The sequence below is a fragment of the Psittacula echo genome (genome assembly GCF_963264785.1).
Source record: "Psittacula echo genome assembly, chromosome: 3".
NCBI lineage: Eukaryota > Metazoa > Chordata > Aves > Psittaciformes > Psittacidae > Psittacula > Psittacula echo.
This window is the reverse complement of record NC_137736.1, coordinates 63,346,152-63,418,240: the sequence shown is the minus strand read 5'-3', so window position 1 is coordinate 63,418,240 and position 72,089 is coordinate 63,346,152. Positions and strand designations below refer to the sequence as shown.

The 72,089-nt window shown below is 39.3% G+C and overlaps 1 protein-coding gene across 1 annotated transcript; it reads right to left on the bottom strand.

The window, feature by feature from the left end:
* Positions 1–48,620: 48,620 nt before the first annotated feature.
* On the bottom strand, positions 48,621–70,600 carry SLC5A7 (solute carrier family 5 member 7; the record flags this gene model as incomplete). The annotated part of the gene is made up of 8 exons (XM_080613185.1): positions 70,358–70,600; positions 65,745–65,858; positions 62,907–63,062; positions 58,262–58,410; positions 53,132–53,275; positions 51,092–51,245; positions 49,983–50,200; positions 48,621–49,244 (listed from the first exon to the last, which is right to left on the bottom strand). The coding sequence occupies exons 1-8, from the start codon at positions 70,533–70,535 to the stop codon at positions 48,621–48,623; spliced, it is 1,737 nt and encodes a 578-aa protein (XP_080469311.1). The 5' UTR covers positions 70,536–70,600.
* Between the last annotated feature and the right edge of the window lie 1,489 nt (positions 70,601–72,089).

Here is a 72,089-nt window from a genome sequence, read left to right as displayed (position 1 = left end):
CCTGCTCTGGCAGGGGGATTGGACTAGATGATCTTTTGAGGTCCCTTCCAATCTCTAACATACTGTGATACTGTGATACTGTGATTTCTACCCTTCGAGCAGTTCACCTCCTAGTCTGAGAATGTTCAGACCTATGTGTCCTATCTCCTAGGAGAAGCTCTAATTATAAGATTAAGCTGGGTCATGGCATCATTGACTTCTGACTTACTGGAAACAGGCCATTTTGCTAAAAACCCTCTGCAAGATCAACTGGATGAACAGAAAGAGGCTCTGTGGCTGGTTTTTAGGACAACCACCAGACTGGATAGACATTTAGCTCCTAGGTTTGGATAAAAAAGCAAACAGCAAGGACTTGAATTTGAGAGGGGGGTGTGGTGGGATCTGGGCCATCATGAATGCTTGCCTATATTTTGGTTTGATTCAACAGGAACTGAAACTTTGTAAAGTTTGTTTGCTTGATCATTTTTCTTACATGTCATTAGAGTTAATACATGCCGTTTGTACTTTGCAGAACAAAAGGACCTGTCTGACTTAACAGTTGGAGGAGAGAGTAAATCGTTATGACTTGCATAAGTATTTTTGCAAGAGGGAGAAAGTCCCAAAGAGAAAGCAAGCAAACCTTTGATTCTGCGTACCAAAAATCACTGCAGCCGACAACTAAGCAAAAGCATAGGAGTTTATAGAAGTTATCCTTTTGACTGCTGATGGGAAAAAAATACTTATGAAAAGGCATAGATAGTTTATCAACTAATGATTTGAGGTGTATAGAAGAGTTCAGGCTTCCAGCTTCAAGGTACTTGGCTATCTGCACAAATAAATATGATGTGCCTGATACTGTTCTCTGCACTGCAAATGGCAAAGCAATACCTGAACTGCACTGTTAAGTTCCCTCATTCTCTAAACCAAGGCATTTGAGTGCAGGCTGAGTGATATCAATTTCAAAGACCTTTGAAAGACTGTTGTCATTACTATCCAAGTGACAGAAAAGGGGAAGTCTGCAGAGGATTGTACAAATACTGGCTTGGGAGACAGTCAAGATCAGAAGAAAAACTTGTTCCAGTAATCAGTGATGTGACAGTCTGCATAGAAATTTTAGCAGTGAGGGTAGACAGAAAAAGCTATTGTGCATAAATGGTCATCTGCAGTTCACTTTGTGTCTAAGGATGAATTTACTGAGCAAAATGTTGGAAAGGGAGAAAAAAATACGTGGCCAAAGGTATGTGATCCTCATAAAAAGATGAAGAGGGAAGGGGAACGTCTTCTGAAGAGCATGCTGAAAGATGATTGCAAGGGAAGGAAAAGGGGGAAGAAAGAGAAGAGCGCATGGTATGTGGAATCACTTGTCAGACCATACTGCAGTCATCTGAAGGTATGAGGGAGGATGGAGATGGATCCCAATCCAGGAAGGGGACTGCCAGAAGCACTGGTCATAGTCAGCTTAGTGGAAAGCCACTGAAAGGAGTCAGTCTGGAGAGATAAGAGGAAACACCAAGGTGATTATTATATACTGTGCCCCCGCTGACTTTAGCTATCAAAGGGAAAAAGAGAAAGAGAATGAGAAAGGGACAAGCTGATAGCTTAATGGAGCGGTGGGACTGAGATATATTTTCTTTGCAAGTAGAAGAAACCAGAGGTTGTGAATGCTCCACCTCTGGCAGTGTTCGAGGCCAGGCTGGATGGGGCTTTGAGCAAGCTGGTCTAGTGGAAGGTGTCCCTGTCCATGGCAGGGGGTTGGAACTAGATGTTCTTTAGAAGTCCCTTCCAACCCAAACCATTCTTTGATTCTATGACCAACAAATCAGAAAGACTAGTAAGGGGTGAGACAGGGGTGATTTCAAGGGAGGTCAGATGGGAGATGTTTGAGAATGGAGACTAATGAAGCATGAAGGGCATCAAACACAGTATTAATATAAAGAAGAAAAAAAGGGGCAGAGTTCAAAACTGAACTGGAACTGCCAGTTGATAGGAAATCAAGAGGGAGCAAATGGCTGATGCTGAAGGGATGACCGTGAGAAAATATTTAGCCATGGTGAATTTAGAGAAGCAGCAGCTTTCTATGGAGGTTGGTAAGTTTTCAGCTGGAGCCCTGAGTGTTAGGAAGTAAAGATCTGGGGAAATACATAAGGGAGGGGAATTAGGTGGGGGAGTTGAAAATGCTGAGGATTAATATTAGAAACTGGAAACAAAGGAAGAGGGAGAGAGTGAAGGGCTAGCTGATCCCCAACAGATAGGCTGATGGTATGGACTTTCTTTTAGAAAGGCTTCTTTTTTTGCCAAGTCTGTAGCAAGCATGTTTTTTATTGTCTACGAATTTACCCTAGAAGTCTTATTTAACACCATAATTGTATCATTTTGTGCTCAGTTAGGTTTATAAGTCTCAGAGGAGGTTCATGAGCATCCTTTCCACACAACCCTGCATTTCTCTTGTGTTAATTTGATGCTTATGAAGAGCCCATAAATTTGTATTGATCTTTTTCTTTTCTCCTTGCAGGCTTCAACCACATTAGAATATGGAGCAGATGGGAGTCTTTAACTCATTAGCTGGAGCCAGTTTAATACTGACTCCATCAATCTGTTCTATTTCTACCTTGCAGACAGAAGTTTTTCTGTAAAGGGTGTAGTTATAAGAATACACAAGCACAGTTTGCTGTGCTTCAGGGTTTGACCTGCTTGTATTTAAAAAAATATATTATTAACTCAGCTGATGCATACACCACCTCTTCTAAATGTAATCACTCTGGGACAATTATAGTTATTTTGTGCTTTCTACTTTAGTGATCTTCTGAAACTATAGCATCTGGATAGCTTTAAGGACTCATTTAGCTCAGTAAAACAGAAAAAAAAACCAAAAGAAAAATGTGTAGTCTTGAGATTAACAGCTTCCTTTCATCAGGATTGCTTTCTCTTTCTTCTTTTGTGTTTCATTGTGGAGTCTGACTTTCTGAAAGTTTAGTGTATTAAGTAACAGGGACAGCTTCACTTGAAAGATTACCACACATCTCGCACAAAACCCCACAAAAAAGTGAGACATGGAAAACAATATGGTATTAATTTATTAAACAAATTAAGTTTCTGCAATGACAGTAGCTTATTTCTAGTAATAAGCATAGTGTACAATATAGCAATATTTGGTTTTTATTAATCTGGGAAACTCTTGGAATGATGGCTGAAATATGCGGCAACTGTGTATACTGAGCAAAATGATTATTAGATTTTACAACTTTATTTCAAATCAAGATCATGGACTTCAAAACACTGGAAACACATTCTATGACTGCTTGTTTGAGCAGCAAATAAAACTTGAATTGTATTAATAGTATTTGATGAGCATACGACAGTGTAATGAAAACAAAAACATGCCTGCTGAATACATTTGGTTTTGTTCCAAGAGTTTATATTGTCTCATAAAAACAGCAAGAAGAAAACACAGATATCATCCAAAGATAAAAACAATTATAAACTGGACAACAGGTATTTTGTGTGGTTTTCTTCGTATATTTCTAGTTTGTAGGAACAGGGCCATAAAATTAGATCTTCATTCTCTTAGAGATTTTCCTTTCTCCTATTTACTTATCACATAATGTCATACCAACATAATGTCTGTAGCAGCCAATTGTCATATCCCAGCCAGATGTTCAAGCCACAGAACTGGCTTTTTAGTGACAAGCCATTAATTCTATTCCAGTAACTAATTATGGTGCCTTAAGCTGCATCTGCAAAATAGATTCTTTTTACTTTTGCCCTCACAAAGAACTGTCATACCATTTCCTGAAAGTTCAGTTTGTTTCCTTTTAAGAAAATTTCCAAAGAAGATAAATGAATGTGGCTCCAGATTGTAGCCTGAAGTAAAGAATAAACTGCAAGATCAGATAAATTCCTATTCCAGTTTTCATAAGATAAATAAATGGTCTAAGAAATTGCTGCAAACATTTTCTAAATGCATGGTTGATGACTGAAAAGAATCTTTGAATCAGTGGCTTGAGACTTTTTAATTGCTTAGTACAAAGGCCTCGCAGAACATAATTTTAAATTTTACATACATTTGTTCCATCTTCATTCGAATTTGAATTTATTAGTAACATTTTGGAATTTATATGGTTTGCTTTAAATAAAATAAAGCAACAGCTGAAACATGAAAGTATTAATGATTTTAATAATGGAGTTTGCAACCGGCCATTCCAAATCATATGTTTATGTCTCCACACAGGGGAACAAAAACCCGAAACTTAGTCAAGAATTGAAGTAACTTTCAGACAGCCTAATTTTTCTTTTTACATCTGTCAGCAAGCAAATAATTAATAAACCACAGTATTGTCAGTGAGTATTGATTACAGCATTAAGTTTTCCTGCTCTGATGTTTTTAAAGGGAAAGTGTGATTAACAACGACACTTCAAATTAATTGCAGATTTCTTAAAACCTAATGTAATCAATCCAGACACACAAGCCTGAACCTCAGCTAACTTGCATCCCAATACATAAGTAGCATTTGCCGTTACAGTCCCTGGTTTACGGTCCAGCTGAGCCTGGTAGCAGATGAAAACTGCTTTCCTGAAGTGCCATGTCCACAGCTGGGAGGTTGTTCTGGGTGGGAATGTTCTCTTCTTACTCTGTGAAAATGGATGTGCCGTACTTCAATAATAAGCCAAGGACAGAACAAGGTTAGGAGGAAAATATTACTCTGTAGTTACGGAGACTAGCACTGCTGGTTAATAAGAAAAGCTGGAGTCCAGTCCTTACTCCGGATGTTGTTTGTGTATTTAAGCAGATGGCTATATTACGTAAATTCCTGATGCTGTCACTGTGGTTTGGCTGGTACTCAGGATTTCCCCCTTTCTGAACAAATGTCCCAGAGCAAACCTGGCTAGTGCAGTGTGTCAGAGACTGGCCATAGCACAGAGACACAGCTTCAACACAATCATTGATAGTTGATGTGATTTTGAACCACTTCAGGTGAATAAAGGGCTAGAATGCAGGTCCCACAACTCTTATCGTGAATAAACTATATTAAAAACAAAAACCAACTCCTCCCACCAAAATAAAACCAAAACCTCAAACACAAAAACAAACCAGGTAAAATTGTGTTTTTTGGGAAACCAGGGCTATTCTTGAAGAAACACCAACACCATGAAACCCCAGAAAAGTCTGAACCTGTGTTAGTGTTAGGCATGTTTTGAACTGATGGGCTGACAGAAGGAAGATGTGGGTATGCTTCAGTGGTGGGCCTTGACAGGACCTAGTTCTGAGGTCTGAATCAGTGTGCCAAAATGGGGACAAGCCTGGACTGGGACTTCAGAAACCAGGGACTTTATGGCACAAGGACAAAAACATGTATGCAGCTGTGACAGCTGCACAGTTAAGCAGTTTTTGACACTGACAAGCAGAGGTTTCTGGACTGCATTTCTAGATGCTGGTGACTAAATTTCTTCTGCTTCAGTAGCTCTGAGCCAGAGGTCTTGGCTGCATTTGGCTTGGAGCAGACTGATTAAATAATTTAGGGCAGAACCAGCAATGGAGTTAAGGCCTTAGTTAACATTTTTGTCTCCAAAAGCAAATAAAATTTGGTCAAATACATGGCAATTAGAGCAAGCAAAACCTTTTTTTTCTTTTTTTTATGCTTCACATTCTGGCTGGAAGATTGAGTTCTCTTTGAGGTGATTTCAAACTTGTTTGTAGGGACAGATTGCTTATTTTGAATACAAAGTAGTATTATAAGGTTGATAAGCCAACAAATTTAATTTTCAATGTTCATAATGTATATAATTTTCTGTCTTCCTAAAAATATCTTACAAATGAGAAATCCCAGACTTTTCCTTCAAGTGGTATATGAGGGTAGATATCAAAGGGTGTATTATGTGTATATTATTGTGTCATGGGTTACCTTACAGCAAGAAGTCTTTTATGATTTTAGATGCATATAGTAGCTCTTCTTAAAGCCTACATAATGCAGTGATACCATGATGATCATAATATCTTAACCAGTAAATTTTGGTTGAGTTTATTTTTCCTTTTTTTTTTTTTTTAATAGCTTTGAAGGTTTATTTGATTTAGAAATTAGACTGAGGCCCAGACTGTTGTATATTAAGATCCAAAAACCTGATGAATTGCTGCTGTCAGCTACATGCAAATTATGTCTAGAAGCAAAGCTTTTGCCTTCATTTCCCAGACAGCATAAAGTTAATGAGCCAAACACATGCGATCCTCTCATGCAACCAAAATAGAGTGGAAAAAGAAACCTTTGGACTGGCAGTTGTTCAAAAATATCGAGCCTGCTTGTAAGTATGACCTAAAAATGAACAAAAGCCGGAGGGTATTAACAAGTGAGAATTTGTTACCAGTGGATGGAAGCAAGTTAAGGGCAGCATTTGTGAAGGGTGGAGGGGTTTTGATTTAATTTGCCATCTATCAGTTCATGTGACAAGAGTTTCCTATAGCAACTTAAGCTACTTTAAGGGAGGCACAAGGGACACTGAGAAGTTCCTGCAGTTGGTTTAAGTTGGTGTTTTGAGTGTTTCTAGGTAGATCTGCTCTGTGACTGTGTTTTCTCAGAGGACCAGTAGCTGTACCTGGATTTCTTTGCAGAATGGGGCTGGCATGTCTCTGTCAATTTTTTTTTGGCATTTTTGGGAGGCACTGTGGGAAATGAGGGGGACTGAGGAGGTGCAGCAACAGCTTACTTTTCTGTCTTAGTGTATGTTTTATGGAACAGAATATCTTTTTACAGATCTGATGTCACACACTGTTTTCCTGATATAGACCCTGCCAGCTACTAGCTGGCCATGTTCAGGACTTCTTACAAAGAAGTATGTGAAAAGTTGTATGTGGAACTGTTAAATAGCAGGTGAAACTCCAAAACATAAGAAGAAACACCAAGACACTGGTTCCATGAAGAACGTCAAAAAGAAGCGCATGGGAAAGACAAAAGGTTGCCAGGTCTACTGCAAAGGCAGCTCCAAGTGAAGGAGACCTCAAGGTGGGACAGCTGTGGAATCTATAAAAAGAAAATGACTGTGTCATGGAAGAAGGGAATTTAAGTATCTCTTCTTATGATACAGAAGTTGTATTGCTATTTGTCCCTGACAATCTTGAATTTCCCAAATGGTGATTCCAAGCATTTACTGGAGATCTTTAAGGAAAGAAGGTTAAGATAACTGAAGTCCAGATTTGAACTTCAGTGGCAAGGGAGAATGTGTTTTGAGATTATAATTTTGTTTTAGTAAGCTTGATCATCAGTTGATTATCCATTTTGCAAGAAAGGAGCATGGAGACAGAGGCATGTTCTCTGTTTTCAGATGTGATCCTTTCACGTTAGGGTTGTGGACAGCTCTGTGTAAAATGAGAAATGGTTTATTGCTGGTGGTGTTTTCCATGCTGTCTATGGTCCAGGAATAAATAACTCTGTTGTTGAGGCTGTTAGTTCGTTACCTGTCACAAACAATAGATTACACTTGCTTGTTTGTTAATTCTATGTAAGTTTAGCATCTGGAGTCACCCTCCTAAATCATACCCAGTCTTCCTTCAGGCTATGTTGTCCTTATAAATGATACAGCTACAGCCTTAATGGTTTTTGCATCCTTCTTCTGCAAGTTCTACCTGCCATGTCTTATTTCTCTTGCTGAGTTTGGCAGTTCTAGTTATTGAATTAAAACTTTATATAACTATACTACCACCCCCTCAAAAAAAAAATCAGCAAAACCAAGCACCCTTCTTTATTAATGTCACTCAAGATGAGGGCCAATTTAAATCAGCCTGGAGCCCTTCCCCTTCAACATTAATCACTGACAGGCATGTATATTAGTGCTTTTTGCTATTCAAGAGCTTATGTTTTGGTGGTGGTAAAACTCAGTGTTTTAGTAATTTCTTATCCTGGAACTAAGCCCTGAGCACTAAAAGTAATTGTGTGCCCTTTGCAATTTGTTGTTCTTTACTAAAAGGACTGAAATCTAGTGTACAAATACACATTTTCCAATCTATAGCCATAGTAGATTAGGCTTGTGCTGTTCAAGATTCTTACTCATCATCACAGTGTAGGGGAGGCAGACACAATTTCATCAGGACAAGGAGATGACATCTAGCTCTTCTCCCAGAATGATCTGGTAAAAATAGGAAAATAACCATCCTGCATGCCTGATCTTGACTAAGTTAAAAAATGCAAAATGAACATAGTGAGAAATGCATATAAACATCCCTCTGTAACGATTTTGGTGGAGCTCTTCAGGATATACCAAGGATGAAAAGCATTGTGTTCATGTGAAAAAACCAGATTTTTATGTGCTTGAAAATGCATACTGAAGTGCCCAGTGGTACGTGTCGGATGCTCTCTGCCTAACTTCAGGCACAAGCAACATGGAAAATCTGCATACTAAACCAGGATGTCATCTGACATCCAAAGGTCAGCTGAATCCCACTTAGAAAGAAAATCTACACTGCATCTGAAAAGCAGCTGAGGTCAGTCTGCTTAGTGGTAACATTGGCAAAATAGCCCTTTTTAACTCACTAAGCCACTCTTAAGAAACTTGGCCCACACTCTGGTTTAGTATCTCCTTCCAAGACAAAAAAACCCACAAGGGGCTCACCCAAATCCACAGATGTCCCACTGATGTCTGACTTTCAGTGTACTCCTCTGCTTGTTATTTCTATCTCATTTCCCTTTCTAGTAATAAAGGCCAAAACAAAGGGAAAGATACCAGACTTTGTAAGTTTTCCAGTCACTGAAGTGACTTCATGATCACTTTTGTTTTGGTTACAACAGATGCCTGTTAGATGACCTTGTCATCAATACAGCAGTCCCTGCCAGCAAAATACTTCAAAGGAGGTAGCTTGTTTTCAAGATCCATTACTTTCAAACAGTGCAAGGCTTCAGCCAAGAGCTTACTCTGAGACAATTTATACTAAGGTGTGTGGGAAGATGTACCAGAGGGCCATGCTTTCAGTAAAAGTAGTTAAAGTTAAGCATCCAAAACACACTTAGCAAGGGAAAGACCAAAGAGTTTCTAATTATCATATGTTTTATAAATCAGAGACAGAATACCCTGTGATCTGTACTTTGATATATGTAGTTTCTCTTTTCCTACTGTGGATGTGATTTTCATCTGTTTTGAGGGAGAAACTGAGAGTATATCTGCTATATGGTGTTTTTATGTGGTCTTGAAGAAGAGGGTGAGCTCTGTCAATATCCTGACCCAGCCAGGCACTGCTCAGCATCAAGGCTAAGTTTATTTACCATTTTTCTTAGTAGAGCTATCACTGCTTCCTTACACTAAGTATCTTCTCACTCACTGAATATTGCAGGAACATCTTTGTAATACAGCCTTCTTTTGAGTCCCAGACTCATTGCACATCTTCCTAAGGGGGAGAAATAAAACCAGGCTTGCTAGAGATAAGCCTAGGGGCAGCATGACAATGTTTGAAGGATAGTGTGCTAGCAAGGTCCTTTGGTCTGCTGTGTCAGTGGAGGAAGGGGATGGAGAGCCATGCGTCAGCAAAGACACAAGGGTTATTGATGTGCTAGAAACCACACATCGATAGAAGTGCCTAAGAATGGTCATAAGGAATTAGGGCTTTCCCCCCTTAGAATGTGGCAGCATCAATAGCCCAACTGAAGTGTATCTTCACCAATGCGTGCAGCATGGGCAACAGACAGGAGGAGCTGGAATCCATTGTGCAGCAGGAAAATTATGACATAGCTGCCATGATGGAAACATGGTGGGATGACTCCTACAGCTGGAGCGCTGCAATGGATGGTTATAAGGGTCCTTTCTGACTAACCATGCTTTTGATATGCATTAAGGATGCCACTAATGATAGGAATGACATCAGTCAAGCAGCTAAATAACTGGAGCCATCTGAAAACCTTTAGCATTGATTAAAACAGACAAATCAGATCTTGATAGAATAATGGTTATCTACTGCTTGCTACCAGAAATTCATATGGTAATCACCAGTTAAAGTTGCAAGGGTGTATTTCTGGCTTGGATAAATGCAGGTATATCCAGAATATGGAGTAGCTACAAAATAAATATAAGTTTGTAAGATATTAATTGAAACTTAAATCAGAATGTTTATTGGCAAGAACACTGAGTCCCTTCACTGGCATAAAGCAGCGTAGCTCTGTTTACTTCAGAGGTGGTTTATACCAACTGAAAATCTGATCTGGTATTGAAAAATCGTTCCCTGAGTAGCTGGTCTTATGAGGATATATGTCACACAGTCTCACATGTGTGCCCTTTTCACTGGTCTCTTTAAAGATAAACGTTGTGCACTACCTAGTCTCAGTTTCTCTTGTGTGTTAGGATTTTCTGCAGTGACTCGATTAACTCTTGCTTCCCCTACACATTGGCCTTTATGGGACAACTCAGTAATGATGTCCAAAGTGCACTTCATCTGTCTCAAAAGAGAGGATGCCACTGTGAGTGTGAAGGTCCTTGGGTTACCTTCTGATCATGGCTCACTGTGAAAGAAAGTTTTTGAAAAACTTTCAAAAGCAGAACACACTTCATGGGCTCCATAGGAATATAACTCACTGACTCTGGAGCTGCTTACTGCTTTATTCCTGGCTTCCCAACTCCCTGCTCTGTTAGCCACTGGAGAGACAAGGGGAGGAAAGAAGAGAGGGCAAATGGAGCAGTGACAAACCAGACTTCCACGGGAATCATCCTCAAGTCAGTTGGACATTTTGTCAACATATTCCCTAGAACATTTCAGTTCTGATAAGTCTGGCATCTCTTGTCAAAAAAATGCCAAGTCTAGAAAAGCTTGTGCCATGTCAGCTATATTTTCAAATACATGCCTGTTGATATTGAAGCTTTTTCTTTGACACACTGTTGCTTTTCAGTTGGAATTAATTGGGAAAAAGCCTCTTAGAACGAGCAGCCTTGAAAGTCACATGTATATTTGCTAACCATAAGAGAAACACTGGGAGTGGTGGCGGGGCAAGACTGTAATTAAATTGGTACTAGGCGATGGCTGGGAGCACTTGTTAGTCCTGACAGCCAGGGACCACTTCACAAGTGGGCAGGCTTACAGGAAAAGAGGGGATCAGGAGGGCCCCAGCACCATGGCAGGTCCTTACAGAAGCCACCAAGACCTGAGGTGAGTGTAGATGCCTATGTTAGAACACCCAGCCCGGGCAGAAGGCTGAGATGATGAGTTGTGCTGCTGCAGCAGTCATACAAGTAGCAAAGTTGCGCCGAGGGATGGCATGTGAGCAGTACAATAGCTGACATGTATGGATGGTTTAAATTGGTTTACTGCTTTGTAAAATGCTGTGTACAGTGACTGATGTGAAAACAGAAGAGGCAGCTTAGGTATGAGCTATGTTACTTGGGTTTCACCAGAGAAAATTGGTTTATCTTCCACTGGTCCATAAATTCAATTTGCCTCTTTGACTTCCTGTATTGATACAAATGGAGTAAATCAGAAGACGGCTTAAGCAGACATGTTGAGGTAAGCGTTTTTCATTCCCTTTTCTCAATTAAATGAGCTGCAATTGCATTACAGGCGACTCTGCTCCTCCAACTCATAAATATTCTTAATGCATTCTGTCTAGCAAAACCTGTGGTGACGCAAACAACTGCCCCTCTGACCTGTCCTCTCTATTCTTTGACATATACTTAAAGAGCTACATTTAGAATTGGAGCTATTGCTAGCTGGGATATGAAAATATTGAGAGTTCTTTGTATATACACTTTCTTTTTCTGTGGGTACAAACTGCATAATTGTCAGATGGCCATTAAACATCAGCAAATTGTAGCTGGAAGCAGGATTTTATAGTAGAGGCTTGCTTTTAAAAGCCATTCTGGTACTGGTTCAAAATTAACTTTCAAAACATTTTATAGGCCATTTTCTTGCCTTAGAGAAGAGTGCAGCTGGAATGAATAGGAAATTTAAGGAGTGCAGATGCTTTTGCAAAGCCGGGCAGAAAAAGATAAAAAGTCTTCTGCATGATGCTATTTTACATACACCTAATACACAGATCAAAAATCAGCAATGGTTACAGAGAAAAGGAAAGTCACAAGCACCAGTATTCTTGTGGTTTTGAGTTCATATGAAGTTACTCATTCTAAAAAAATACATCTTTACTGGCCTCTGTAATGGTAATTTAAAATCTATTCTGCAGCCTACCCATAAGCTAGTTATTCACTGCACTTGCAAAGAGGACATCAGCTCTTTCAGCAGTGTTGTGCTTTTATTTATTTATTTATTTATTTATTTATTTATTTATTTTAAAGTGCTTTGGCTTATAAAACGAGGATTTTCTTTCTTAAGCAGAACAATTCTGCTTACTGAAATAATGCAACAGACATATTCAAGGACTGTCTAATTTAACTCAGAGTTTTGGAGCTGCTGTGAAAACCAGTTATTGTTTTCTAACTTTAGATTTTCTTGCTGCCAGTATAATAAACTGATCCTGTTCAAATATCCCTTTCCTTTACATCTGGTAAGGATGAGAGTAATATAAATATTTAATTTTTCTGTCATAATTAAAGCAAGTATATAAGTTTTTAAAGACTATTGCAACATGGCTTTGGAAAGAAGATGTAGAGGTAGTACTTTCATGCTCCCTTAGCAACCCACCGTAGTATTTGCACTATAATAATCAGGTTTACTTTTCCAAAGTGAGGCATCATTGAAATTGAAAGTATTTTCAGCGCATCATATACAGTTTAGAGCAGCAGACAGCTTTCCTACCAGTGCTATGAAGAACCACAGAACATTTCTTTTTAAGGTACTCTGTCTTACAAGATGACTGTAGTCCAGCACCATGAGACTACTCGGCCAGACCACTGGGATTTTTTTACCCTGTAAACCAGAGCCCAGGCCTTTCATCCTCCAGGTTAATGTCTTAATCTGTAGGTTACAAAGTAAGGTATTTACATGTCTCTTCTCAGCCTTGAAGGCTCTTATTTCCCTGGCTGGTGATCTGCAGAAGCTTCATGGATGTTTCTCTCACTCAGATCACTGTATAGACATATGGTGAGGACCTGTTCCTCAGAAAAATGTACTTTTGACATGGTTCAGGACCTAAGACTTCCTCTTCCAGAAAGCATCTCAAGGCACTTCCCACTAGGAAGGGGCACCTCACTTGATAATGGAAATAGTGTATAATCGCTAGGGAGGAGGTGAAAAATTTAACTAACTATTCTTTCTTGGCTTTCGATGCAGTGCATGGAATAGTTTTGGATTGCCCTTTGGAACTGTGCCTAATTCTCTCCATTAATTATGTAAGGATGCCAGGATATTTGACCTTGTTCTTCTGAGTTGTACTGCACAAGTTAGAAGTACTCAAACTTGTACTGTGGATCTAGCCTCCAACCTGTAACACAGGGTCCAACAAAGAAATAAAAAGCAGATTTTTTAAAGCAAACATCAATGATGCTGAGTTCAAGGGAAGTCCCACAATAAACATCTTGTGCTATATCCTCTTTTCAAGAAATTCTTGTTCAGATTAGCATTGCATTGACTCCATGCGGAATAGCTGAAGAGTGCAAGAAATGAATGCAGCCATTGGAGAGAGCAAAGTCAAGCATGGAGACACACTGCAATCCACCTATCAAAGAAATACTCCTGGAAACTCCTCATTGTATGGTGCTGCTGGGACAAGATCTTTGCTGCCATTCAGGCTCCAGTAATATCAATCCCTGCTGAGAGGATCATGGCACATTTAACTTTCCTGAGACCCCTCATCTGTGCTGGGAGACTGCAGTGGGTGGTAGGAGCAGAAAGCTGCTGTTGTGCCATTATGGCTTGCTAGAGTTGGACCTAGGAGGGGCCGAGACAGGAAAGGCTTTGTATATGAGCTGAAGGTGTTGCTTCGGGGTAGTGGAAAGGAAATGCAGTCCACTCAAAATTGTTTGCAACTGCCCTGGTCAGTGTTTCTGTGTCTTAGAAATGTTTTACTAAGGAGTTATTGCGTGTTAATAGAAAGAAGTTGAGTGGCTGGGTGCCATCATTCCTATATAAAGATCACAGAAGAGTTTGTATTTATTTACCAATATTTTTGTATTTATGTATTTGTATATATAAATTTATATATCTATCTGTATTTATATATATAAATGCATTTATGTGTTTTTTATTTGCCAGTATATTTGGATTTGCAGTAGGTACCACAGATGTTGTTTAATTGCAAGTGAAGATGTAGTGGACAATATGCATAGTGTGCTGCAGGAGGACTGAGTAGAAATGAATTATTATCAGATTTCAGTAAGAAGCTGTGACCCAGACTGTGAAGAAGAATGTACATCCTGACACTGTAAAGTTCTAGAAATCATCTGCTGAGCTGGATTAACAAATCATTGCTTTCTTCCAAAGCCTGCATAGAGTGATCCTCAGAATATTTATTAATAATATGTTTATTCTAATAATACTTAGAATACTTATACTCTGTGGAGCATTGTTGTAAAAATTTAAAATGACTGCGTATATCTTATTTAATGCTCTTAGTGTAGGTCATGACTATAATAATAAACATTTACTGTCCTCTTTTCTAGATAAAATTGTATATTAATGCATTGCATCAATTTAAGTTATCTATATTGAAAGAAAACTATGAGCTGTATGAGGTCTGACAGAAAAGTAGAGTGAATAGAAAGTTCCCAGAAGGCAATACCTAAATGATAATTGAAATTCTAGTTAGTCCCAGATTATTCACATCCCCACTTAACACTAGCATAAAAGTTAGTGCAATTTGTTCCTAATGGATCTGACTGGAGTTAAAGAGGGCTTATGTCCTCATTTTCACCAGAAAGGTGATAAGGATCCAGCGCCTCTCCAAGTAAATATTTCTGGTTTTGTCCTGAAGATTTTTCAGGCATGTAAGCTGATGATAATTGCTGCTTAAGAGCACAGCACGAGTTATGTTGCTGAGAGAAGAAGCGCAGATTGGCAAGTGTTGTCCTCAGACCCTCTGTCCCTACAGGGTGCAAGAAAAGCTCCTGGGTTAAAGCAGCTAAGGTAAACAGCTGCCTTTTTATCAGAGGGATGGGGCTGTGTGGTGTCCTTGCGAGGAGCAGGAGTAGAACTGGCAGGATCTGCACTGGAATGCCACATTCTTCTCTGATTTCAGAAGGCAGCAAGTGTTCTTTGCAGTTTAAAGCAAAGCTCACGGCAATGACAGACAGCAAGATATTCGGATGCTTTTCTGAGTGTTTCTTATAATAATCGCATCTCTGATATGAACTCTGTCATTCACTGTCATTGGCAGCTGTTGTGTTGAGATCTCTGTGTAAATATTTATGGAATGCTGCAAATTGCTTTGTTCTGCTAGACAATTTTAAATGGCTGGAGCTACTGCGTTAGAAGTACATCCTTAACAAGTCACTGTGTGATAGGTCCTAACAAAATGTGTTCACAAGAGAGCATTTATATGCATTTTTTTTCTTCAGTGAGTAAAAACTGTGACATAAGGCACCTGTTTACTTTGTGAATATTGTAAGAATAGACATATAGCACAAATCTGTTAAAGACAAAACAGAATAACAGTCTCAATGTGCACTTTTGTACCTTTTTTAGCTCCTAGTAGTCACAGGCTTTATTAAGAAAGAAGAATAAAGAAATATGAGCTGTTTTTGAGTCTTTCTACCCCTTGTATTCCCATCATCAGGGCATTAAATATCTTCAGTTCGTAATGAAGTTGTTGAGCTTTCTTGCATCCATGATTATCAGCGGACATGTAGCAAAATGTTATTACCTATACATTAAAACCAGATAGCTATGAACAGTTCCTGTCTTCCATCAGAGTCAGAGCATGCCTTTGAACTTGACCAGCATCTCCTTCTAATTCAGGGTTCCTTGGTGGTGTATCCTGGGAAGCACTGTTTCTCCTGTACAGTGGCCTCCTTGTATTTCTGTACAGTTGCAGAACCAGTGGCTAGGTGGTATGATAAGTGAATGAACTATTTTCAGTGTTACTGTAAGAAGAAACTTGCATAGAAAAGTTTCTATATATCTATTATATTTCAAAATATGAAGTGCCTCCTTGTTTCCTATTTGAATTCCATCAGAGGGATAAGGGAGGCACTCAGACTTGTGTCTTTCAAATTCTGGGAACTTCTATTTTTCTGTTATCTATCTGTCTCATTTGTTAACAATATTTTAATTGCTTGTAGCATCAAACCGTGCTTTTATTGATTTCTATGTTTTATGCAGTCAGGGGCATTATGCTAATACCTTTTAGCATAGATGAGTCCTTATGCAGTCCTTTGCATTAAAAACATAGGTAAATCCAATCCATCAATGGCCAGATACTAAATACTACAGATAAATAGAACATCCATCATACACGTACTTAGGCAAAAGTTGATTACTGTATTATTGTAGAATACATTATTTATGTTGGTATCTGTCTGCAAAAACAGTAATCCGATCACTGCAACTTTTACTTCATCAAATACATGGGGATCTATAAATTCTTTCCATATCAAACAGTATTTGGACATTGCTGCAAACATGGCTGAGCTTTACTACAGGGCATTCAACCAAAGACAACAAAAATTTTCCTTTAGACTTACAGTGACATGTAGCAGATGCTTTGATTTATATCCCACTCCCTACTGGCTTATTTTCAAGATTAATTATTCTCCCATGGTGCAGCCAATGGCTTTACCCATAATATTTCTGTGTATCTGACTGCAAAGGCATTAATAAGCATACTTAATAAATCAGGTTCATTTAGGAATCATGCACGTCAGATGTTCTGTGGATTTGCTAATTAACAATGCTGCACGCTCCAGATAGGAACCTCCAGAACCTGTTACAAGCAGCCTGGTGTTCAGGAAGATTAATCACTGGGCTACAAAGCTCAGATGTTGAGAATGAGAATGTTCAGTGGAGAAATTAAATCTCTCCAGGCAAACTATAACTTGCATACTCTGTTTCCACAGTCGTCACTCACTTATTTGTTTATTTAAGACAGCAAATTACCATTCATGCCTCATCATAACTTGCTTACCGAGAGGTGAAAGAGCCCCATCCAGCTCTAGCTACAGGCAGAGCAGGAGGGTTTGGGCGCTGAGCTTGGGTCCTAACAAAATGTGCTCACAAGAGAGCATTTATTTGCCTTTTTTTTTCCACAGTGAGTGAAAACTGTGACATAGAGCACCTGCTCAGTTTGTGGATATTGTAAGAATCCTATGCTTCCCATGGCATTATTTCTCTCATTCCTGCATGCGTAGTAGACAGTCATGTACATTTAGCTAAAATAGCACAACAGCAACTTTGCAAAGAAGGACCTGGGAGTCCTAGAGAGCTGTGAAGTTGACCATGATCCAGCAAAATGCCCTTGTGGCAAAGAAAGCCAATGACATCCTAGGCTGCATTAGAAAGAGCGTGGCCAGTAGGTTGAGAGAGGTGACCCTTCCCCTTCGATGCAGCACTGTGGAGGCCACACTTGGAGTGCTGAGCCCAGTATGAGGGACACATGAATGTACTGGACTTAGTCCAACAAAAAGACACAAAGATGATTAAAGATTGGAGTGTCATTTCTATAAGAGACTGAGACTGTTCAGCCTGGAGAAGACACAGGTCAGGGGATCTTACTCATGTGCATAAATTACCTGAATTGAAGGTGGAGGTAGTGGAATTAAAGAAGACAGAGCCAGGCTCATCTCTGTGCTGCACACTGACGGGACAAGAGGCAACAGGCACAAGCAGAAATACAGGAAATACCATTTAAATTAAAGATCATTATTTTTTTTTTTTTTACAGTGGAAGAGGTCAGGCACTGGCACAGGTTGCCCAGAGAGGCTGTGGAGTCTCCACTCTTGGAGATATCCAAGGCCCAACTGGAGATGATCCTGGGCAATGTACTGCAGCTGCTCTGCTTGAGCTGGGTCTTGGACTAGACACTCTCCTGCAGTGCCTTCCGGCCTCAGCAACTCTGTGATCCTGAGCTTCACACAATGCAGCAGCAGCCTCTTCCTGGCCAGTATAACAGTTCCTTTAGTATACGTATCCTTGCAGATTGTTGCTAGGTGCTCTTTGGGAGGCAGACGAGAGGGAAAAGGACCACATTAGAGGAAGCAGACTTTTTTGGTCTTCTGATAAAAGTTACAGATTCAGGGTGAAAGAAAGACTCTTCTGTTGTGACTGTCAGCTTGTGTTATGCAGAAGAAAATAAGTCTATTTTATAATTTTGTTGGGCAACTGTATAATTGATCTTTTGTTCTTTCCAAAAAAGAAATACATCAGTGTCTAATGGCTTGGGTCACATTATGTACCAAAATTAAACACACAAGAGTATTAGTAGGAGCCATTTTTCTTCTCCTCTAATGCTTATGACAAATGCTTCTGTGTCTAGCTGTAAGTAATTGATGAGTAATGCACTAAATTAACAGTAGCAATTTAAGATGCATTATAGCAATATCAACCAAGCAGCAGATATATGTGTATACGAAAATTTCAGTGGGCTCTTTCATCCTCTATATGTTACGGTTTTACATAGCATCATATATCCTGTAATCTCTCTAGGATTTCCTTTAGCAGCCTCATATCCTTAAGCTTCTATATAAGCAAGAGTTGTTGTGGAAAAAGGCAGGGTATCTGGACTCTGGCATAATGCAATTTTCTTTTTCTTCGAAGGTCAACCAAGTTCATTGCAGAAAGCCAGCCTAGCTATTAGCCATTGGGAATATTATTCGATGACGACCATTCTTTCAAGAAAGCATGAAACCAGATATCAGTTTCTGATATTTTTCTCACTTTTCATAAAATAATAGAGATTATAATCAAAGAAAACATCTACATTCTCACAGAGGACAGCAGTGCGGTCATATTTATCATGTTAGTTTTCTCTGAGATGTGCAGCTTCCAACAAATTTCATGTGCGTGGAGAATAATGTGCCCCTGAAAGAACAGGTATTGTAGAACTGAAGGGCTTCTCTTGCAAGAAGCATAAAAACCATGCTGAGTTAAAGATAATGCAAAGCTGTGTTTTCAAATGTACAAGTTCTGTTGAGAGAATTATTAGACAGAAAAGGAGAAACAACTTACGATTATTATTTAAGCTGCAAAATTTATTGAAATAGAGAATTCCCTAGGTATTGCAGGTTAAGCCTGGTGGCTTGGGCAAACTCAGCTTTAGGAGTAACTCTGAGCAGACAGCAAAGATGACTACACCCAATTTCCCTTTGACTATTCAGATACATTTTTAACACTGAATAGCATTACATGGAAGTGGAAGATATATACTAAGTTTACCCTAAAAGGGAGCATGTAAACCCCCAAATTTTCCATGTCCTTTTTCGAGTGAAAACAAAGCACTTCCCAAACCAAACCAAAGGATCCCTTTCTGTAGGAGTGGGACTAGATTCATCCTGATAAGTTGGGAGTGAGCAAGAAAAGACTCTGTACCTTTGATCAGGAACCTCCCCAGCTCATGTTAAGAACTGGGGAAAACTTCCATGGCTTAGTCACCTCCTAATTCTAACCTGCCCCTAATTAAGACGTTGACTCAAGCTCCTGCCTATAAACATGCCTTACCTTGCTACCATGTCTTATTTCTTTCCTGTAGTCCTGTTGGTATGTGTCAGACCTCTGTCTGTGCTTATATCACAAATAATTTGAATCAGTGACTAATTCTTTATTCATATCTTTGAAGGCCATAAGTTAGTGTTTATTCAACTGTGTGAGACATTGTTAGGCAATGTGTAACACAACTGAAGTAATAATCGTAAAAAGCTTCACGCTTTTCCGTACATGGAAACTTGCATGCAAATAAGCTAGCAAATGTAGGTAATGTGTGAAATTAAACAAAACCAAGTCTGATTTCCTTTTGGTTGTAAATAAAAGCTACAGAGACAGCACAGCATAAGCTGGCCTAGGCAATTTTCATAAAGATCAGTTGTCCTAATTGAAAGAGATTGAGAAGCCCTGTGCTAGGTGATATTTGGACAATCAGGATGAGTAAATCAGTTCTGCTGATATAATTTATATTCTCAGTTAATGTGATTGTCTGTGAACTCTCCATGGTGTGTTTTTTAAGACATGGTGTTTGCATAGGCTTTTGCTGTAAGAAGATGTCCAGCCATTAAAGCCGTGAGTAGAAGCTGAAGCAGGGGAAGCAATGCAAGTGGCAGAATGAGAAGACTGGATCTTTGAGACTTTTGAGAATTCTAGCTTCAGAGGAAGATGTGCTGTATTTTGATTATTATGCAAAGTTTATTAAAATAGGAGGTAAAGCAGAAGCCTTCTGTACTGCAAATGAAAGGCACCTATGGAGAGATCTGAGGAGCTTGTGTTTTCAGCATATGCTGGTTTGGTCCAGGTATTTTTGTGTTCAGTATGAATGAGCTTGCCCTGAAACATCAGTTCCCAGGCCAACAGATCATTATAAATGCTCTGAAACACTTGTGGCTCACTGGAGAAGAACTGACAAGTTGCTATGCTGCACTACTCAGTATACATTATTAGCAGTCCTTGGACTACAATCAGTCATCCTCTGACCACCATTTAGCCACTGCTACTGCTCACTTCTCAGTTGGAGACTAGAGAGAATTTTAGGTTAAATGAATGTTTTGGATGTATCCACCCACACAAGAGCTAAAGGCAATGTTTTATCAACAGGTGTAGAGATTTGCTCTATAATTTACAAATTTAGAGTATATGGATTGTGTTTATGGGTTTATAACTACCTGATGGTAGTCATGAAACTGAGGTGTTCAGTGCATTCAGACAGGGTGAGAATGTCCTCTTTCTTTCATATATGTCTTATTTTAAGAAAACAGATACTTATTTCATCGAGATTAACTTCAGAAGTTTTGATTCTTAACAAAAAGATCAAGAATTAAGAAGTTAATAAAAGAGTTTCTTATAAGAAGCTTAGCAATCAAAAAACAACATTCCAAATACAGAACACTTGTTCACATCATCGGCCACGTAATTCCCTCCCAGAAGTCTGAACTGGAGTGGATATAAATAATGGGTTGCTGTGGATACCTTGATGAACAATCAATAGCAATTTTTTACAGGAAGCAAAATCTTAAGAGCACAAAAAAGTCATCACATTCAGTTCTGCTATTGTTACCATCATTATCACTACAAACCCTGTTTCAGTTGAAGAAGTGAAAGAAAAGTGAAGAGTAAACAGAAGACAAGAAAATAAAGAACACTCCAGAAATCATCGCTAAGGAATGAAAAAGGAGAAATGGAGGAAAAGTGACAGTTCTGTTATTATTTAGGATAAGAGGTTCTGGGAATTCCACTTTAACTGTGAACCAGAAGTGGATAAAGACTAGGCATTGCAGTTCTCAGAGTGTAAGAAAAGCTGAAGGAAAAGAAAGGCAAGTCTCAAAGTCAGGCACATATATATATATATATATAGGTATATGTCATGTAATTTATGTGCATGTAGACCAAAGATGTCTGTGAAAACTGGCTCCAAACACATGAAGCCAAATCAGGTAAACGACTGGTCATATGCAAAAACCATATAACCTGTGTGTACGCATATACTTATATGTCTTCACATACTAATGTTAACTCAAAGATTTACTTGCTTAGTCTGGACCCATGTAATCTCAAATCATACCCAAAAAGGTATGAAATAATGTATGAGTGAAAACATGCAGCTTCACTCAAAAATCAGCCCAATGTATGCTTACTAAGGTGTAACTGGAAATCTGCAATGACTGATGCAAAAAATGTAGGCACTGAAGACTGTAAGAAGCATCTTGCTGGTAGTGCCAATGTGACTGTATTGTGAAAATGACCAGCTGATTTGGAAGATTTAAATGGAATAGTGTGCAAAACATGCTACCTAGTATTACAAAACAGAACGGTATTAAGGTAAGGTAGTAGTAGTAGGATAGAAGAAGAAAGTATTATGGATGGTTCAGATAAGACTTGGGAAGATCACTTAGCTGTGATCTCTCTGCCTCTGTTATTCTCTGTTGAATAGTAAAATAAAACCTCTTTTGTTTTACTTGGCTATTTAGATTATCCTTAGCTTGTTGTTAGCATGGATTTGTGCAAGAGAAGCTGCTGTTAGCTGTGCTGGTACCCAGTGCAGCTGAATCCCCAGCCCACGTGGTGATCTCTCATTGATCCTGAACTTCATCTACCACATGATTCCTTATTATGTCACTTCTTAACTTCAACTTCATGGACAACAGATCACTTCCTGTGTTGAAGTTTTATGTCCAGTGAGAGCCCAAAATGGCAAAAGCAAAAAACATCCACCTGAAAGAAAAAATGTTTGGGTTTTTTTGCCACTGAAGCCTCAGCCCATTTGCTGACAGAGGCTTGCTGCCTCATCTAACAGGACAGTGCCTTCACCATCTGAGAGCAACAAATTTTGTACCTCATGTTCCCTGGAGTCACACCGTAACACAAAACTCTGTAATATTCATATATTATACAAGCAAGGTACATCAGCTATAATCACAGACACGAATACATAATTTAAGTACAGAATAAGGCCTTGCAGAAGCATAGGTCTTCTGTTCAAGACCATTAACTCTAATGAAAACGCACATTTTTCATTAGGCTCTAATAGCGTGCTGCAAAGTAGGGCAACTACTGTGCAGTGTTTGTAGAAACAAATTGCTAATCAGTCAATAAGGACCTTTACTATGCATTCTGCTACAGCTGGCTTTTAAGCATTTTCAGCTACATTGAATTATTTTAACTCATTGAATTGTTACTTAGTGAAAATGAAAATATGCTTTATTTATAGGGTATTCAACGTGGCAATGCAGAGTGAATTTGGATGTTGACTCCATTTTGTTAACATTTATACAAGAGATTTATTATCATTTGGATTTGCCTCATGACTTCTTTCCTAGGGTTCGAAAAGTTTTTATTTTATACTGAAAGCTGGTAATGAATTGAATCAATCATTCTTTTACAAATAGATTTTATAATTCCATTACAAATGCCCGATGCACCCTAAATCTTAATGACAGGGGCTGTTGTTACTGGAGCACAAAAGTCTGCTGATCAGTGTTGAGTGAATTTTTCACACAGAAGAAAATTGCAGGAGTAGGATTGTACATATAGGACTGTGGGCATACATATATGTGTGGGCATAAATACATAACTATATATGAAATCACATAATTAATTTGGGGTTTTTTACTGTTAAGAAATCAACTTTGATTGTTTACTTTCTACATCTGATCAGATCAACTCGTGATGCTAGACACAGAAAACAGAACTGAATTGTACTTTTCCAATCTAAAATGTGCAATAGTTGCTGCATTTCTTTTAGCAAGAACTTAGAACAACTATAGCAGTCCTTGATAGGTATGAATTGATGAAGCCCCACCATTTTATGACAAGTGAGAATATGGTATAATATAAAATAGTTGGGGTTCTATGAACAGAATGTGAAGAAATTCCATATTTCTGTAACTAGTGATAATATTAATGCCAGAAGTGCCATTTTGGATCTAAATGAAGAGAGTATTTGAAAGCAGATGAAATTTTTAGCTGGGGACAAGAAGTATTGAATTTGAGGGAAAGCCAGAGAGTTAAGTATTGGGAGCTTGGAAAATAATGCTGGGAACTGGTGAAATATGATGATTGTCTATAAACATTTGAATGTATCAGTGTTAAAGATTAGTCTTATTTTTAATGTTTGATCTTCAGATAAGCTTACATGGCAGAAAAAATACTAGTAGGAAATGGGGTAAATCATTAAATACAAAAAATACCCTTTTAAGATGAATGCAAGAAACCCTAGACATCTTTATTTTCAAGCAACATTCCCAGCTGGATGTCTCAGATATGTTTCATACTAAGGAGGAAGAATAGCCTTATGAATATTTGTGAGACACATGTTTGTTTATGAAATAATTTCACCATTATGACTGCATAGCAACCTGAACTATTAGCTTGAGAAATATCTGATTCTTGACATTATGGTGTTGTATGTTGATGTCATGTGTTGGATTAGACTATTTATTGCAAAGCAACGTTCTACATAGTTATCAATAAAAGAGGGTGTAAACCTTTGTGTAAAACAAATGGAAACCAGATTGCAAAAGCTAAAGGTAAAATGCTTTTATGCATTTTTTCCTTGTGAGTTGTAACTGTGTTTTGTAAAGTAATTTGGGAGCTTTGTGTTACAGCATGATAAATGGCATTATTACATTGGCTGGATGGATACTATCAAATTAGTGTATCTAATATCTTCTGCTCGATCTGGCAGAGCTATGGGATGCATGTAAACCCTATTTCAGTAAAGGTGGCTCATATGATAAGCCTTTGGAAAAGCATTTAATTTTTAAACACTGACAAGTTGATCCTAGTATTCTGAGAAGCACACATGTTAAGAGGAATTGTGAAATAACTCCTTGTTTTGAAGTGAAGGATACAAGCAGGCTACTTAATGCTTCAGGGTTTTAGGACTGGGGGGGATAACAAGATGATGTGAAAACCTGGTAGTTGGCACCTTATTATATTAAGGAGTCTGGAAAAGAATTATCAACACATGGCTTTTAAAAACTATCCCCTTTTCCTTTCATTCCTTCATACTCTCATACACGTTCAAGAGTGGACCCAGCAAAAGAAATCAGTCCAAGGAGCAACAAATCAAGGATTACTTTGACTCTTGCTGTGCCCTATTTAATACATTTAAAACCAGTATCTGAAGCACTGTTGGACCTGTTTAGGTCTGTATTCCTTTTGCTCAGCCGTGTGTGTCCATGGCAATGGCACTGCCCATTAGTTCTGTAAATGAATTTAATGTGATGAACTGCAGATACCACATGTCAGAGTGGTAGTAGTCATAATCCATAAACCAAGTGCACTTGTTCTAGTATAAGTATTCCCACTGGCTAATCACAGTTGAATCTTTTTATACTCTTAAATATGTTTGCTATACTTTAAACACTCAGTTTTATCATAATGTTCTCTTTGTAAAGATTGATTTTTCACTTCGATTTTTCCATTCTCTAGGGGTTTTACTCTAAGCTGATGATTCTGAGGAGGTTGCACTGTGTCCATGTGATGAATAATATACTGTGTCCAACAATGAACCAGAAAGAGAATAACATCTGGAGTTCCAGCCTTTGGGAGACGAACTTTTGTGAGTTCAGATCAACACTCATGTTATAAGAACAGCCTTACTCTCAACTGGATTTGAAAGAGACCCAAAGGACTAGATATAAGGAAGAAATTTTTTACTATGCTGGTGGTGAAACACTGGAACAGGTTGCTCAGAAAGGTGGTGGATGCACCATCCCTGGAAACATTCAAGACCAGGTTGGATGGGGCTCTGAGCAACCTGACCTAATTGAACATGTGACTGCTTATTGCATGGGGAGTTGGACTAGATGACCTTTAAAGGTGCCTTCTAACCCGAACTATTTTGTATTTCTATGACCTGACTGGTACGGCTACATCTCACATCTCAGTATTGCAGAGAGACACTTGGAGATCTTGTGAAATTTATTTTTTTCCAACTAATCATATTTTCTTTGCCTTCTGCCTATCCAGTCTTGCTTCTTGGGTAACAGCCCTTGCTTTAGCTCTGGGGATAAGAGAAGGAGGTTAAATTTAGAGGTAGCTGAAAGCAACCTTGCCCCAGCAAAAGATTTTATTAGCTTAGGCAGTGGACTGTGCAGCTGCATCTAGATTGCTTCTGTTACTATACCCGTTTTTCTTAGGCTATCTGAAGTATTTCTATATATCATCACATTGTTCAAAATAGACTTATTTAAAGCAACAGGTGTTGGTGAAGCTTTATTAGATCTCTGAATGCATGAAGATGATCTCATTTTCCCAACAATACAGTACAAATGGAGAGCTATTGCCAGACCTATGTCTAGACTTCCCCTTGGGAGTGAAGCCAACAGGTTGGAAGGCAGACGAATACAAAAATTTTGCTGAAGAATATAATTCTGTTTGAGACAGACGTTAAAATATTCTAATGGTCTCTTAACTCGTGACTACCTGGCAAGCATAAATCCAACCATACAAATGCATGTAAAAGAGAGAGCAACTATTCTGTACCTCATTTTTCTCAGATATCTCATCAAGGGGTGCTTGCCTTTCTCAGATCTAATTTTGTTACTCCTTGGGAGCTGAGGCAAAATATGTTCCTGCTCTAATGACACCGCTGTTCTTTGGAAACCTGTTGTGGTCAATGCAACATCCATCACTTGTTCTAGTTGTCTAGCGTGAATTATTAGGATGTTTCTCTTCTCTGGAGATTCTGCATGATCTCACACTCACCCTAAGACTCCCAGGGCAGCATTTAGATCATAACAGTACAGAAGTTATGTTGATTTCTCTCACACTGGAAAAGCTGTGGCTCACCCCTCTTTCCCCTTCACAGTGGAAAAAACCAGCTTTTCTAAGCTGCTCTCTTCATGCATACAGAGCCTCTCTGGAGCTCTGTACCACAGAAACCCAAATGCTGGATCACTCTCTTCCCCTCAGCTGTCTTATCTTCTGCAGGACAGGTAATACAGACAACAGACTCATGTCTTTTGAAGAGCGCTATATACTTCTAAAACAGCCTTGGGCCTATTTAATTGCAACAATTATACATAAGCACTCATAGAGAAATTTGTCAGCTTCTGCTGACCGGTCCTGCACTGTGAGGAAATACTGCCCATTGTTGTATTTGACATGCCTAACAGAAACTAGAGCCCCTCAGTATCACTAGGCCCAAGCCACACCTGCAAATTTACAGGAAAATACTTACAAGTGGGCAGAGTTCCAGATATCTAGAAGGATATTTAATCCAGAAGTGAGGTTTTATATACTTCCATGTGAAATGCATAGGTAAACTGTTAAACCAATTAGTGAACACTCAGCGTTAGATCTTTTTTTTTTTTTTTTTTTTTTGGTAGAAAACAGATTTTTTGTTGGTAACTCTGGATTCCAGCTTCTGGGCAGCTGTACCCCACTATTCTGGAAAGCAACATGCCAGTGCTCTGCTGCTCACCACACTGCCTGATTAGTTGGAAAGCTATGGGGTAGTCTGTTACAAAGTGAAACTCGTGACTATGATGGTCAAGTAACCATGTCTGGCAGGGCGACAAGCCAGACAAGTGCAATCAATGCTCATTTATTCTTTAGTTTGCTGAGAGGGGTTTTGCTAAGACCTAAAAGACTAAGACTTACTGGAGATACTTGGCACTTTCTGTAAGAAGGTTCAGTAAGGAGAAACAATTTAAAGAAGATGGAAGGCCTGGCACACCACCAGCTGGCTCTCCAAATGCTTTGGGCAGCTGTAAAATGACCACAGGTTCTTACAGAAACCAAATTCCCCAGCCTTTAAAGGACATATTGTTTAAGGATATGTTGTTTGGGTCAAAACCAATAAGCACATCCTTTTTCTTCACCACGACCAAGTGGTGACTATGCACTCAAGTATCTCCCAGGATTCTGGGTCCTCAGTTGTCTGAAATGGGACTTTGAAAAGAGTATGCCATGGCAACCACCTATTCTGAGCAACTTGCCTCTCTATCTGTAGAAAGTGCATGGTGGAGTGAAAGAAGGCTGTGTGCCTGTCTTGCTCATAGATATGCAGCAGTTGATAAGGGCACAAGCAGCAGCGCACAGATGCTTGAAAGCATTCCCAAGCCCATCAGGTGAAACAGCCAGTGGGAGCAGAAGATTAAATAATAAGTATAATATGCTTTAACGGCTTATTAAATTAGTAGTTATACATAGAAAAACATAAAACAAAACCAAAAGTTCAAGATACAACCCTTTATGGTGAATACTATTTACAAGGTGGAAAAAAATGAGTAAGAGGAATGAACACAGTGAAATAATGCTATCCAGATGCTGTCTCCCTAGGCACAGCAATGAGTTTAGTGCTGGATTTTTATTGAAAATACACATACATACTTTCATCCCAAGGGAACTTCTAACTCAACGAAAATACAGATTATTGCTTCTCTCCCAATTTCTAGTGCTTTGAGCAATAAAGATTGCTAATAAAGCCAGTGCAGTTCCTTTGGCTCTTTCAGTCTGACCTTGGCATTGAGAGACAGTAAAATTTTAAGTGCTAGCTTTTGCATTTTTATTTCAAGCAAGCAAGTCATCAAATTTACTGTCTCCCGTACAATTTATGGCTGAAATAGTTTTTGCTGTCAGGGAAAGAAAACATCCAGACCACGCAGCATAAGATCAGAACTCCTTTACTTAACTGAGTAGCACAGAGAAGAACTAAAGTGATTCACTGCAGCAGAACACTGTAAATGTATCAGGATGTAATCTCCTGTCTCCCCATACCAGAGAGGTATCTGAAGTGTTACAGATCCAGTTTATCTCTGCTATCCCTCATTCAAGCTCTTGCATTAGACAAGCAGACAACACCTAACTCTTCACTCAGACATAATCACAAATTAATACAAAGTCTTACTTCTGGTTTTATCTTCCAGCACCTGGGAATGTGAAAGCTCTCTATACAGTAGTGACCTGTGGGATTCCTTATTCAAAGCTAGCTTTAGCAAACTCCATCATTTATGTTTCAGAGTACTGCTCAGACCTCCTCTTTCTGTGGTATTGCTCAAATCTGCTCAGTGTTCTTCTGCGACATGAAGATACCCCAAGACCCTGGCCTCTGTGCCTAAAATGACAGCTCTCCAAAAGAAGAGCATGGTGGGAAAGGGTAAATCCATAGTTTTATTCCTGTTTCCATGGTGACCAGTAGTAGTAGTTGAGGTATTGCTTGCTCCACCTGGTGAGATTTCACTTTTCCTAGTGACTTTACTAGTAGAGAACAAACAGGAACATCTTAAGCCACCCTGAATAGACACGTTTGAGTTTTAGGGGTATCTCATTCGAGTTTTACGAGGGGGTATAGTAACTGCCATCTTTAACTTCCTCTAGTATAAATGTGGGGACTGCTCTCTCTGCTGATCTATCCTCTCTAAGGGGAAGAAGAATTTAACCTTCAGGACTTGTTCAAAGCCCCCTGGAATTTCTTGAATTGTAGACCTTTGTTTTCTTCTTTTTTTTTTTTCTTTTTTTTTATTTTTTTTTGCTTCTTTTCTCTTTTCCTTTCCCCTTTCCTTTCCTTTCCTTTCCTTCCTTTTCCCTTTCCCTTTCCTTCCCTTTCCTTCCTTTTCCTTCCTTTTCCTTCCCTTTCCTTCCCTTTCCTTCCCTTTCCTTCCCTTTCCCTTTCCTTTTCCCTTTCCCTTTCCCTTTCCCTTTCCCTTTCCCTTTCCCTTTCCCTTTCCCTTCCTTTCCTTTCCTTTCCTTTTTCTTCTCAATAGTGTTTCTTAAGGTTTAGGGTCTTTTTTTCCAGGCTAAAATCTATATAGATACATATATGTACGTGTATAAACATATGCACACACACACACGCGGAGTACTTAAAGGCAGATGTGTTTCTGGCAGCACTGAGCAGCAGACCTATGAATACTGATATGAAAGAGGCATAGAGATCCTTTCCTTGCTGGAACCTGTCTACAGCACAATTAGGGGTTTAGGGACTTTCTGAAGTGGAGGCTACATTCAGATTTCTTTTTTCTTATTTTCCCTTCATGCCCTCCTTAGGAATAGTGAATTTCCACCTTACCATCAAGCTGAGCAGGCAACGTTTAAGCTGTACACACCGATGACTTACTGTGGTAAGTAACACTGTCATTCATCTGCTTCAGTGTTTGCCCTGGTTCCATTTTAGAAACTAATTTGAGATATGCTGTCTTGAACAGTTAATTAAATCTGGGAGGCCATGCAATTTGCCCAGCAACATTTTAGAAGGTCTGTTAGCACTGGTTGTTGAGGGAATAAGCGTCTTTATAGTACATAAAGCAGAGATGAAGTCAGAAGTAATCCAAGGTCCCTGGCGTATTACAGCACTATTTATTGGATCAGCAAACAGATATCAATAACTCATTCTGCAAAAGATAGCTGGGTAATGATCACATTTTTCTCAAAATTGGGAGAGGGATGTGTACCTTTGCCTGGGTAACAGAACTGTTATCTCTGTACCAGAAACACAAAACAGGGGGGAAGCAGGGCAATGTTAGGGTTCATTTCATGGACCCACTTTGAGAAACTGGGATTTCTCTCCCACTACAATCCTGATAATTTCTTTATTTCAATGGTCATTGTAATGTCCTTCCACAGAAATGAGGAAGAGAGAGGAAAACTAATGCTTTCTTCTCAGAGTTACCTACTGCTTATGCTTCTTGCATGACTTCCTACTGAAATTAGATGAAACTTGAAGATTGATGGAGACTGTCAGTAGTAGCAGAGGTCTCTGCACTTGGAGGATGTGCTTTTTTGACAGCTGTGATTCCCCCTTCTTTGCAACCAGGACTTCTATCTTTAGAGGGGTGCTTTGGCAAATTGTTGAGAAAGATTTTCAGGTGTAACCTAGTCCAGAACTTTCAAAACTGATAAAAGAGTGGGTTTCTCTTCTCATGTGTGGACAACCTTCCTTATAACAATGAGCTGATGCATGGAGATACTTTCAAATCAAACACCTTTAGTAAAAGAAATCTAAGCTAATTTTGAACTCGCAGACACACTTTTTCCCTAACACTTGTGAGACATGGATTTCATTTGCACATTACATACTTGGAGAAAAAGTCTTCACTAGCAGTCTTCCACTATGATGTTAGAAAAATGATTTAAAAAAACCCCTTGAATAAAAATTGCCACTTTAAATCAGCTACTCACTGGTAATTAAATTAAATAAATCAAAATAAATGCAAAAATAAAACTAAACCTCTCTGTTTGGTAAGAATAAAAATACCCTACAAATATTTTTGCACATCTGAACAGGGAAAGTGTTATATTTGATTGAAACAAAAGAAAGCACATCACCAGTCTGCAGGATGCAGAAAGCTGAACCATTATAGCTGAACCACTTGAGAGAATCTCACATATTCAGTACAGTGGCTCAGCGGGATATGTTGCTAGTCCTACCTTGAAAGATAGCTCTATGAAGCCAAGAGTTGTTTAATCTCCTTTCCCAGAAGTCCATCACATTACAAGGCTTCAAGAAGGTCTTCCATGCTACGCTTCAGCCAGCATCGGTGTACGTGGCATCTATACAGTGGGATTTTTGGCTCTGTTCGTAGGCAAGAGAGAAGGGGAGAACATAAGCTCCCCTGTAGCTTTCTAGATCTAATTTGTGAAAATACAAAGATGCAAGAAAGTACATTTTCAAATCAAATATCCAGGTTTGACACTTAGCTATTCCTGTGTCCCAGCCCTGATAACAGCAGGAATATTAATGTTTCTTTCGACTATGAATTGCTGTGCCTGATTTCAGAGCTTGGATTTCAGGACTTGGATGCTTTCTCTGGGGAAGCTATCTATATATTTGCACCTTATGTGCTGTGAAATATATTATTTAAGCAGTTTATGTAGGAAGTGCTATTATTAAGGAGTGTAGTCTTTCATCAGGATTTTAATATTCAACACAATAGACAACATGTACGCATCCTTGTTAGTCCTATTCCACCACCAGGAAAGCAAACCAGATATTTATATTTAGGAAAAGCTGGCCCTGAATATTCACTTGAATGTTCAAGTATGAACATTGATAGCTCTGTATCCACAGTGCTCTTCTGTATTTCCCTTTTATCTTTATTGATATTGGTGTTAAATGGGTGGTTTGGGGATATTGAAACTGCAGAACTAATTCATTACAGTGACTTCCTACCTCAGGCAGCAGCAGCTTGAATTTAAGGCAATTCTCCCCTCCTCCGAAGCAAAATGCATACATGAAATCAGATCAATGTCCACCACTCCCATTTACAATAATTCATTTAGTTACATTAATAAGAGCTATCTATTCGATTTGTCAAATTGCATTACAGAGCCTGCTGGAGCTGACAGGAATTATCTTGTCTACTGCCCTAGTGCCTGGCTGCCAAATCAGGGGGGTGGAGGTTAATATCAGTTTTGCCATGGCTCATTTACTCTTGCTGTGCTGGTTTATTCCATTTAGCTCTAAGTAGGATGAAGGGGGATAAACTGCATCCAATTTGCTCTGTACTTGGTATAGTCTTCAGCCCTGTAATGACTTAAGAGCTACATGTACAAGTAGCAGAGCCACAGTGAACTCCTTCAGGTCATGAACTCAGTCAGAATAGCTACTTCTAATTTGTATGCTGGACTTTTGCCTAGTTTTTGTGAAAACAGCTCCCACAGTTGTTAGTCAGTGATAGGTCTTCAGCTGGAGCACACGATTGAAATGGTCATAAAAGGAGTTTGAAAGCTAAAAACCTAGGAAAGACTGGTGTGGAAAAAATAAGAATACATCTACATGCAATGTTGCTGGTAATTTAAGAAGTCACCAAGAAATCAGCTGGAGGAACAGAGACAACAGCACTACTGTAAAACAACACTTTTGTTCTCTTGGTACTTTTTCTCTCTGAAATGCATGTTTGTGCCCACAGTGGTGTCCACGTGCCCATTTGGTAGATTGCCCACTCCCATGTTTTGTTTTGGTTTTTTACCTTTTTTTTTTTTTTTTAATCATCTGACTTGGTTCTCTTTGTAGACAGAGCAAACTTTGCCATTACCATACAACCCACAGCAATATTGTGAAAATTACAGTATGTTTTAACTCTTTTAGTCTTTTGTCTTTTAGTGCAAGACGACCATACCTGCGAACTATAGCCTAGCCATCTCTACAGTGTTGCTGCATCACCTAGCATAAAACTGGAAAGCCAGTGACTATCTGCTTGCTTCTATGTGCCTGCAGTGCCTGTGAGATGCTGACTGTATGGAGATCTAGCAAGGGTATGAGACACCTGCTTTTTCGGCTGATGGCAGACCTCAAGGAAGGTAGGTATCAAGCAGTGAGGCTGAGCAATGGTGAGATGCTGAACTGAGGCTTTACTGTGATAAATGGCCAGCAGACAGCAAGACAACGTGTAGCATGAAAATAAAAGAATTCTGATTTCTGAATACTGAGCTGTGGGTCTGTTCTTTATCTATAGATAAGGGATGCTGAAGGAGAAAAAGAGCCAGGCACACACTTAGGCTACAATTTTATAGACGTATTTTGTTCAGTTCATATTTCTTTCCTTAATGCATAGCAGCTTGGGCAAACGCGACCCCCCTTTCTTGTGCTGGCCTAAAGGCTACACACAGCTGGGATTTTGCATTGAAGCCCCGTGACCATTACCTGTTTTCTGTAGGAGGCAGTCTTCCCTTTCTCAAGGCCAGTTACTAGGAAAAAAAGATTCCTTCCCCCACATCTCAATTTAAAAATTACCAAGGCTTAATGCACCACCCTGAACATCTCATGGAGTGAGTGAATCATCAAGTCCCTGGACTGCTGAGCAGAAATGAAAAAGAAAACAAAACCAACTCACGTCATACAGGCTAAACTGACCCTTGGAGAAACTACTGTCCATATTGAAAGATACTTAGCAGGATGCTCACAGAACAAGCTTTAAGACATATCTCATTTGTGAGGATAACTGGATTTGTAAAGAGAACTTGAAGACACTTGAAATATTCCAGATTAACAGTTTTCGTCACAAACGTATACTGAGTTGATTAACAGAGAGGCACACATGCAGATTTTTAGCATTATATGTTCAAGGGTTTATAAATACTTCCCAGAAGCCAATAAAAAAAAGAATAAATCTTTGTTTAGTATGTTTTCTTCCACAGAAAGAATTAAGATCCAAGATGATAATATTGTGCATTTATAGGGTTTGAGAGGTAACAAAAAGTCAGTGGTTTAGTGGATGTTGTATTTCTGACCAGGCATGATTAAATTTTGCAAACCAAACACTACCCACTTGCTTAGCTGCTGCAGAAGCATGCAAGATTTCTAAAAGCCGTATTTGCAGCTGAAGACTAAGTGGGATAAACAACTGCCAAAGAAGTAGAAAGCCTACTTTGTTTGAAGCATTTGCATTCTCATCTTTTACAGGAATGACTAGAAAACAAAATGTTGCTTTAGGTTCATATAACCTCTGCCTTGCTCAGCCTTGCTTTGGTGCATGTTGCATTTTGTGATAGCAAACATGATGAGCTTAGCTGGATGCTAAGCCTGAAGAGAAACATAACCACATGATTCCTCTACCATTCTCGTTGTCTGTCCCCAGGCAGGTATTCAAGTTTAAGAAGAGATGAGCTCATTAAGATTTCTGCTTCTTAAAAGCCCCTCAGGGAGACATTTGTCTGTTTCCCATTCTGTATTTAAAGTCTGTAACTGCAAAAATGTGTTGCGATGTCCTCATTCAGCTATCAGCATAGTATCAATACCTTGGATTTATAACACACATATCTCCCCATGGGTGGTTAATGTTGGTTAATGAATCATCTTTAGAAATCAAACAAATAATTACTGATCTTCTAACAATAAAACCACTTATGGTTGCATGACAGTTTATTTGCTTTAACAAAATTGCTCTTTTAGTTGTCTACTGGTAAAATTTGTTTGCAAGCCAAGGTCTTGCTGAGTCTACTGTTCGCATGTGCAGATCACCCATGAATAGCAGTTGTAAGGAGGGTTGGAGAGTGGCTTAGAAAAACGGATCCATGAGAATAAAATAACCAAAATCAGAAACCATCTTGGAAAATGCCTGCAACGCAAGGATTTGAGAGTAAACTTTTTAGGAGGAAAAAAAAAAATAAAAGCTTTTGGTCGCAATAGAAGCTCTGGACACAATTCTGCTATAGTTTCAAAATAGTGCACAAGACATATAAATGCCAAGTATATTTGTCTCATGGTATTGCACTTTGATAATTAAACTGCTTGGTTAGTGCAGTCTCCTGTGTCAGATGATATTTTCAGGTGGAGATTATACATTTTCCTAAGAAATGTAAACAGAAAACTAACTTGAAAAAAACCCCCAACTTTATACAAGAAGCATTCCAATCTTCCTATTATTAATAGCACAGTATATGTCCAGGACTTTCAATGTTAAGGGATTTGAAAGCAGAAAAAAGGCATGTGAAAGCATCTTACCATGGACTTTGAACAAAACAGCTATTTAAAATGAGCAATAAATCCGGGCTTGTAGATCGCGAGAACATGTAGATACATGCATCTGTAATAAAGGAGGTTATGAGAGTGTAACTTTTCCCTTGGATGTGAGTGAAGCACTTAGCTAGCATTAAAATGGTCATCTCCAAGTTTCAGGCAGCTTACCTTTGCTCCCTACAGTACTGGCCTGTGGGAAGGTACCTCTAATAATATCCATTGATGGAGAAACATAAGATGCAGTATTTACATGAACAGAAAACAAGGGCCTCAAGTATGTGTGACAAATAAAAACTTTTTTATGCAACATACCAACCCACATCTAGAACTCAATTCCTGATGCCACAGGTCCTCAGTACTATGATTTGTAGTTCTGGAAGTGCCCTTCAGAGCATCTCCTTTGTCAAACTTTCTAGCAGTTTGCCTTTGCAGCTCTGCCTGAGGTGAGCTAATGAATTCATTTTGTCCCATTTTGCATGATAAATAGGTTTTTTGAAACAGAGCTGTACTGTTCATATTGCTCTCTGTCCTATTGTAGTGACTCAGAAGCCTTTTTTCAGACCTGTAATAAATCTCTGTAAGAGCTGTCTAAATGGCAGAGTATATAAAGTAGGATGGAATTATAAATTGCTTTATTTCTTCTGTGTAGTGATGTTGGGCATTGTCTCAACAACTTGCACGGTCTTGCTAGTGCTTTAAGAAAATCAGATTTTAAATATTTGTCCAACTTGAGCTAACAATCCGTTTGTGTTGCCTGCTGAGAAATAGACTTGCGTGTGTCTAAGTGGTGTAGCAGGTCGCTATTTCCCATTGGACTCTAGGTGCTTTGTTCTGCTGCTCAGTCCTGTTTTCCAGCTCAGGGGACTGAGTACCTGTAAAACAACTTGTCTGACTATTAAAGACTGAGGCATTGAAGAAGGCATTGAGTACCGCATCCTTTTACTCATCCTTTGTCACTCTGTTTCCCCAGCATCCAATAAAGGATGGAGATTCTCCTTAGCCTTCCTTTTTTTGATAATGCATTTATAGAAACATTTTTGATTGTCTTTTATGGCAGCAAACTGATTAAGTTCTAGTTGGGTTTTGTCCCTTCTAATTTTCTCCCTGCATAACCTCATGACATCCTCGTAGTCCTCCTGAGTGGCCTGCCGCCTCTTACAAAGGTCATAAACTCTCTTTTTTCCTAGAGTTCCAGCCAAAGCTCTCTGTTCAGCCAGACCGGTCTTCCCCACCGGCTCATCTTTCTGCACATAGGGACAGTGACAGCCTGCTCCTGTACCCTTAGATTTCCTTCTTGAAGAAGGTCCAGCCATCCTGGACTCTTTTGCCCTTCAGGACTGCTTCTCAAGGAATGTTGTCAACCAGTCTCCTAAACAGGCCAATATCTGCCTTCTGGAAGTTTTGCTGACCCTCTCCTTTCTTCAGTGACAATTTCAAGTGCCCCTGATTTGCTCAGAATTATTTTGGAATTGTTTTACAGAAACAAGATTAACTTAGACCTGCCTGAGATGTTAGGGTTTGCCAGAGCTCATTAATATTAGTATGGTCAGACAAAAGCACTGCAGAAACTAAACTAACCCTCCTCAAACCCCTTTACAGACTGCGGGTGGCAGCAACGTAATTTGCCAGTCATTTCAAGTAATTGTTGAGAGGAACCAATATGCATCAGGAAATTTTATTTATTGGAAGCAAGACCTTCAGCATCTAATATTTTTCATTTTCCCCTGCACTGACCTTGCATTGGAGATTTTGACTGTGACAAGATCAGAATTGATGGTGGTGATTTGCACTTCATTCTCCCTCTTGATTTCACTTTGATGTCTATACAAAATGATTGACTTACTTGCAAAGTATTTCTTCTTTGGTTGGGTCTTGGAGAGTAAAGACATAATCACTCTCTGGTATGTTTTGCACGAAGTTTTTGTTCTAATAGCTTTTGCTCTGAGGAGAATATCTGTGTATCATCCATATTATTTTGGAGGAAAAGGATTGCAGTAATGTAACAAAATATTTTAATTGTGTGTATATTTACACACAGTATGCTTACTATGGAATTCCTGACAGTTGTTGGGAAGGTATTGCTGATATTTCACTTACACTTATTGCTCTTTGGATAAGTTGAAAAACCTGCAAGACATGGAACTACAGCATGAGAAGCCTATGAATTTGTGAAGCTTGTGAAGTTTATGAATTTTTGTTCTGTTATTATGAGCCAATATATTTCAAATATTCCATGTTTCAAGTCTTTTAAAAATACCTTAAAATATATGTGGGTTCAAACTGTTCTAATTAAGTTCTTTATCTATGTATTTACAAGCTTATGTATAAGTATGCAATTTACCATTGCACTGTTCTCAGAACTGCTTCAGTGTTCTAGACAGCCATCCATGTGCAAAACTCAAGCCGAGGTCTACAAAGAGAAGACATTCAGTCTTAGCCAGTTGGGTAACTAATCTGGGAACCATGTGAAAAATGCTATTGTATTTGGGGTTTGAGTTTTGTTTTGTTTTGCTGTTTGGTTACCTACATGCATATGAAAAACCCTATTAACATTAAAGTTATGCACTACAAAAGGCAAGGAAAAGTTGTTTTCTAACACAAGATTAGTATTAACTTATAATACTGGCAACATATGTTTGACAGGCTGACTAGGGCATGTGCTGTTACTTCAGGTTTTTTTTAATAATTGGATTCAAAGAGACATCTGAGTATTTGCAAGACAGAACAGTTCTTTCTTCTGAAAGTGCCAGCCACGGAACTCAAATATCTACCAGATCAGGTGTACACAGTAAACCCCTAAGTCTTAGATAATGAAAGCACAGATAAATTATAAAAGCAATAGCACAGACCTTAAAAACAGCCTGGAGAAACTAACAACTACAAAGTTCATTACCTGCTAATCCCGCAGGATTCACATTTCATTAAAGAAGGGATCATTTCGGGCATTGAGGCAGAGCACTGAATTTGTAAGCTTCTGAGATGTTTCTAATTTCCCTGTCAAATACAGGAATGCTGGAAAAAAGCAGCTCATGTGAAATGAAATGCCTCTTTAAGCAATAATATTATCATAATCAATTAGCAATTGCCAATTTAGTGGTCAACACTGTGCGAAATACAGCGTTTGGAAGAAAGTGTCTTTGCACAGTGTCCTGGGTTCAGCATGACAGTTTTATGAATCCTCTACTACAGGAAATACTTCTGCACATTGAATTGTAAACACCACATTGCATTCACAAGGTTATATAAAACCTGCCAGACATTACTCAGAACAAGTGAGAGCCAAAGAACAGCCAGCTTTCAAATTAATATCGCTAATAGTATTGTACTGGGGAAATGGCGGTCGAAGCAGAAGGTTAGGGATGTATTTATTACTTCTATTATTATTTATATTACAGCAGCATGTAGGTATTCCAGACAAATTTAGGTCTCCTTAGGCACATTGCAGACACACAGGAAGAGATGTTGTCTTAGAGAGCTTAGATCAAAACAAGATAGACAAGATGAGGAAAAGCAAAAGCAAAGAGAGATACGCTGACTTACTTATGGCCAGGCGACAAGTGGGTGATTGGAGGACAAATGGGGTCTGTTCCACTTGCTCTCCACCACCTTCATCTGCTCCCGCTCCGGCTGCCTGCCCAGCTGGCCTGAACCAGAAGAGTGGCATCAAAGCTCCATTTTGTATAAGTGCCCAAGATGGTCTAAGACACCCAATAGACAGTTTTCGACAGATCTGCCACCTGTCCTGTTCGCTGATGCTGGAAACAATGATATTCCTTTCCTTGTTCCACTGTTCTTGTTAGGTCTATAAGACAGGGTGATTAAGAGGCATGATGCCTAAGCTGGCATTTGTTATTGTATTTTTAAAAGCAGAAATATAAGCTGAACCTCAGAAGTTGCGTGTTTGCTTGCCTGTAAGAATGCTTGCCTTTGTCTTGCTGTTTTATCCCTTATAGGTTTGGATATGTTCTCTTTGTTGGGTGTATGTGAATAACTCTCCAGAACAGGGGCTATGTGTCCCTATATATTTGTGCTGTTCTTCAGCACAATGAAACTACAGCCATTTGGTCTCTGCAATAATTGTAAAAAAACAACACAAAAGCATAAGGAAATATATTTTCCCTGCCCATGGCAGGGGGGTTGGATCTAGATGATCTTAAGGTCCTTTCCAACCCTAACTATTCTATGATTCTATATAAGGACAATGAGACAAAAACATTAGAACAATTGCCTGTGGCAAGTCTTCGCTATGGCAGAACAAAAAAATACGCATGATCCAAACCCTTTCATTATGTCCTGTCCTTAGTGACAGCTTGGGAGGTCAAAGATGGGACAGAAACAGTGTGAAGACTTTAAAGAAGTCATATGCTTTCAAGGCCTACAGCAGCCTGTTATAATGCATCTTCTTATGCAATCCAGATGATACCACCACCGTGAGTGCTCTTCCTTGTCACAGAACCTCAGTTTCAGCTGCATATATGTGACCTGGTGGACCTGTATTTAGAAAAGCAACTTCCTGATGCCTTAATGACTGTAAATTACAAGTACTCTGCTACCTATCTAGAAGTTTAGTACCCATCCATTCAAGATATTTACATGCAGGCCACTGCTGGCTACTGCATAGGTGAGATAGGATGCAGGACAAACACATGTAATGTATCCATTCCCATCTTTATTTGTTGGAAGTGCCTTGATTTAGAAATAAAAGTTATCTCATTATTAATGGTTACCATTACCCTTGCTCAAGGTCTCCACATATACATATAGTTCAGTAAGGCACAATATTTTTTGTTTGCTCTTGGTATAGGCATTCATTACCCTACAATGTTCTGCGAGACTGAAAACCATCCCAGACCATGCATTTCAAACGGGTTGGTAAATTAAATGTTTTGCACTGATAGTATCTGTCACAATGGCTTATTGTGTGATTAACAAGAATCTATTATTAATGTGACTTTTATTTTTGAATATTCAATTACAGTTTGTATCTCTTTAACTGCATACGCAGTATTTGTTTCCAGGACTACTCTGGGCTACACTGACAGCAGAGACAGGACCATTAGCTTTCATTACTAAACTGAGTAATGGAAACATTCAGCATTGTCCTGGTATTGCTATTCAGTGTCATATTGCCAAATGCCTGTTTTTTCTGACATTTTTGCTCGTAACTGCAGATAGTGTAATTGCTATGAGACCTCTGCATACTTTTGTGTGCTTATTTATAAATGAAAATGTTGTGAAATAAATCTTTTCATTGACAGTTTCTCTAGCCTCATTAAAAACCTTTTCAATATTCCTTAGGCTGGAAAGCAACATAAATCTGCAGGAGATTTTGAGAGGGAAACGGGTGAGAGATGCAACTGTAAATGCTTTACGAGGTTAAGTAGAAGGGAATGATATAAGAAATCCCTCAGACAAAGCCATTCTTTCTGAGCATAGGGGCTACAAGACTTATCTTGTTTTTGGTTTTGCCTTGCTAATGGTGCATGAATTTTTCTCACAGTGTATCTGAATAGAAATGGCTTATGAGTGAAAATTAATTATAAAAAGGCAGTGAAAATATCCCAAGTTTTGATGCAAGTATTCAGGCAAGATGAGTTAAGCATACATTGTAGTCAGTTCACTGGGCACAGGACTGAATTGTTTGTACAGCCCAGATTTTCTGAAGTTTTTATTTCTGCTTTGAAGTAGCTTAGGCAGATTTAGTATTTAAGGAACTAATGTTCAACTCTTTTTAAAAATGAGGTGCCTTTAAAATGGTAGCATTGAAATCCTGTGAGAGGTCCAGTTCAGGAATGAAGGCTCCAATTTTCCTTTTAGGAAGGAAATAAGCTCCTTATGAAAATATATCTTATCTATTTTCTTATTCAACTATTATATTATGCTGCTAAAAAGACATTTCCATTATGTTATAAGCAATTTTGGTCAAGTGAAATCCTTGAGGACACTTCATCAGAGGTAAAAATAATTGATTTTTGACTGATGGAAAATATAAAGTTGTTTTTCAGACCTAAAACTGGTAACTGTTGGACAATACGGACTTACTACGTGGAGAGCTGCTATAGTGAGTCCATAAATATCAGAAACTGTGCAAATCTCATACTAATTTATGCAGTACAGAAATACCAATCAGCCTTTGGCAGTAACCACTACAACATCTCTGGATAATTCGGTTTTTAACTCGTAGGGTTCAAATTTTTCTTCTTTTCTCTTCCGAGGAAAGTGTTTCTACAACTTTTGCCTCCACATGGCCAGCTGATGCTGCTCGACAGTGTGTTTCACATGTGTGATACCAGGAAGGTATCATCATGGTCTCATGGCTACAATTCAGAGGCTCTATAAGATGGCTTTCCAAATGTTTGCATTTTTACTGGCAGTTGTCTTGACAATACTTGGAGTGAAAAAAAAAGTCTCCTATCTGAATTAGGACCCATAGTTATTTTTCTGTCTTGTTACCAAGCCAGAACCTGGTGTTCTCTGTAGCTCTATACAGGTGGAATAATTCATTTTAATAGCCTACCATAAAACTTTAGGAATAGAAGTTGTCCTTTGTAGGTTGGCTGTCTTATCTAGTTACTGAAATTTATCACTAATCTGCAATTGGTATGTAGTTTTGAGAGAACAATGAAAGTGTACATTTAACAATATCCCACAGAACTGGTAATTCATATAAAAAACATCATCTCATTACTTTCCTGATGAGCACGAAACAAGAATGAAGCAAAACTTGCTAGTTCGTTGCTTTGCTGGAACATAGTATTTTTTCACAGTCACATAGAATAATAAAGTTTACACAGCTGTCTGATATACTAGCCCTGAATAATTATATTGCCTCTAGTACTTAGTTTACTTCTCTGTTATACTTCTATCACCTCATCTTTGTGTGTAAGAAACAAACTGTAGAGGCTAGAAATCTTTTTTACTGCTAACTACTTATATTCTTCTTACATGCTGAGCACCTATGCTTACACTTTGTGTGATGACAACAGTAGCTGTTGATCACTACTGAAGTGGAAAAACTGCACTGTGGGGGAAGGCAAAATAAAGTACTTTGGATTTCAGAGGTGCTGGTATATGGGAGAGAAAAAAAGGAAACCTTAAAATTTGTTAAAAGAATGGCTTGTGGAACTGCTCAGTATAGCATGCAATTGAACCCAGCAGAACTTCACTGCTTTTTCTGAGATTCTTTGGGATGGTATGATATTTTAAAGATGTCTCTCTCCTATTATTGACAGACTGTTGGTATGTAGGCTATATGCAAGCTCATATGCAGACAACCCACTGTGGTGCCGAGAACAGACTTAATCAGTATACTTGACCATACACCAAAACAATGGAAGTGCCAAAGGAGGGAGAGGCAAAGGCAAGACCTAGAGGATGGTGAGCAGCAGGCACCTTTTCATTTCTCTCACCATGGCAATGATCCTACCCATCCTCAAAGAAGGACAAGCTTTTCACAGACATGGCTCTGCAGCCAGGTTATTCACATAGATAACATAAAGTGGGCATCTCTGTCATCAGTATATCATCAATGAAAGATAATATGTGTTTTATGTAATCACAAGATAACTGAAGCTGCCCCAGTTACCCATCAGTTTGGGAGCATCTTTCCCTTTAAGTCCTTCTGAAAATTATTTCCAATGCTTTGATGGATGTGAACTGCTGAGTAGCACAAAGCACAGCAATCTACTCTCTGCTATTGATACGTAGATAATAACTATATTCCATTAGTAAATTGACAGGATATATTCAATTCCTTTTGCTTGCAGTGAAATTCATTAGTAGCTTGGCAAAAAAAATGGCCTTGTCATTTCCAAATTTCATAAAAGAATTTTAGTGCTTGAGTCATAACCAGAGAAAACTCTCACTTGGAAGAATTAACAAGTGGCTAAGAATTTATTACTGTCATTTTACATTAAAGGACACCACTTAAATTTACTTCAAGTGTGCTTAGGCTTCTAGGATGATGCGCGTTAGGATAAGGAGCAACATGGGATGTTGGACTACAACACACCCTACAACATGTTCTTTTATTCACAGGATCTATTTTAGCACAATTTTTGCTTTTTGTCGACAGTATTCCAACTATTTCAGAAATTCAATCATGTGATGAGGAATTTGCTTTTAATTCTCATTCCAAATCTATTCTGTGGTATTTTATATCCATTTAAATTAATATATTTTCAGCTTAAATATGTCCTCTTACTGCTCTTTGTATATGAAGACAATCTAATCACTCTCAGCTTTCAGTCCAAGGTTGTTTTCTATCACCAGACATTTTGCAATGCTGTATTTATGTTCTAAGTACAAAATTGAAATAGCACCCTTTCTTTTCTGTGCGTTGTCTGTTTGAGAAAGGAATCTATTGCCCACAGGACTAAAACTACTAATTTTCCGCCAATATAAAGCCTTTTTTTCCTGATCTCTGTCAGATTTCAAATGTTTACATGTTCCTGCAGTTTGAAGTAGTGTTTCTTTCACTAATAATATTGAAAGTGTGTCTGTCCATATTCTTTAAACCTACATAATCCAGCATATAACAGCAGAAAATGCTCTTTTCAAATTCTTTTCCATCTAAAAAGAGCTATTCTGTCATCTTTGCCCTATCCTGTATGAGAGGTTTTCATATCTTGCTTCAATAGTGCTGGTTATTCTACCTCATTACCCAGGTTTCCTACATTAGTCCACAAACAACTTAATTGTTTCCTTCTCCCCTTAAAATTTTTTCCTAAATCAGTTAAATATAGTCAACCTCATGAAATCTTTAATCCACAGAAGTACTTTCTTTTTAACCCCTACTACCCTATTCTCTAGCATAGCCTTATGCCTGACTACAACCTCATTTACATTGGTTTCCACCTGATATTTATTAACACCAATTATGGAGATAGCATGTGTCTCTCCCAGTCACAACACATCCCTTGCAGCCTAGACTGATGTTTTCCTTTATCTTTTTTTGTAGTCTTGGTCACAGAACGTCAGTGCTTCAGACTGGTGTAAACCCTCCCCTGAGAACTGAGTTTCTTCAAACGCTTTCTTAAGGTTAAATGTCCCAAAGTCCACCTCCTAGCACTAACTCCTCAGCTATGGGTTTGCTGTGATCATATTTATGGCTTTAACTTCCTTCATAAAGGACAACGGAAAGGAGGGGCCACATCTCACCAGTGTTTAAACATCTTTCATTTTTAGGGTGATGAGGCCCTGGCACAGGTTGCCCAGAGAAGCTGGGGCTGCCCTGTCCCTGGCAGTGTTCAAGAGGCTAGGTTGGACGGGGCTTTGAGCAACCTGGTCTAATGGAAGGTGTCCCTGTCCATGGCAGGGGGTTGGAACTAAATGACATTTAAGGCCGCTTCCCACATAAACCATTCCGTGATCAAACTCCCAAATACCAAGAGACCTAAGTGTTATTGCCTCAAGGAAATGTCTATGCTATTTAATACTATTTGAAAATCCCAGCTTGTGCTTCACTCCATGAGTGAGCACCTCAGTGCTCTAGAAAACAAGCCAGTGTGTCTTATTTTCCCCTTACATCAGCGGACAGTATTGTCTGGGACTGTAGCCATGGTGGCCCCACTGATCCCCTGGGTGAAGACCAGCTCCCGCTCTGCTGGGGACATCTCATCTCTGTGGGGCTATGCCTGCAACACAAAACTTCAGGTGGTGCTGAGTGGTAATAAAATAAACATCTTTATTTTTAATAGATGGACAAAACAGACCCAAAACCAGACAACTGTTTTTTTTGGTTTTTGTTTTTTCTTTTTTTTTTTCTGAATTGTATGGGCACTATTGAACACAATACAAATGAAGTTAAACCATATATATCTCTATTACATTTCCTATCTGTTTTGTTAGGTATAACCTTAATATAACATTTCTAACACAGACAAAAATATACTTTTTTTTTTTTAACAACAGCCACAAACACTGCCCTGATTAATAGTAGACTTACAATAACTTACTGCACATGGAACTTGATCAAATATGCTTGAAGGGCAGAACGAAAAATGAATAACATTTTTTTTCCTACGATATTTACATTTGAAATTCTAAATTGTTGTACTATATGAAAATAAAAGACTAAATATGACTTTTACTTCATTTGATCCACTTAATGTTTACATTCATTTCAGGTTCACAAAAGTATGTTTTATTTATAATACATATAGCATCCCTTTTGGACAAATATAATGAAATCTTAACTTTTTTTGACATCTCAGCTATGTTCTTAAGCTTGATTTTATGAACACATCTCATGCAAAGGAGTTAAAAAACCCTGTCAAATAAGTGCTATTCACAAATGTTAAAATGTGAAACTAAAATGTATGATCGTGACATGAATATTTTATCTAGAAATTATAGGCTCAGAAACAATAACCTCAGTGTCTGAAGTGTTTGCTTCACTGACTGTAGATCCAATTTATGGCACAGTACTACTGTCTACAGATTGCACAAGTGGAGAAGGAGCATCTGATGATTCCCATGAAAATAGTCTATTCAAAGAACTACATCCCGTTGGCATTTTTACTTCTGCGTCTTTTTTTTGCCTTTCTTCTTCCCCAGCCATCAATCATAGATATGGCCTTTAGTTACATGAACAGCTTTGTATAAATTTAATGGAAGGATAGCTGAACTAAGGCAATTCTAAATAGACTTTGCACAGGGCTGTTCGGTTTGGCTTTTGGAGTCAACTTGTCCACCACCCAACCACAGCAGGAGTTGCTGGAATCATGCAAAGACACACGCAAAGACTTGGTATGTGGAAAGCAGAGTTATGGTCACACAATGAACAGTATTCTGTGTTACTCCTCTCCTTTGCATGATAAAGCTTCCATGGTGTGCTAAGTGCAAAAGTACTATAACCTTTCCATCTTCTCAGGCAGGACTGTAAAACTTCGTTGCAACCATTTTAAGCCAAAGAATGCATAGACCCATCTAAATAGGAATAGTTTCTAAAATCACAGGAATTTCACAAAAATATTTGTCAGGATATAAACAGTATAAAATATTGTGATAATGTTGAAAGCATCTGGCTTGAAATTTTTGGATTAACTCATTTTTTACTTTTTCCTTTTGAGAATTTGAAAAGCCTTTACATTTTTATGGTAACAAGGGAATAAAATATAAAAGGAAAGTTTTTTACGTTTCAATCAGATTTTCTTAAATGATTCCAGATGAATCCCCTTCTCCTTTCCTTCTCCTCCCACTAATGGACATTTTGCAATAAATAACACCAAAATGCTGCTGTATTCAAGGTATATGGCCACTATACAGCATCTCATAGTGAAAATCTAGGAATTCCTAGACAAAACTGAAGTAAGGGAAAATTTTTTAGGAAGATCTTCAGGCGGCTGTAAAATGGGATCCCCTAACAATTTGGAACTGCAGCATAAGGCATGGGCTATGTAAGAAGGCAAATCCATGGCCTTATATTTTCTCATAAGGAGGGATTCAGGCTAGTGGATTTGAGTCAGAAATAGAATAGAATAGAATAGTTTGGGCTGGAAAGGACCTTATGATCATCTAGTTCCAACCGCCCTGCCATGGGCAGGAACACTAATAATTCAGCAGTGGCTCTGTTTTCCCCTCTCTTTCTTCCAGATAATCTTTTTCCTCTTCTCTTTTCCATAGTTCATAGGGCAATGAGTAGTGCTGGGCTCATGACCATTTTGTGAGATCCTCAGCACCCTGAATTTCATCAGTGGCTTTTTCAGTCACCCAGCAGGAATTTTTCGTTTCTTAGCTCTATTGTCCTTTCTGAGTTTTAGTGCAGATCCTGATTATGATTCCCTCCACTCAGAGCACACTCTATTTGTTAGCACAGTAGTACGATTCCATTCACACAATCATATCCAGAACTGAGATGCAGTGTTATTTTTAAATGCAATGTATGGAGAAAAAAAGAGTAAAACCCTCTAAAATTAATTTCCTTTATGTATAAAATATATATATGCTGTTAAAACTCCACAAAAGGAGCAGAAACATATCTAAGGATTCAACCTTGTGAATGTTTATGTTTACATTGAATGCACAAGTTGATGGCTTTTTCCTTTAGCAGCAAAACCTATTCTTACATCTCCTATCCTCCAGTATAATTCCTCATGCTGTGAAAGTTAAAGAAAGATATTCACCAGTGATCAGGAACAGGAAGACACCTGGATTTCAGTTGAACATTTTGTGTCATGAGTAGATATTAAAAAGAATTATTGGAGCATAACTCTTAATTGTACAGAAATCTAGCTATTGGATCACCCGCTGTGAAAGGCACATACCAATGGGGACAGACACAATCATCTTGGCCTTGGGCAAATGGAAACAACACTGCATGTTCTCTGCTGGCCAGGGCAAAGCTGGAAGAGGTTTCACCTCCCTGCTTTGCTGTTTCTGGCCAGCAATACCATTTGTGAGTAAAGTCTTGTCTGTGCCTGGCCACTGTCAGGGCTCTGGAGACTCACCGTGAGGGCCCAGGAAGATGACTGTAAATGAAGGAGTTCAGCATTTAGTGGAAGACACCGCTGTGTCTTTCACTATGCTTGTGGGTTTGTCTTTCAGTTCCCCTCCGAGATGCTACTGCTTTTGGAAATGGATGCTTACAGACATGGAAATCTGTCCAGCAAGCCTGTTTTTCACATGGGAAACCAAATTTTTGAGAAAATGTGATTTTCCATGGAAGATCTACACTTCCCAGAGCAATCTCAGCAGGACCAACCCAAAAAATTTTTTAACGTCTTTAAGAATACTTACTTTTATTAAATTAAAATTAGGAATTTTCCCCACGTAAAACCCTCTTACCCTCATTTTCAAGCCTTCTTTACTCTACCTGCTTTTCAATATTTGTTCCATTGCTGCAGTTTCTTGGTGTCAGACTGCTTTGCTCTGTGTTCATTTTTGATAAGTCAACATAAGGCTTCTTCTCTCAACATTGAAAAGTTCTATATAGCTCATATGAGTTCTGTCATTTTTTCACAACTGAGTTTCAATTCTCATTATTGCTTTAAAAATTTTGTTATCCTCCATTGGTGGCAGCCACTAAGCACAGGAAAAAAAGAACACCTACAGTAACATACTTTGCTTAATGTTGCCTTGCATTAAGTATAACATAATTTTAAACTGGTGACTTCATTTTATTTTTTTGAAAATTAAAATATGATGTTTAGCACTCCTCTGAGTAGTTTATTACTATTTGCACATTTTGCTGTCTTAGACAAACAATAAAATACTAGATTTATATTATATGAATTTCTTTATAAGGAAAAAAATGACCAGACCAAAACCCCAGGGAGGTTATCTATCTGTCTTTGCTCAAGCAGTTAGCTCTTTAGTAATAAATCACTTATAACTGTGACAATATATTTTCACTTAATGCCAATAAAATGTTGTGACTGATAGTATTTCAAAGTGTCTGTATTATAAACTTTTCACGCTATGTCCTAGCTATATAACTTGCACTTTTTCTGCTACATATATATTCAATTGTAAATTTATTTTTTTGTTTTTAATTACACAGTATATAATTCTGGGTGGAAAGAATGGGTCTGAGTAGATCTTTTGGTAAACACTCTATGATCTAATCCAACAGGTTAGATAATAACAGAAAAAGGTTCCTCCCATGGGATAGTCCTGCTCTTAGAAACAACGTAAAGAATTGTGCAGTGGCATTTTATTCCCAGTTCTTGCTTTTCTTCTGATAAAATGCCTCTTACTATTATTTGTAGAATATCCTGCTTTGTGTTATTTTGCCTGGGGCTAACAGATTTGTTAATTGTCTTCAGCGTTGGACAGCTCTGGACTCGAATCAACGTAATTGAAGGCTTCCTTGTTTGTGAAAGTTGAGCTCAAAGTTAGACTGTGTCGTGGATTCACAGGTGCAAGTTCGTTTAATACAATATTGTCACTTTTTACAAGAGTTGCTTTGTCCATGTGTTCTCTACTGTACCTGGCAACAACAGCATCAAGGAAGTCCAACTTCGGTGGCAAAGTCCCACTCTCAAATAAGTATTTGGCTAAATAGGACACTATAATGTTAGTAAAGAAGGAGGTAAGCATAGCAAGAGTTTTGAATGGGAATCGCTGAATATAGATGTTATTTTCATCTGGATAGCAGCCAGGGTAGTAGATCAAGGGCTGAAGGTAGAGGTATGGTTCTCCTCCAGTTATTCTGAGAACAAGGCCGAATAAGTATCCTGCAATGGCACCATAGGTATTGGTTCCTTTAATAAACAGCACACACAGGAGCTGAGGGAATATGATGATATAGACAAGGTCAGAGCTGAGGTACCACAGGCCATACACGGATGAAGCTAGCAGTGCCATTGCTGTTGCTGATGCTCCAAAAAGAAAAACAGTGATTCTCATGACCCACACGAGTTCCCTGTCTGAAGCCTGCAAAAAAAGGGCAGTGTTAGTTGTTTTTTCAGGGCAATGTATGTATGCCTACATTTGTACACACAGTCAATATAGATAATGCATTGTGAAAGGAAATTTTGCATGACATTCAAAACTATTTACAAATGAATCTCTGTCTCTATCACTATCACACTACCTCCATCTCAAGTGCAAAATAAAAAAAACACAAGGGTTATGGTTGCTATTATCAAAGTCATTAATCTTTGAGCATTAATCTTTGAGCATAAGGAAACATTTGATAATGTGTCAAAGAAAAAACCCAACAGCATATTGCTAAAAATAACTTTTAAATATAAGCATAATATGGCTCATCTATAAAATCTGCATCAGAATTTCTTCTCTATTTCCTAAGAAGTCCAACTCATTAGCCCATTCTGTTGTCAGATGATTTCCTGATAACACAATAATTCGGAAATATGTCTCATGTTGTTACAGATTTAAGAAAAACTTATGGTCGCAGCAATAATTAGAAGTTGTTTGGATAAACTGCAGTGCCATGAGAATTCTTGAGAGCTGCCTTCCCTGAGCTAGCTTTTTGACCCATTATCAGTTACAACCATAGATTTTTTATGACTTTATATTCAATATACTATTAGGAATGAAATGTTATACTTTTTCTAGTCATAGGCAAGAATGTGAAAGGAGTGTTTCATTATGAAATTAAGGTCTCACCTAAAATTTTCTCTAAAAGTAAAAATGAAAATATAATCTCACATTTTGACGAAAAGAAAGCTGGTAAATGTTCCGAGCAAACATGGAACTTGCTGATAAAATTGAAGAGTCAGCTGATGACATCACAGCAGCAGATACCGCACCGAGGCCAAAAAATGAGATATAGACTGGACAAAGGTACTGGAGCACAATCGGTAAAATCATATCTGCTTCTTTTTTAGTCATGGGGTCAGGGACACCATACTCGGTCTCATTCCAGGCTGCAATATGGACATCGCTATGTTATTAGTCACATCAGTAGTCATCAGCTACAGCATCTCTTGACTTCATATGTAATGAGATATTTATATTGCCACATTTTCATTCACATTCAATGACTAAACTGTTACTAGGGCCAGACCGGCAACATTTCAGAGAGGCAGTGTCCCACAGGTTTCTTTTAGGCAGATTTCATTCTGCTCAGCATTTTTCCTTATGTCTGAGCTAAGTGTGACCACAGCCTGTGGTTATCCAGTAGGAAGTTTAATGTTTGCATTGCTCATAAATGTTGTTTTCTTCAATAAAGCAAGTCTGGGAGCCATGTTTGTATGTGATGTGTTAAGCTATTCTCTTGGATTACAGACTCAGAACTCAAAGCCACATGTGGAACAATTCTAAGAGTTTAGCTACATGGCCACTCTGCTAGGGATCACCCTCACTATGACAAAGACCTTGACAAGCGTGTTTTGGTCAGGATAAGAAAATCCTGCTAAATCATACAATTATTTAGAATCATGTAGGTTGGAAAAGACCTTTAAGATCATAGGGTCCAACTGTTAACCTAACGTTGCCAAGACCCACTAAACCATGTCCCTAAACACCACATCTACAAAAGTATAAGTACCAGAATCTAACTCAAAAAATAAACATAAATATTACATCTCTAAGTACATAGTGTGCAAAATGAGTTAATCTCAACCCCCGGGGTAGGAGCAATTCTCCCTGGGAGAAATATTCTATAATGTTATTTTTCACTCCTGTTGAAGAAGTCTTGAGTTGATTAATGATGTCACCTGGCTAGATTACATCTAACATAAGCTTTGTATGATTTTCACAGATTTATTGTACTATTCTTTTTATATTTATTCTACTGTTCACTTTTAAACATTTACCTGTAGATGCTCCAATTGCACCAATGAGTATTGCAGGAACAGCCATCACAATACAGCCAAAAGCAGCCAGAAATGATAAAACTTGAGCATATGTGGCAGAAGATGAGGAGAGAACTCGCTGGAAATAAGCTTGCCATGGGATTCCTCCTAAAGTCTGCAAATAAAATGGACAGCATCCCATCACTGGGGGTTAACTCTGGATTTTTTTTATATTGCCACATAAATGTAACAGTATTGAATATATTGAATGCTGAGTGACATGTTGCAACTCTTTCATTTATTTACGGAATATCAGTCAGTCAGTAATAGCTATAACTTTCATTCTCACAAGTAATGTCAAACCTTTGTAAGTCCACTTCAATCCCACTATTTTAGAAAAGTTATTCCTTTGTACAATTAGCAACAACACTTTGCACTTATACATTCTCTGTAATCTCCAAGTATTTTAAACTGTATAAGTACTTAACAGAGCATTATGAAAGGTTATAAAATAAAATTGTCATATTCATATGTGAATAATTTGGCATTTAGTACCCTATCACTGTGAAAATGAGATTAGTCTCCAATAGGATTTGAAAGCAATATTTTATCTCCCTGTATGAGTATGTGTGGCCATCTAAACATATTCTGTATACATTAAACTCAAGAATCTGAATAATACTGTCCTACTGTCATAAGCAAATATACCAATAGAAATTAGAGATGAAGCAGTAAAAGAAAGTTTTCTTTTATGGTTGCAACCCTTCTCCTTTTATTGGGTACATAATAGTCAAGATCCTGATTACTTAAAATTATGTCTACAAAATATGACACAAAAATGTATTATCAAAGCTTGGAAAACCAAGTGCTAAAAATTCTGTATTGAGAGCAGGATTTGAATACTGTCCACTAAGTAAATAAGCTCCTATTACTTAACAGCATGGAAAGAAAAGAAAGCAAATTGCTCGCTAAATGTGCACAGCACAGTTCTTCCCACTAAATGAGGCAGGAGGCATTTGGACCAAATAGTGTGTATGCAGGTGTTTCATATATTTTTCATGCACACAGAGGGACCAAATGAATGTTTCACAGACAACCCTGATTTTGTTTGCTATTTATGACTGTTTTCCTTTGCAGCTATGATAATGTTCCTTTAACAAAGCATGTGTAAATTTCTTGAGCTATAATGAAACAAACATGATGAAAAGAGAATGTGTCATAATTTGGCAACATCAGAGCTTTCCTTTAGTCATCAGCAGAGATTAAACCTTCAGGTTTACCAGACAAAATATAGGTGCTTGAGCTAATGTCATACCTTGGCTCTCTGAAAATCAATCTCTAAAAAAAATGAGCTGGAAAAAAAAGAATATTTGAATAGTCCAATTACCAGAAAACTCTGAAGATTTTTGGTTGAGAGTATTTTAAAAAAACCCCACCATAACCCAATCCAGAGAAAGGATTCTCAAAGTACAACATGATAATAAAAATAGAGTTGCTCAAGAACAGTGAGAATAGAAAATGTTAGTGTGTGTTGCTATATCTTCTAATGGAAAGTACTTAATAACCACTGATCCCATGTGTAATACATAGGTATTAAATAACGAAAGCCCTCAGTTCAGTCTGGCATGTGTGCACATTTGAATTCATCCATCTGTCCATCTCTGCAAACTTTTTCTACATCACCTATACCTAAGGCATATTTAATCATTTGTATAACGTATTTATTGCCTTCTGCAATATATAAATTCCTCTGCCAACAATGACATCAGTGAAGTGTTAGCCGCACACTTTTAATTAATTTTAGTATAAGTCAGCTCTTTCAGCCTGATGATATTTAAATTGCATTCTTGGCAACGCTGACTTTGACAGCTGTGCTACAATATTCTACTGGTATTTCACTGAAATCATTCAAATGTGCAGAAATATTGAGCAGGAGTCAAGAGGGTAAGAGTTTTCAGTTTGCTGGAAACTCTTAACTAGACTCTTATTATTTTTCAGCTGTCAGAGTAACACAGCGTAAATGCTTAAATGCTTCATTCCTTCATACAAGCCAGTACTTACCAGCAAAAGGAAATTGTCCAGCCATGTGTAAATGTCAAGTGAGTTGATAGATCCAAGCCAAGGTGCTTGGTGCACATGGTGCACAGCCGTGAGCCCAATGTCTGTCACTGCGGGATGGGACATTGCAAAGGGTACACTGATCCACTGTAACCAAAGAGAAAAACTTCGTTCAGGTCTAAAGGAGGCATTATAAATCCATAAAATTTTAATATTAACATTGATCTGTTTTTGTTCTTCTTGCATGATACAGATCAAATACCAAATTGCCAAGATGACTTGCAGAAAAGTCAGGTTATATGTCTGTTGAACACTTCTGAAAACCAGGGAGCTTGGTAGTGGATAATTTACCTCTGTCCCAGAGACTGTGAGTATAAGGAGAGAATTAAACAATGTAAATCACAAAATCAGCAGAAAAGACACACTCAGACATCCTCATTTGATTTTCCCTAAACTCCACATTTATTCTTTATACTCTTTTCTGGACCACACTGTTTCTCCTCTACATATAAACTTGTATGCCATAGCATCAGGATTTGCCAGTATACAGGCACGAGACATCACAAACACACCTCAAAGGCTGGAAATTAGTTTTTAATTCAACACAAAACTATATCACGATAAGAGAGGGGTGCTGTTGGTGAATCCCATCTCTCTTACTCCAGAACACTCAGTGTTACAGCACTTTTCTGACTTGAGGGTAATTTCAGTCTGGGCTCTTAATGATTTTTTTGTCTCTTTTCTTTTGATGTAGGCCAGAACATCAGTGAAGAAACCCTTCACAGAGACGGTTTCTGCCAGAAGGTTTGTTTCCTTCCCCGACTGACTGTGCGTTTACTTGCCAACTCATTTTTCAGTCATGTAACTTTGTATGAGGAGAACCTCAGCAGCTCCTACTGAGATGGAAAACCAGGCTTCGTGCTATATGGCACAGACCATCACAAGCACAGCATCCTTAAAGATACAATGATATCCAAAACCACACAGATGATAACCACAATTCAACTCAACACATTTAAGTGTATGGGGTAACAGAAGCAAGGAGGGGAGAAATCAGATATCTTTCTCTATTTTTTGCAATCACTGCAATAATGTGTGAAGAATATTTTGCAGTACTGCCTGTAATTGAGGTGGGTTTTTTTAATTTACCATATACCATAGTATTCTGTTCTCAGTTATATGTTAAACTTTGCCAATTTAAGCCCTTGGGCAGAAAGATTCCTTTCTCATTGTGTCCTGGGTTCAGCAGTGGCAGTCAGTTTTTTTGTTTTTTTTTTTCCTTCTTAGTAGCTGTTGCAGTACTGTGTTTTTGACTTTTGGCTTGGGAACAAAAAAAACTGATAACACCGATGTTTAGACTGACCAAGGATTTTGTGAGTCTCATGCTCTGCCAGGGAGGAGGAGGGGCCGGGAGGAAGCGGGGACAGGACACCTGACCCAGACTGGCCAAGGAGGTGTTCCATACCACAGCACGTCATGCCAGGGGATGGAACTGGGAGCTACCCGGAAGGGCACGTCCCCTGGTCGGGCGGGCTGTCTTTTCCGGCGGGCGGTATCGTATTCTCTTCCCTTGTTATTTCTCTTGTCGTTGTTATTGTTGGTGGCGGCAGTGGTGATTTGTGTTATACCTTAGTTATTAAACTGTTCTTATCTCAACCCGTGGGAGCTGCATTCTTTTGATTCTCCTCCCCGTCCCTCCAGAAGCGGAGGGAAGAAAGGTGGGGGGGGGGGGGGGGCAGTAGACTGCGTGGTTCTGATTTACAGCTTGGGCTTAAACCACGACAGTTCTTTTGGCGCCCAACGTGGGGCACGAAGGGTTGAGATAACGACAGATCTGACCGGAGTGTGTCTAATCGTATTTGTGATAAGCATTCAGTGTTTTGGATTGATAGTCACTTGTCACAATGCTGATTTATTGGCTCTCAAAGTTGTTGGTTTTGATCTCACAGTCTCAATATGCCGTAGGTTACTTAGAGCCGGTATTTGCTGTGTTAGTGTTTTTCAAGTGTGGGGCTTGGGCTAAGGTTATTGTCTCATTATATTTTATGGTAATGACTTGTAATACAATAGAAAAATTGATCATGAAACTGATCTGGCTTATGTTCCCAGTGTGGTCACCACCTTTATACTTTGGGAGGTATATAATACAAATGCTTAGCAACTATACATCTTTTTTCTCCTTCCTGGGCGGTCAACCTATGAAGGAGACATTCTTTTACCCTCCTAGTGCCCCTTCCAGACCGTTTACAGCATCGTTTGAGAGTTTTGAAGTTTTTGAGTGGCCTTTTAATATTGTTGAGACCTGTTTGCTGATTGTGATGGGGGTCACCATGTTGGCACGCATACAGAGTGTGTTTTGTCCACAACCATTACGTCTGATCTCAAGAGTTAAGCAGAGTCGGGTTTGGGCCTTGTCTGGGGTTAGACGACAAAATAGGGGGACCGAGAGATTTTCCCCGAGGCTGGACAGCCATGAGTGGCAGGGTGTGTGGGATAGTATGGGCAAGTATCTAGGTCAGTGGGCCCCTCCAGTGTTTTGGAACTTCACCACCGAACAAGTGCAAAATCCAGAAGAATTAGTAAAACACTTAAATGAGGTGTGCTGTCATCCTGGTCATACCAGAGAGGGACAAATCATGTCAACGTGCTGGGGCTTGGCCTATGCTTACCGGGCCTTGTTCAACACTATCCAGCACCTTCAAAAGGAAGGAAATGTCCTTGGATCTGAGGGCGAAGCAACAGACAGCGCAGCTACTCCAGCTCCGAGCACAGCAGCTACACCACCCCTAGCGACAAGTACAGCCACTACTCAAACTTCGACTGCAACAGACAGTGCAGCTACCCCAGCTCCAAGCACAGCAGCTACACCACCCCCAGCGACAAGTACAGCCACTACTCAAACTTCAACTGCAACAGACAGCGAAGCTACCCCAGCTCCAACCACAGCAGCTACACCACCCCCAGCGACAAGTACAGCCACTACTCAAACTTCAACTGCAACAGACAGCGAAGCTACCCCAGCTCCAACCACAGCAGCTACACCACTCCCAGCGACAAGTACAGCCACTACTCAAACTTCAACTGCAACAGATAGCGAAGCTACCCCAGCCCCAACCACAGCAGCTACACCACCCCCCGCGACAAGTACTGTTGCTACTCAAACCACAGTGATAATGACTGCAGCTAAACCAGAGGACCAATTCGTACCAATATCGATTGCCCCCATAAGCAAGAGAAAAAGCAGAAAAGAGGCAAGAAGGGTGAAGCAAGATGAAGAAACAATGTATTCACCACCCAGGCCACCACCTGATCAGGAGTCATCATCCCATGATGAAGAAGAAGAAGAAGAGGTGACTTCTCGACCTCGGACCTCAACCGAGCTACGGAATATGCGAAAAGATTTTACCCGTCAACCAGGGGAGCACATCATCACCTGGTTGCTCCGATGCTGGGACAATGGGGCCGATGGTCACAAACTAGGAGGTACGGAAGCCAAGCAGCTGGGATCACTTGCTAGAGAAGGGGGAATTGACAAAGCAATTGCAAGAGAGAAAAAGTCCCTCAGTCTTTGGAGGCGGCTCTTGGCAGCTGTGAAAGAAAGGTTTCCATACAAGGATGATGTTACGAGTCGTTCGGCCAAGTGGACTACTTTAGACAAAGGCATCCAGTCTCTGAGGGAATCAGCCATCGTAGAGATGATCTATCACACCAAACCGAATGGACTCAGTAGCTTTATAGGAATTGGTCCGTGCACTAAGATAACAGTGCACCGAGATGAGAGTGAGGGTATATGGAAAATGTGGGATCTGAGCATGACGTGAATGGTATGGAACAAGGGGTGGATACTGTCCTGGGTTCAGCAGTGGCAGTCAGTTTTTTGTTTTTTTTTTCCTTCTTAGTAGCTGTTGCAGCACTGTGTTTTTGACTTTTGGCTTGGGAACAAAAAAAACTGATAACACCGATGTTTAGACTGACCAAGGATTTTGTGAGTCTCATGCTCTGCCAGGGAGGAGGAGGGGCCGGGAGGAAGCGGGGACAGGACACCTGACCCAGACTGGCCAAGGAGGTGTTCCATACCACAGCACGTCATGCCAGGGGATGGAACTGGGAGCTACCCGGAAGGGCACGTCCCCTGGTCGGGCGGGCTGTCTTTTCCGGCGGGCGGTATCGTATTCTCTTCCCTTGTTATTTCTCTTGTCGTTGTTATTGTTGGTGGCGGCAGTGGTGATTTGTGTTATACCTTAGTTATTAAACTGTTCTTTCCCTAGAGCTGCAGAAGAAATCTGCTGAAAGCAGAAAAAGAACTCTGGGTCCCTAAGGTGCCATTCAGTTTCTTTATCTTGATCCACCCCATTTATTTCAGCCTGTCTCAGTTCTCTGCACACCTGTGACCATCTATTACTGCCACTAGCAAACAAAGACAGCAGCTGCTTTGATTGCACCACTGTGATCTGAGCCCTGTTGCATTGATATTTTTTAGAGTAGGGCTTGAAGAACAGCAGTAAATAAAAGCAATGGCTACCAACTAGTATATCAGTGATAGCTGTCGAGAGGGTATTTATACCACCAAATTCAAAGAGCAAGCAATATGGTTAGACTTCCTATGCTGTGGTCTCCAAGGATGGTGGAGGGAAATGAGGGAAAAACCAAGAAGGTGATTTAAAGCAGGTGGCTAAATAAGTTGTGTCAGTAGGTGACAGCTACAGGAAAGAGAAGCCATCAGCTTGATGATGAGAAGCATCAGCTATGCAGGTCCAATGCCAGTGTTTCTGAACTGCTTTACTGACTGCTTCATACACCTGATGCCTTCTTCCACTGCCTGTGCCACAACCCTATGGACAGATAAGGAAGGAAACAGCTCCAGTCCTATTCTTGAGTTAGATATGTACTCAGCAGGAATATTGCAAGAGTGTTTGCTCCATCGGTTGATAGAGTCAGGCACCTTGGTCAGCATTATTGTTAAAGCATGGGCTGTACTGTGGTGTAAATGCAGACTCTTTAAAGTCAGCGCTCTGTGAGTGGAGCTATTCAGTCTCCGTGCTTTCAGTGAAGACACAATTCCAAAAGCTGGGCAATATGTCTTGGTAATCATCATAATCCTGAAGAAAGAAGGAAAAAAAAAGCCAAACTTACCAGTCCCAAGAAAATGCAGAACAGCTGAACTACATCAGTATAGGCCACAGAATAAAGCCCTCCCACAAGTGTGTACATAGTTGCAATCAGGGCAGAAATAATGACTGAAATATTGATATTAACGTCAATGATCACACTTATAGTGGCACCTATGGGGAAAAACAAAGCATTATGTGTTAGTGCATGTCACAGTATGTCTGATAAGAAGGCTCAGTTTTGTTAAGCTGCATATACAGATGCTGGTCTGACACGGCAACAACATGAAGATATTGCTGTCATTATCTTCTGCACAGCCCTTCCGAGCCTTTAAAGGGAGTGAGAAAAGGAAGGCTTCCGTTGGTCTAAGTTTAGCATCTGTCATTTTGCAGGTTCTTATGAAATGGAAGAGTGAAGGATCCCAACAGCCTTCCCTTACATTGTTCAAGCTCTGTAAGGACTACACTTTCTTGTTCTACCAGGGAAAAAGCAGCTATGTACAGACAGCTAAAGTTTCTCTGAGTGAGTTGCAGCCACATGGGTACAAGTGTATCACTGCAGTAAAAGCTGTGCCTAGGGAAGGTCTGCTGCAATATATTACACCCTTTTGTACCTCACTGGTGCTCTGAGCTAGCCCCTTTTGGCAAAGGAAGAAACGGTAGAGGAGGCATCAGCTATAGAGGCCCTTCACTGGAGTCTCTCCAGTGTGTCCATGTCACATGTATTGAGCACTGGATACAGCACACCAAATGTGTCTCAGCAGTCCTGAGGGCACATAGCTGGATCATGGTCAACTTCATTGCTTTCTAAGACTCTTGGGTCCTTTCCTGCAAACCAGCTTTCCAGCTGGTCAGCCCCATCCTTTGCTGGGACATCAGGTTTTACTTCCGCGGGTGCAGAACTTAGCATTTCCCTTTGCTGAACTTCATGAGGTTCCTGAGGGCCCATTTCTTTAGCTTGTTGAGGTCCTTCTGAATGGTAGTACAACCATCTGGTCTATCAGCAGCTCCTCACAGTTTTTGTTTTCTGCACACTAGCTGAAGGTGCACTTGGTTTCATCAGCCAGGTCATTAATGAAGACATTACACAACACAGGACTCAGCAATGACCTCTGGGGTGCACAGCTGGTGACTGGCCACCGGGCGGCACCCATACTGCTGGTCACAGCCCTCTGAGCCCAGGTCAGCAGTTTTCAGTCTTCCTCACTGTCCACTTATCTAGTTTGTACTTCATCTGTTTGTCTATGAGGATACTACAGGAGATGGTGTAAAAAACCCCTTTTGAAATCCACAACATGCCCTGCTCTCCCTTCATGAACCAAGCCAGTTAGCTCATCATGGAAGACTTTAGGTTGGTCAGAATGAATCCATGCTCCTTCCTCCCAGTCCCTTTCTTGACCATCTTTTGCTTGGAAAGTAGTTTCCAGGAGTATTTTCTCCATCACCTTCCCAGAGACTGAGATGAGGCTGACCAGCCTTTAGCTCCTGGTATCCTCCTTCTTGAAGATGGGAGCGACATTTGTTTTCTTCCAGTCTTCAGGAACATGTGAAGGAGGACAGTCTTCAGATTACTGAGACTGTCCTTGCCATGCTATCAACCAGCACCCACAGCATCCATGGGATGCATCCCCTAAGGTCCCATGAAACTGTGTCTTTCCAGTCAATTTTAATGTCTCCTAACTTAATCCTTCTCCAGGAAACCTTTCTTGCCCTGGGTTATATTAGGGTTCTCCAAGTCCTGTGATTCCTGAAGGCTGGTCTCACCAGCAATGAATGAAGAAGAGAAGGCACTGAGTACCTCAGCCTTTTTCACAGTTCCCTGTCTCATTAAACAGCAGTTTATGTAATTTTTTTACATAAAATAAAATTTATGTAATTGTAGAAGGCGTTCTTGCTGCTCTTCATGGCCACATTCAAATCCAGATGGACACTGGCTTTTCCAGACCCACCTCTGGGTGCTTTGACAGTGTCTCTGCATTCTTTCCAGGTCACCCATCCCTGTTTCCACCTCTTGAATGCTTTGTTTTTATGTCTGAGTCTAGTCAGGACTTGTTCAACACTATCCAGCACCTCCAAAAGCTGTGGAAAAACTGTCCCAGGATGTCAAACAATTGAGGGACGATCTAACTGATTTATCCAGCTCCTCACGTGTACCAACACACATCTCGGCTGTTAACAAAAGACGTCCTATTGTTCGAGACAGAAGATATAGAAGGCAAACACCACGGGCCACCCTATGGTTTTACCTGCGGGATAATGGAGAAGACATGACGAAGTGGGATGGAAAACCTACTTCAGCTTTGGAGGAACGGGTGCATGAATTGAAAATAGGAACAAGGGTCAAGACTAATCATCCCATGAGAGCTGCGGCTTCAGTCTCTGGTGAGCAGGTTCCCAGATGGAGTGGAAGAGCTGATTTTACTCCAGCTCCTATGATAACGAAGAATAATCCCTTTCAATACGACTTAGGTGTCCAACGTTGTGATGACTGTTAGAGGGACCCTGCCTCCAGCCAGGTGGAGGTAGAGGATAATAGGATTTACTGGACTGTGTGGGTCAGATGGCCTGGCACATCAGACTAGTGTTTGAAGTGCTTGAAGACATTAAAGCATCAGGCTTCACAACAGAAAAAAAAAAAAAAAGCCAAAAAAACCCCCAAAAAACCAAAAAAAACAAGGCCCCGTAAGCATAGGCCAAGCCCCAGCACGTTGACATGATTTGTCCCTCTCTGGTATGACCAGGATGACAACACACCTCATTTAAGTGAGGACCTCCTTTTTCATCCATGCAGGTCCCATGCATTGTTTTGCTGATTGTCAGGATGACTGTTCTTGAGTTTGGAAAAGGTGATCCCTGAATATCAACCAGCTCTCCTTGATTCCTTTTCTTTCCAGGGCTGTCGCCCATGGGATTAGTCCAAGCACACTCCTGGGGAGGCTATGACCTATTCTCCTGAAGTTCACTGTTGTGGTCCTAATTTTTGCCTTGCTCCTTCTTTTCATAAACCTGTACTTCACCATCTGCAATGAACATTGCAGCCTAGTCTGCCTTTGACCTTTACATCCCTAACTAGTCCTTCCTTCTTTGTAACAGGTTCAACAGAGCACCTCCCTTGATCAGCTCCCTGATCATTTGTGTCACAAATTTGTCAGTGCACTCAAGAAACCATGCTTGTGCCCCCCGGAACTGACCTTCCAACAGCTAGCAGGATTGTTATACATTTCCCTTAGGTGAATTAGTTATCTCAACGGACTGCAGTGTTTAAAAAACATGTTCAAAAAATCCTCTCCTTATAATTTGGGTGATTTCAAAGAAACATTGTGCAACAACTTTCAGTCCTTGCAGGTGTTGTAGATGGATATTCTTGGTCACATAGGTGGAAGAGTTCTGGTAGTAGAACACAACACGATGTGTCATATATAAGACCTGCTAAGAGCTGCCAGGTTCGTTTTTTTTTGGAATTAAATATTCATCAGTGAGCATAGGTGTGCAAATTAGGAGGTATAATATAACTAGATTATTCATGGAGTAGTTAAAAGTCAAAACCTTTAATGACCTTTGTAATCATTGACAGCCTTTAACTGTAAGATGTTAATATAAACCTACTAGAAAGGTATTCGTACAATTTGCTTTGAAATATCACAGATTAGCTTGTCCTCAATCAAAAAGAAAGTATATTCCAAATACTCAGAGTGTTCTTCAAGTTATTCAACTCCTATCACCTCAGCATGTAGTTTGTTCTTAGTCCTTTAAGGGTTTTGTGACAAAATTGTGGTAAACAAGCTCCCCATTGCTTTGCAGTTCATCAGAGCACAGTTGGAGAGTACCTTCAAAGTTTATTTTCTGTTTAAAATAGCTTGTGCTAGAAAACATCACCACATGCATACACACTATAAGAATGATTGGCTGGTAAAAGTCAATTACTGGTGCTTCAACTCAAGGGCTTTCTCAGGTCTTGAAGGGATTGCTAAATTCAGTCCTGAAATATAATTAAACACCCTGGAAAATTATGTTTTTTGTCAGGACTGGATGAGTAGTTGGGTGATTTTCTATTGAGTCATAGTTCAAATAAATCTCTGAATTCTTTCTTGAATCCCAAGTATTTCCTTCATTTTGTCAAGTAGAAAGCCATTTAGAATTGAATCATACCTCAATTTATTGATCACAGTCTGTTTTACTCCTGTTATTTGTGCTGTGGAAAGTTCTGTATATGCATGTCTCATGTATGCAAAGGATTATTTTGTTTAGATGCACTGGCAGTAATGTTTCATATCCTTAAGGGAAATTTTGACTGACTTCTGTGGTCTCAGTGATGTAAAAGAGAAGCTAGGTCAGCCTTGACACAAAAGGGACAATTCAGACGTTCACGTTCATGTCATCCTCACAATTAAGGGAAATTTGTTGATAAAGCTTTTAATGCTTTTTGATAAGGAACAACTTAAAGATACTTGAAAATGAACAGATACCTTGTGTGTCTTTCCATTTCCAAAATAATTAATAGGGTACTATAACCAGGTTTAGTTACTAGTTAGCACAGGCCTGAGAACTGTCCCACTCTGAATCATTTGGCTAGGATAGCTAACATTTGAAGCCAGGATTTTAATGCATTTCTGATTTTCTTAATCTTTTCCACCTGTGATAAATTAATATTTGTACTGCTAATTCCTTACCTAAGGCAGAGAAGATGGCAGCAGCCCAAAACATTTCTCCCATTAAAGCTGGAATGAACAGTAGCCCTCCCATCCTTTTTCCATAAAGCTGCTGAAAGGGGTCTAGCATTGTCACATAGCCTTTGGATCGCATGGGTTTTGCAAAAAAAAGGCCACCTACAAAGAAAAGTAGCGTATGAGACCAGCTGCAGTGGAGAAATGCATTAATGGTAACGGATAAAACATCGATTGTCAGTTAAGGGTACAAAAATATCTGCATTATCATTTTATTTTCTTTTCTTTTCAAGAAATACATACAGTTAAGATACCTTCTAAGAACTCTTACTCTCTTAACTTACATCTGTCTACAGAGTTACATAAACACACCTACACCATTAATATCTATGGTCTGATAATGAAAAATAAGTTTGTCTTAATTTGTCTAGTTCACTTTACTTAATCTGTCATTATGGATGCTGTCAGATATTTGTCTAATTTTGGATCCCCCTAAGGGAATGGCTTTTCTACCTAGAACAAATTCAGCATGAATTTTCACATGGTCCTACTCGAAAAATGAAACTGTCTGGGATTCCCAGGTCAGAAATATGAGTCCACACATGTGTTTAGTGCACACACAACAAATCTGATTCTTTCAGGACAATTCAGATTTATTATGTGTGTTTGAATCAGCCTTACTACACCTGCAGGGTAGGTCAGATGCCTTCTAGGCTCTGCAGATGTTGGGCTCCCTGAATATTTGTCATACACTTATTTAAATTATACATGTTCAGGAATTTTGGTATATCATAATTTTGCTCTGTCTGTCTGGTATATGGGTTGGATATGTCCATAAATGTGCAAAGGCCTCACTTTTCTAATATACAGTCCTCAATTTTTTTTCTGGGGGGTTAAAAAAAAAAGACAGCTCAGAGAAGCTGGAAGAGCCCTTGTATGAAAACCTGTATAGTTGAGATCTGCACATGACAATAACTACTTCTGTAGACTTCTACCACAATAAAACTGCTGAAATGCGATGTATAAGGCACAGTGAAAAACACTGGAAGAACAGTCAGTTCTAAATAAAATGTACTGTACAGTATCTGGTGACCCTTACTTAGGTTCTTCATCACAAGATATGTAATGTATTTATTGTATTGTACAGGATATTTTCCATGTTTCTATGTATTGCCTTATATCACTCATATTTCTTCATTTCATTAAGTTCCTTGAATGGAAGGCGTTGGTTTACCAATCACATTCTATTTATACTGCTTATGTTAAATCTGTCTTTAGGGAGATTGTTTGGATGCAAAAACCCTTGGGCATTTTTTTACTATTCTTGGATTGGTCATGGATCCTGTTCCTATTTCACTTGTTATGTCATCATTACAAAAGACAATTAAAAGAACAAAAAAAGAGTTAGTGGTATTATGATCTATTAGGAAAGCATCTGTCAAATGAAATATGAGATATTCTATCCTTCAAAACTAAATTGCTTGAAAAACTAGGGGAAGTGGTTTGCAGCACAATGTTAAACTAACGGGGAGATGATATCAATCTTAAATCCTTAAGTCTGAATCAGTAGTATCTTTTCTAGCCTTGAATTTATAATTTTGATTTATTTTTTTTCAAAGAAGGATAAAAAACTCCTCCCCTCAAATCTGCAGGTACAGATCACTCCTACAGAAATGCTTTCCTCTTTGTGCTCTACAGAGCAATATATGATGCAGACTTCTCTGCAGAGGCCATTACAGCTTTCCAGGAAAAAAAGGCTGTACATCTAAAACCAGCTGGAAACGAGGGAAGAGGCTAACTCAACCCCTGCTGGGCTATTATTAATTTGTGTCAATTTTACAAAGGCTAAGAATCAGGAAGATGCTTGTAACTGTGACCCTAACAACCACTTAATGAAATTGATGGGTCATGACCCTTGTGACCTTATAATGACATCAACTGATCTGCAGGCAGACATCTACTGTTACTGTTTTCCTTATAGGAAACAGAGCTGCTCTCAGGGATGGGAACTATCACTGGAGCTGGCCTCTCTCTGACACATGCCAGAGAGGAACATCTATGATGAAGAAGGTTTCTGCCTTCAACAACTAGGACAGGCCGTAGGAAAGCATTTTCGGGGGAAAAAAGAGTAAGGAGGGAATCTGAGTTGTATAGGAAGAAATAGAAGGGGCAAGAAGACCTGATAAGTAACCAAGGGAAACAAAGGGACAGATTAGGTGGGAGGGCCATGAGAAAAGACTCAAAATAGTCTGAGAGGTCAAGTATTATTAAAAAGTCTAATACATCAGTCATATTAATGAAAGATGAAAAACACAGGATCTTTTTTGTAACAACTCTTTTTAAACAGTTTAATCAGCAGTTGCCTTGGGGACATGATCTGTGCAAATACAGAGAGATGTAGTTGACAATTTTGTAGCGTATTCATCATGGCTACAAGGCAATACTTTCATTGCAAGCTGCTCCACATTTGAGACACAGTAAGAATTTTTTAATTGTTATTATTTCTGAGACTATGTTTCAGGCATTAGAGGCCACAGCATTAAAAAATTATAATGCTCTCTGTATTTTACACTCTCACCCTGCATACAGCAGGATTGTGTCCTCCATAGATCACTGTGGTTGTAATAATCAAGTAGGTCCTGCCAAGGCATTCAGGTGACTTAAGATATCAAATTATTTATAGTGATTTTCTCTTTTTCTTTTTAATAGCCAAACTTATCAGCAGAAGAGATCCAGTTTATCTCAGTCTACATTTATCAGATCCTAGCTGGTTCAATTTAAATGATGGAGTTGTCATCAGAACTGTTTTAGATGAGAGATGATTAGCTTTAGTTCTTTGCTTACCTAAAATCAGACTAAGGGAATATCCAATAGGTGCCTGAGCCCAAGCTAGACCATAGCCTGGGACATACACAGCTTCTGCTGTCCCATTGATATAACCTCCTCCAACCCATGTGGCTGAAAAAGAAGAGGTGGAAAACTCTTTAATGTGCACAAAGCAAGAAATAATCCCATGTTGTAGAATGAAATTCTCATCACTTGTAATATTGCTAATTTTATTATAAGGTACTGTGCAAGCACCAAACATGGCATTCTTATATAAAAGATAGTCCTAATTCAAAGAACTTGAGCATACAACTTAAGCATACAAAAAAAAGAAGTCATATCTACTGAGAGAATCATCCTCATATACTCACCCTTGTGTCCGTGTTTGCAATTGCCCTGGCCCAGGTGCAGGACCTTACACTTGGTCTTGTTGAACTTCATGAGGTTCACTCAGGCCCACCTCTCCAGCCTGTTAAGGTTCCTTTGAATAGCATCCCTTCCCTCTAGAGTATGAGCTTCATCTCTCATCTTCAGTGTCATCTGAAAAATTGCTGGGGGTGTACTTAATCCCAGGGTCCATGTCCCTGACAAAGATGGTAAATAATACTGGTCCCAATAAGGTCCCTGGAGGGACACTACTCATCACTGATCTCTACCTGAACATTGAGCCATTGACCACTGAGCCTATGCCTACCTGGGATGTGCGTTCACTATTGTGTCTCAAGCAGCATAGACTTATGGAATAGGTTGTAAAGACCTGTATGCAATAACAAAGATAAATACTTAGAAAGGGAATTGTATTTGTCTCTTCCCCTTGAAAAAGCATGGGCATGACTACTGCATGAACAATACCCACTTCCAGATGGAGAATAATGTCCCATAGTCAAGGACAGATGTCCAGCATTGCTGCAGCTGTGGTGAAGAAGGCTTCAAGGTCTGGCATCAATTTGCCTGGGGTTACTACTGAGGAGGCAGATGTTCTCCAAGGGGCTCTTGGACATTATGCCTACCTCCTTTATTTCCTTCTGGAGGAGACCAAGTCACTTCCCTTCTGTGTGATGTTGCCTAAGGGACATTGCCCTCCCCTGGCTGGGAACAGGAGCAATGCCCTATGGACATTTATTGCTGGTAGCATAGAATGGATTATTTAGCACTTATTTTCAATTTCTTTTCTTGATTTCTTGATTGCGGTTTGAAAAATAGCTGTCAATCAATATTTCAGTACACATGACTGCTCTGGAACATCTGCCAAGGACCCCAGAGCTCTTGGAAGGTGCTATATGGCTTTTTCTGAGGGGATGAATGAGTGGTCAGCATGTACATTCGCATCAGTAAATACATTACAAAAGAAATAATGGGATATGATAGGATGGGATTTCAGCCTTAGAAATTAATTTGCTGATCCTCAGTTTGCTAAGCCAGAATTTAAAGTTTGTTTAATACCTTTTTGAGTAAATTTTTTTTTTTTTTTTTAGTTTGGTCTAAATCAGACAAAAGGAATATAAAATTTAATAATCTATGGAAACATTGATGTGGTAATCTGCTTTAATCTTCTCTTTGCCTGCCACCTGAAGGACCAAAACATACAGGAAATACCAACATCCATTTAAAACATGTAACCTAAAAAATGATCAGACACATATCAAAGATACGGAGTGCAATTCTGCTCCTAGTTCATATGAAGAATACGGAAATTAATTTCAGAGTTCTTTATAGATAGGTGTATATTAGAAAATCAGAATTTTTGTCACTTGTTTGTGAATGATCCCTTTTTATGACCAGTAAAATCATTGAATCAACTTATCAAGATCTGTAAAATGAAGAACCTGACCTCAGGATTACAAAAAAGAGAATTTTATAATATATTTTTTTCCTTGTGGAATGATATGCAGCTCCATCCAACTAAAATGAAAAAATTACATCAATAGATTGTTACATTTTTGGTCATGTTTGTAAGTAACCTCAAATATTTCCTTTGGGGTTTAAACTCAGTCACTGAAATAAGAATAGACTCATGTTTGTCTCAGATACCACTTCTAAAGAACTTCACCCACAAATTATGGAATGCTAATGTTTAATGAAACATTTTAACTATAATTATATAAGAATGATACAGAGATTAAAGGCATGTCTACTATGGTACTATGTTAGCTCATTTTAATATGAGCTGCTGTGATCCATCCCCAATTAAATCTTCTCATTCTATCTGTTTTGATAATTGCAGACACACACAGCCTTCAACAGGCTTTATGTTAGGCATTTCAGCAGCTAGTTGATACAACAGCTTCTTCAGGATGATTATATATATCCAAATATGTCCATAGCCATTATTCATAGGCAGCGCATTTGCTTTAAGGTTTTTCAATGCCATTTAGAAAATCAGCTACAATTAGTCTGTAATCATGAGTGAAGCCATGACACTTATGCTTTGAATTTTAATTTAAATGTATAGGCTGAGTTCTGTTATTCTCCCCACCAAGTAGCCTTAGAAACTAACCCCATTTTTGTAGCCAGTACCCATGGAACATGGTAGCATTTGTCTCAGTCAAGAACAACAGAATTAGGCCTTATCTCATAACCAAAAATACTTCATGTCCATACGAACAATATCCTTTCTGGAGATCTTGAAGAATCTTTTGTTTTCTTTTATGGAAAAGGCTTTGCTTTTTAATTCGTGTTTGGACAATTAAAACTGAAAAATATAAAGATGATGTCAGACTAGCCATACATCTCTGGAAGCATGGCTATGAGATGCAAAATTGGCATCTATCATTTTTTAAAAAGCAAATATGCCCTTGAATAATGCGACCATTTAATAAGAATTACTCTGGATTTTGATCAACTTCCTTTCATAATTGTTTTGCTACAGCTTTACAAACTGAGTGCCTCAACTCCCCTCTCTGAGACAAAACTTGGACTAACCCCTGAATCAGCAGCCTGGTGCTCACATATGACTTAGAGTTCCCTGAAACCGAATTTACTTGCCATACGAAGCTTTAATTGCCCAATTTAAGTAAGGAGTAGGTGAGAAAGTGTGCAAACCCTGATAGTATAAAATCCATGAGTGTTTTAGCTGCCCAAAGGCTTTAGGATCAGCCTGATATTCCACCACAGGGAAGATCTACTATACCGTCTCTACAGCTTGCATGAAATGGAATGAGCGTATGTGGGTGTGAATTGTGGTGGCTACAGAAATTGCATGCAATATAGGAAGCCCCAGTTTAAGTCTCATCTCTGCTTCAGCTGTTACGAAAAATATTCCTGTAAAATAGGATTAAGGAGACCAGAATTTGTGTCTTCTTCCACAAGCAAAGTCGTTAGTCATAACCATTTGAGTGGGTCATGTCTTGTTCTGTCTCCACTCCCTGATCTAATGATTACAGTTCTGTGGCAAGCAATTTCTCTGCAAAATATTCCAGTTACAATGCTCTTGAAACATTTCATTCAGCAGAAAGCAATCAAATCAGCTCTTCCTATCATACTTACTGTTTCAACAGCCAGTGGATATGTGATACAGTAAATCAAAGCAAAGTGCGAAAAGTAGAATGTCTGTCTGTATTCAAACTTCACTGACTTTTATAAACATTCCTTACTCCACATTCAAATATTCTGCCTATGAATGAGCAAAATGCTCCTGAAGGGGACAGGAAATTCTCTTGATTAAAGAACGCAGAATTCTGGACCAAGTTTTCATGTGTCTCTTTCTGATTAGATAATTGTGAAACCAGAACGGGCAAAGCAGCAAAACATAAATATAACCTGGTAAATCCAATGTGGCAACTGAAAGCGCTTTGCCTGAATAGGACTTAAAGTAATTTTAAAAAAGGGGGAAAAATTGCCTAAATAAAAATGGTGGGCCAATTCACTCTTCTTACAATGCATTCCCCCCCCCCCCCCATATCATATGTTAGCTGTTAGATTTGAGATTTTGCGTCATATTATGAATATCTTGTTTACCCAGGTTCTGGGTAAACCAGACACCTGGTTCTACTGGGTCTGAGAGCCAAACAGCACTGCTTATAAGATTAGTAAAGAACTCTTCCTTCACCCAGGCTTTTCTTACTGATACTATTATTGACAATAATGTATAATTTTGTCAACCTGCTGCAGAACAAGTTAAGAGAATACACAATGTAAGTTTGATGAAATCAGTGGAATTACAAGTTTGGATTTAATCCAGTTTTCTTTCAGAAACTTATTGTTAATTGATGCCGGACATTCCCCCCATCTTTTTGTGTGTAAACTTTGTTTTACTCAGATTAAACAAAAATAACTCACCACTTTGGACAGCTTTAACAATAACAGTTCTTTTAAAACTGAATTTCTTATTACCTATATAACTTCTATATTTTTGTCCCAACCATTTTTATCTACAGATGAATATAAAAGCAATCAGTAAGTATTTTAATATATTCTTCCTTTCTGATTCTAAAATACTTGGTTTTTTTACATAGATGCTACATTGGGCTGTTCACTAAACAATGTTAATTGCAATTGGAAAATAAAGTACATGTATCTTTTCCATTTTGCATTGTTCAACATGCAGATTACACTTCTTCGTTCAGATGGAAAACCGACAAGTTATATGCTGGTTAGGAAAAAAAAAAAAAATAAATGTGGTTTTTACATACCAGTCATTGTAAATCCACCAACTAGCAAGCCAATGTCTCTTCCACCAACTATAATAGCTTCACTGCGATCTCCTTCGCTGCCAGTGTTCTTGGTTTTCCAAGCAGCCCATATCCCAACCGCCAGTATAGCCAGGTAGAATACAATTATGGCCACCAGCCCCTCCGCATGGAAAGCCATGTTGAAGTCCTGTCTGTTTCTTTGATTGCTATTTCATTAAGACCTCTGGAGAGAATGCAATAATAGGTCTGCTTTTAACAAACCTGGTAAGATGCTTTTTTGAATCAATGTACAAAGAAAAGTCAAAAGGTTACTAAAGAGACTATTCTGGTGATTTTATGAAATGAGTATTTCAGATGCAATTCAGACTGAGTTTACATGCCATTGAAAATGCCTGTGGAGCAACAAGCAACAACTATAACCTGCGATTACAAAGGGAAATGATGTGGCTGAAAACGACATGATTCTTAGAAATCAGTTTTTGAGCACTGAATTCTTTAAGCATCGTCATCAAGTTCCCAGTGTCTGAAAATTCTTCAGTAAAGAAATAGTTTGGTACATGCAATAGGACAGAATATCTTGGCCGTGTGGGCTGTTAGAAAAGTCTCTGGTAAGCAGACAAGCCACAAAACTGTTTTAAGTTATTTAAGAACTATAGATAAGCAATAACTACAGCAGCAAAGCACATCTTTGAGTCTTTCTGTCGGAATGCTTAATCTTTCCCCCTTCTATCGTCTGCCGTATATAAAACCTGCTTTTTCTTTTTTGCAACGTTTGACTGCCCATCACTGGAAGTACCAATCAATTGTCGTTCGCAATTTGAGAAGTAAATGGAAAGCTCAAAAGCTGTCGAACGGCAGAAATCCTGAGGTATACGAATTACAGAGGGGGAAACTCCCGGGAGACACAAGCAACCCCCTACCACGCCTTTCCCGGAGCCCCCCCAGCTCTCGCCGCGCCGCTCCGCGATCGCTGTCACACACCCGCGCTGGGACGACCCATCCGAGCTCCCGACGGCTCCACGGGAGCCCTGCGCAGAGGGAGCCAGCCCGACCTACCGGGGGGCTCCGCACGCCGCGCTCTGAGGAGCCGCCGCGAGTCTCTCCGCGCCCGCGCCCCCCCGCCCCGCCGCTGCCCGCCGCCCCGCGCCGTCGGGGAACACCGCCCGCCGCACCTGCGCTCCGCCGCTGCGCTGCCCCGCAGCCTGCGGGGCACGGCCGCCCATCCCGCGGAGCGGTGTCGCGGCTGAGCCGCGGGGGCTTTGCCCCCGCCCGGGGTTATGGTGGGGGGAGGAGGGTGGGCAGGCGCAAGGGCAGGATCGTCTCTTCCCTCTTCCCGTCACGGTGCACCGGGAGCTGAGGCTGCGAGGCGGGGATCGCGGATTAAAAAGAGGAAAATCCCTTTATAAAGGAGGAGGGTTGAGTGGGGTGAGAGGACTGTGTCCGTCAGAGCTGGGGGGAGGAAGGGGGATAGACGTCAGAGTGCTGGGGGACGTTGGGGGGAAGTAAGGATGACTCAAGGGAGAGTGATTGTCGTGTCATGGCAGGAAAACAGGGTTAGGAAGTGAAATTGGGGTGGAAAAACAAAAGGAAATGAAGGGGAAGAAAGGAAGGAATAGGTTCATGCCGAACCCATGGGAAAGAGGAAGGAAGGAGCTGCTCAAAAGAGATGTGCTGGAAAGAGAGCTGGACGAAGTGGGGACTGCAGAGGTAGGGAGGGGGAAGGCAAACCCTG